At 44.3% G+C, this 71,614-nt stretch overlaps 1 protein-coding gene across 1 annotated transcript; it reads right to left on the reverse strand.

Moving 5' to 3' along the window:
• Positions 1 to 1,465: 1,465 nt before the first annotated feature.
• Positions 1,466 to 57,263, reverse strand: SLC6A2 (solute carrier family 6 member 2). Its single transcript, XM_083513654.1, has 15 exons — positions 57,160 to 57,263; positions 56,248 to 56,557; positions 38,441 to 38,572; positions 35,520 to 35,760; positions 29,293 to 29,431; positions 27,425 to 27,559; positions 23,891 to 23,994; positions 20,053 to 20,177; positions 18,199 to 18,311; positions 15,786 to 15,914; positions 14,973 to 15,072; positions 9,428 to 9,528; positions 4,502 to 4,669; positions 2,537 to 2,608; positions 1,466 to 1,686 (listed from the first exon to the last, which is right to left on the reverse strand). The coding sequence occupies exons 2-15, from the start codon at positions 56,549 to 56,551 to the stop codon at positions 1,663 to 1,665; spliced, it is 1,887 nt and encodes a 628-aa protein (XP_083369780.1). The 5' UTR covers positions 56,552 to 56,557; positions 57,160 to 57,263; the 3' UTR covers positions 1,466 to 1,662.
• Positions 57,264 to 71,614: the final 14,351 nt, after the last annotated feature.

Below are 71,614 nucleotides of genomic sequence, written 5' to 3' on the forward strand. Positions count from 1 at the left end.
TCCTCGGGTTGCTGCCTGCCCGTGGAGTGTGGTTCCTGGAGAATGTAGTTCTTGGGCTGAAAAAGGTTGATAAGCACTTTGTTTAGAAATTTGGCTGGGGGTGGTATGGTGGAACATTACATCATGTCAACCCCCAAACAAAAGCCTAAATTGGTAGAGCCCATGCACAGCTTTACCAACTCAGCCAATGATTTGTCCAAATGACCTTGGGATTACCTTGTTCATCAAACCCAACATTCTAGCCACCAGGTTTTGGGGGGCTCCCTCTGCGATATGCACTAAAACCCCTAAAAGCTATTGAATTTATCAATTTTTAAAAACTGGTGTTTTAGATTATCACCCCTCCCAAAAAAATTACTAACCAAATTTTGTCTTTCTAGCTTCTGCAGAAGATCATTAGAATTTAGATAGATCATGGTATATCAGCAAGGAGCACCTATGTGTTTCAGTTATAAAGGACTGCCCAGATGGTTTGTGGAATAGGAATAGGTCAACCCATTCAGAGGAGCCACCATATCCACATCTGATATGCAGCCAGCTGGTGGTGCCTTTTATTTTATGTGTGTGTGAGCATAATGAATTTGGTGTGTGTGTGTGTGTGTGTGTTTAAAGCACAAAGTATAAACAAAGCATAGCAAGAATATTTGACTACTTCTCTCTCTCTCTCTCTGGTCCTCCACTTCCACTTGTGTAGAAAACACAGGAACTACTAGGGAATGATTTTGCCCAGTGACACACACACACACACACATTCTCTGCAATTTGGCCTCAAGAGCTTGGAACCTAATTCCAACTCTGGCCACTTTCCAGGAAAGGCAGATATGTGCAACTAAGACAACCACCTTTGTTTAGAAAAGTATCGCACCAGAAATGACAAGGGAGTGTTCCAAAGTACTACCTAAGCAAGTCACCCACTTGACCGAACATGGGAGGGGGAGACATCTTGATGCTAAGAGCAATTTGACAGTGGGACTGGGGTCTATGATTTCACAATCGGGGGGAGGATCTGTTGATTTGCAGATGGACATACCTGTTTCAGAGACTAGAATTTTGTCTAGTCAGACCAATGCCAGACATACTTTAAAGGGAGAAGGCTGTGTCTCAGGGGCAGAGCCCCTGCTTTGCATGCAAAGGTCCCAGGTTCAATCCATGGAGTCTCCAGGTAGGGTTGGGAATATCTCCTAACTGAAACCCTATTGAGTTAGATGGATCAATGATCTGACTTGGTATAAGGCACCTTCCTATTTTCTCCCTTTGAAACAAGCATTTGAAATATGTTGTTGACATTTCTGCCCCCAGATAAGACAACCTTTAGCTGAACACTGATTTTTATCTCCCTCCCCCTCCCCAATTTTTGCTTCAGTCATTAGCAAAGATGACTCCTTTGGTCAGGATCAAGATCAGCACACTGAGAACTTATATGTTAATCCCCACCCACCCTGTAAACCTTAAACAAAAACCAATGAATGGTCTGGGAAGTTCATTTGACAAACTGAATGATTGTGTGACAGGGTGTGAATGATAAATCTTTGCCCAAAGAAAGCTGGAGATACTCTTCGGAGTGTGCCAGCCTGCCAAGACCAAGCATGATTGAGAGCTTTGTCACTGACTTCACAGGTATTCCCAATTTCTCTTTATAAGGTACTTTCCTTTTCTTAATCATCATATAGATAGCCAATGCTGGAACTGCAAGGGGAAAAAGAAGAAGAAAAGATTTGTCTGAATACTATGGTGATGTTGTTAATTGTATTGCTAAATTCTAGCAAAAACAATAATGAAGACCTCCCTCCCCTGCCCACTTCACGGGGCTAAAACCTGAAGAGAAGGCTAATGAGCAATAAATATAAAATCAGTAAGTACAGCCTCTGAACTACAAATTTCTTGGGGTTTGGAAAGCTTCTCAGCAAAAAGGTCCGAACTGCCCTTTGCAAGAATGACATAGATCCCACTATATCAGGATGTCCAAATGTTGTGGGACACCTACTCCCATTAGTCCCAGGAAGCATGGCCTATGATAGGGATGATGGGAGTTGTAGTCCTCCAACAGCTGGAAGCGACCACATTGGCTACCCTGCTCTACATAAATCCAAGGGGCTTTCTTTCTAATAAAACTTTTATACAATGGCTCAGAATCAAAATATCAGTTTGGCGTGTGTATATATATTCTTAAACCCATCTGTCTACCTGTACACATATACACGTTTGTGATTCATATATTCCTGTTTGATGTACATTATTACCCTCTACAGTGATACCTCAGGTTAAGTACTTAATTCGTTCTGGAGGTCCATTCTTAACCTGAAACTGTTCTTAACCTGAAGCACCACTTTAGCTAACGGGGCCTCCTTCTGCTGCCGCACCGCTGGAGCCCGATTTCTGTTCTTATCCTGAAGCACTATTTCTGGGTTAGTGGAGTGTGTAACCTGAAGCGTATGTAACCTGAAGCGTATGTAACCCGAGGTACCACTCTACATCTTTTCAAGGAATGGACATTTATAAATAAATAAATGAATAAAGTTCAGAGAAGAATACAAACCTTATACTGCCGCACATTCCCTTCTGCTACAAGATGGTGTTCATTCTCAGGTGTGATGCAATATGCTAGTCTCTACAAAGGAGCACAGGCAGAGGAGAAGAATCACTTTAAGGAAAATTATACTTGCATATTGATGACAGAATAAAGCTCTTCTATTTTTATTTTTAGCAATAAAAACACACCTTAGTTAGTGCGGGAATAAACACATCACAAGTTACACAGACATCTTTGGCTGCATGTGAGGATTCTGTGACACCACAGCACCTTAAACAAAAGGCAGGAGTGGGACACAGAAAGCTTAGTGGCAAATAACATAACCTGCTTTGAACCAGCTTTGCAATAGAAGATGCTGGGAAGTGAAAAGCAAGAGAGGGAAAATTGTGCCTTCATGCTTTCTTACTGAAAGGCTGAAAGCGCATCTAAAGTGAACATGACAGCACCGAGAAGGCTTTCCCATGGCAGTGACAGGAAAATTAATATGATCACAAAACTTAATTCTGCACAGTTTAGGGATGGTAATTGGGAAGCGAGCACAGTGCAATTGCAATGCAGAATAATGGGAGACATTTTTTCACCATAGAAACCAAGGCTCTCTTTTTGAAAGTATAGTTAAACCAAATATGATAAATTTTGGGTTCTGTATCCTTATACCAGTGCTGGTTAACCTGTGCCGCCCCCCCCCATGTTGTTGGACTGCAACTCTCATCAGACTTTGCCAGCATGGTCAGGTCAGGGTGATGGGAGTTGTAGTCCAACAATGTCAGAAGAGCCACAGGTTAGGAACATAGAAAGCTGCTTTATACTGAGTCAGACAGTTGGTCCATCTAGCTCAGAATTGTTAACACTGACTGCCAGTGGCTCTGCAGGGTTTCAGACAGGGCTTCCCTCCATCCTTACCTGGGGGATTGAACCTGGAGGGGCCAGCATGCAAGGCAGATGCTCTAGCACTCAACTAGAACCCTTTGCCACCACTGGTCTACAGAGAGAATTTTGAAATAGCAGTTGGGATTTAAATTTGGAAAAGGAGTGTCACTGTCACCGCGTCTGTCCCAGCCTTGACCTCTGTCTTGACCTCTTTTGCTCAAGCCACATTCCCATTACTTTGCAAGTGATTCGCCTCCATTAACAACTTCAGTGTGAAAAAACTGCAGAGAAGGGTTTCCCCCATTTATTTTCACATCTGGTTTGTGGAAGAATTTCCTGTAACTCATTTTCTGTAATAGAATTTATTTTCACATCCAAGGCAAGGAAGTGTATCTTAAAAGCTTTCCCATTATATTTTGCTTCTATACATTATTATCATGTTTTATTCACTGATATACCACTTAATGCCAAAATAGATACTCAGGGATGCACTTGGGGATGGGTGGGGTGGGTGTTAATGGTTCTCCCCAACACTTTTTTTTTCTGATGGAAATCACATCCCTCCCAGTCTGAAGCTTCTATTAGTCCCGGCACATTCAAGGAGCGAATTTCAAATCATAGAAATAGCATAAAAGAAATGTTCAACCAATTCCACTCCTTAATCTAATCTCTGCAGATGTTTTGAAGTTAAGAACAAGTTGATAGCAGAGCCAACAGGGTGCCCTCTAGACTACAACTCACATCATCCTTGACTATTGGCTACATTGACTGGGGCTGATGGGAAATGGAGTCCAACAGCACCTGCAGGGCACCAATTGGCTATCATCGTGCTAGAAAACGAGATGGCGGCTCTCATGCCTAGTTTGTCCTTTAATAGGTCAGGTCCTGGGGTGCTTTAGCTTCCAAACTTCCAGAACAGGAAGTAGAAAAAGAGTCCTAAATCCCTTCTTGAAATGGCAAATTACTTAAAAGCTGCTTCCGAAAGGTCACCTATCTGCAAAAGTGTTTGTGGAATTAAAGAAAGCAAACTCTTAGCTTAATACTGGCGATTTTCATTTCACAAAGAACATTTCCATGACATTTCACTGCTTGGCCACTCACTTGTTTAAAGGTCCCTCGCGCCTTCAATAATTTATAGAGGGCATACGCAGGCACAAGGATCATTGATGACAATGCTATTCCCCATCCGACAGAGTTGGCCCAGGGTGGGAAGACATATTCATCGTAGGTCAGAGGTTTAAAAGTGACAATGCTGGCTATTACCACAAACTGTGGGAAATAAGAGGAGAAAGTTATAATCAATTTCCTTTGAACCATATGTTTATTCCAAGATGAAACAAAGGAGACTCTTCAGGTGTCTCCTCAGAATAACAACAACAACAAGAAGAAGCCACTCTTGATCCTAAGGTCCCAGGGCAGCTTACAACAATTAAAGCACAACGTTAAAAACATTTTAGAACGATTTGCAATCACAGAAATAAAGTGGGTCCTAAGATATTTATCTCTCAAGTATCAAAAGCCAGGCTAAAGTGGTGTATCTTCAGTATATGATGAAAGCTGTGTAATGAAGGTGTCAGACACACCTCTGTGGGGAGCAAGTCCAACAACCTAGGGGCTTCCACAGAGAATGCCCTCTTCCAGGCCGCTGCCACCCATGCTTCTGAGGGCAATGGAACAACCAAGAGGGCCTTCTCTGCCATTTTCAACACCCAGGAGCGTCTGCAGGGAAGGAGGTGGTCTTTATGGTTACCTCCATCCTCCGGATCTTTCCCCAACCTTGGATTCCCAGATCTTATTGGATGACAACTCCTGTCCTCACTTGTCCATTGGCCTTGCTGGATGATGAGGATGAGAGTTGTCATCCAAGAAGATCTGTGGACACGAAGTTAGCAAAGGCTGCTGTAGAAATCTGAAGCTTATTTTGTAATTTGAAGATGACTGGTTTAGCTTAAAATAAACATACAATATTTATCTGCAATCATATTAGTGACCACACAATAATTCTCGGCACTTACGTTAGTCACCAAACGGCTTGTCAAACTTCCTATAAATGCTTCCACTTGAAAAGTAATATGATAGAATCACCTTAGAGAATTGGCTTTACAATTGACTCACAGCTGGGCTTTACCTCGTCTACAGAGGAACAGTATATACACATGCTCGATTTTAAGGACGGGAAAGTGAAATATGTAAGAAAAGACCAGTGTCAAACCCAGTGAAGGGGAGGAGTGGAACAAAGTTGCTGGAAAGGGAGGGTGGACAAAGGGGTGTACAGATCTTTATTTTATAAATTTAATACATCCATATACCTCCCCCCACCAGCACTCAAGGTGGTGTACTGTAAATGGTTCTCTTCCCCATTTTATCCTCACAACCACTCTGTGTGGTAGATTAGGCTGAGAGGAGGCAGTGACTGGCCCAAGGGGATCCAGTGAACTTCATGGCTGAGCAGAGATTTGAACCCTGGTCCCCAAGCTGTTGGTCTGACACTCTAACCACTACACCATATTGATGTGCGAAGGTGCCTACCCATTGACTTGCCCCAAACAGTCTTCTACCTGAGAAGGAAGAGCTTTGAATGTCCCCTGGCCTAGGCACACCAATTTTGTAGTGGGAACCTATTTGTCTGTATCACAATCCAAAAACTCAGTGTCTTCTCTCATCCCAAAATTCCAATTGCTTCTGCTGTCTAGCCTCACCATGCGCTTGTCGACTGTGGCATTCTCAGCTATCAAACTTAACAGCACGAGTGCAAATGGCAACCTCAGAAAGGGGACAAGACCCGATGCACCTCATTGTTTAATATTGAGTGTCAAGTTAAATCTTGTCACAGAAGAAAAGCCCGAAAGGGTTTTGATTTGCCTATAATGTTAGCTATTAGGCTTGCCGCTCAAACATCAAGTTAAAGGCATTAGATGTCAGAGAAGAGGCTTCAGCGTGAGTTTATAGTCTTTGCTGGTAGCATGCCATCTTTGGAACGGAAAACAAGCAAGCAAACAAAAACACCACTGCCACAACCCAGTAAAAGCTGGATGCTGAACAATAGAATCATAATGTTGGAAGGTATCCTCACCTACTCCAACACACTGCAAAGCAGAAGTCACAGCTAAAGAGTCCCTGACAGATGGCCATCCAACCTCTGTTTAAAAACCTCCAGTGACACCACTTTCTGAGGTGGTCCATTCCACTGTTGAACAGCTTTTACCACCAGATAGTTCTTCCTAATGTTTAGCTGGAATCTTCTTTCCTGTCATTTGAACCCATTGGTTCAGGTTCTTGTCATGATTCTGCTCCATATTGATCCAGAGCAGACTCCAACGTATAGTTAGCAGAGTAAAAAATTAAGCACGGTGCAGGGTTCCCAAAAAATAAACCATAGGCAATCAACTTCATCCAGCAGAGTTTTTACTACTGAAGGCAAATGAGCATAACGGTCACAAATCCAAGTCTTCAGGATTATCACAGTCCATAAGAAATCAGGTTGCAGCAGACTTAACTTAAACTTAAAATAAGACTAAAACCTTAACACTATATACAGACCACCACACCAGAAGGAAAGAGAGACAGAAAGTGAAACCTAGGCTCCTTCTGGCCTATTATTAGTGAAACCTAGGCTCCTTCTGTTCATGACCTGGACAGAAATAGATAACAAAACCAGTTTGAACCAGCTGTTCAGCTTCTCTGAAGGAATAACCCAAACATCAGGAACCTTCTGCTTGTTTCCAGACAGGATAGAAGCTTGATTATTAGCTAGAAACTTCCAGCTTGCACCAGCTTGTCTCATACAGAGAAGCTTCTAGAACCTTCTTGAATTAATTAGAATAGGAAAGATCTCTCCACTTTAAACCAATACTTCCTGTACCAATAAATGCAAACCTGGAGCAGCAGAAAACAAGCTTGTTCCATCTTTCATGTGACAGCCCTTCAGATATTTGAAGATGGTTTTCATATTACCTCTCAGGCTTCTCTTCTCCAGCCTAAACTTACCCAACTCCATCTTTACACTAAAGCAAGAGATTTGCTTCCAGGAAGCTACTATGGACTAGAAATAGACAAATTTCTCAATTTCAGTTTCCCTCACTTTTCCAGTCTCCCTCCCCCACCCTTTTTTCACATCAGGTTGCAATTCTCCCACCACTAGCATTTGAAAGCACATTTATCCTTAATATATATATTTACTACATTCACACTCACTTCACTTGACATCTGGAATAAAAAAATAAAGAAGTTTTGGGTTGATCTGCTTTTTTTTTTGTTTCCAATTAAAAAGAAAAAAGAAACCATCTGCTGCTCATCACTGCAATTAGATAGTATGTGTGTTTTCATCTTCTTCAAATCTTCTGAGAGCAAAGAGCCCAAAAAGGTAGGACACATCTGTTATTTATTTATATTTCATTTGAAAAAGATGCACTTAATGGTCTTACAGAGTCCCATGATTAGAAGTAGTGGAGTGGGGGATCTTCAGATTTTGAGTGGGAAATTAAAAAGGGAAATGTTAACAAAAGTGGGTTGTGAGTGTTCCAAGCAGAAACATCTTCCATGTGTTAAAAATTTTAAATGACGCCAAACGGCTTACTGTTTTTCCCCCTTTTAAAATTAATAAACAAATATCTCATTTTCAGATTCTATTTCCCACCACCAGCACCTTTGCAGCAGCTGAAGATTGAAAATAAAACAACAAAACCAGACCCACAAACAAAACTGTGAAACTTCCATTCAACAACAGTCCAGTTACTGATCACTCTTTCCCATTAATCTTCATGTTCCTGCACCTATGGAACAATCTATTTCTTGTACAAAATCCATTAACACGTGCTGTTCTGAAGCCCCACTCCTCTCAGTAGAACTGTGCAGAGCAATTTCAAGTTGAAGGTGTCCAAGGTCAAGGGAGATTCAAACGCAGAAGAAGGTTTTTGCTATTGCAGATGGCTGGCGGGTGCAGGCAACCGACAGCATGTGACCCCCCTCTCTGCTAAAACATCTGCACTGTCTGTTTGATGCTACCAGGGAGGGATCAGAGCTCTTGTATTACTATACAAAGCCCTAAACAGCTTGGGTCCAGGATGCCTGAGCTCTTACATCCCAGCCTGATCACTGAGATCATCCAGAGGAGCACAGTTAGCTGTCTCCAATATTACAGAGCCCTGACTAGCTTCAATGAGAAGTTGGGCTTTTAGTATCGCTGGTCCCTTGCTTTGAAATAATATTGCAGCAGAGATGCAGCAGGCATCTTGCTTTTGACTTTCAGGCATCTTTTGAACACTATTTTTTATGCTGTCTGGCCTTTGCAGCTGCTTAAACTTTCTTAATTAGCCAGTTATTAGCTGTGATTCCTGTATCACAGAGGGTTGCTCTAGATGACTCTTGGTGTGCCCAGTGGCGTAGCGTGGGTTGTCAGCACCCGGGGCAAGGCAAGTAATTTGCGCCCCCTAACCCGTGGATTTGCGCCCCCTAACCCTAACCCCCAGATGCTGCGCCTGGTGTGGCCGGCCCCCCCTGCACCCCCCACGCTACGCCACTGGGTGTGCCTTCCAACTTTACAATTCTATGATTAATATTAATGGTTATTTTATATTTTTTCTATGGTGCTTTACGTTCCTAGTCTTATACATGGAAAAATATGGTATTTTCTAGGGTACTACACCACACAGGAAGTCTGTATGAACAGAAAAGGCTCCTCATTTTATATGGTCATCCTTCAGTTCATGGAAGGCACTGAGGCTGAGCTAGCATGCTCATCCCCACTCTACCTGATTGTAGGTTTCTTACACATGAACATGTCTGGGCCAGGACCCACATCTTTGATCTATACCAGAAGAGGCAGGGGAGCAAACCATGTCACAGGAGTAGTCAATGTGGTTCCCTTCATATGTTGCTTCTGGACTATAGCTTCTGTCACCATTGGTCATGTCAGATAAGGCTGATGGGAGTTGAAGCCCAACATCATGTGGAAAGGCACTGCTTTGGCTATGCCTGCCATAGATTCACATGCTCTATAATTCCTATTAAAGCATCTGAAAGGCTTACCAATAAAAAAGCAGGGCTCACAAATTTCCAACAAAGTCTCCAGTAGAGGCCTGGTTTGAAGCCCATCATTTGCTGGATGTCTTCACTGAATCTGTCCACACCTGAAGATCAACCACAAATATAAGACAGAAGCAGACAGCGCATGGATACATTTGACAACAACAGCCACTGCAATGCTTGATGTTCACACTACTTGCTTGCCATCCCACTTAAAGCTGATAAGCTGTTCAAATATGACTCATGTTCTGTGGGATCATCAAAAGGATGGTGCTCTATGAAAGGATGGCCAAATGACTGCCATCTTGAAGTCACTGAATCCAATGAGATTTAAGCAATTTGCTGCAGTTCCTGTGTGTGCTTATTTGGGAGTAAGTCCCAGGAACTCGGGGGGGGGGGGAGGGACTAAGCTCTGGTAAGGTTTCATACATTTGGAATGCTGTCAAGTAGCAAATCACAGCGAAGGTTTGTCCTCTCTAAAACCCTAATTCAGCTCAATTGTTGTAAGCAAAGTCCCTTAATTCTACAAAACCTTTCCCAACATCTGTTAGTATGAGGGTTTTTTTTTAAAAAAGTACCATTATTTACAATGTTAATTAGCAAATCTAGTTAGGGTTCTGCTGAAATGGGCACATTTTTCCATTTTGCAATGACAAAAAAGTCACTTCCTTTTATGATTTTCGAGGAGTTCTCCAAAAAGAGAAAGGCATCATGCAGCAACATCTGCAATGCAGCACCATAACAGCACCAAGTTCCTAATGTTAGAATCATAGAATTGGAGAGTTGGAAGGGATCCCTAGGGTCATCTAGTCTAACCCCTAAAGTTGTCCATGGTATCTGGGTTCTCCCATGTGCCTCTTTTTCAGGAGGAAGCCAGCCCAGGAAAATGGAACTAAAGCAGGGAAGAGGGAAAATAATGCCAGAGAACTAGAAGGAAACTAGAAGGAAACATGTGCACATTTTGCCCCTCCTTAAAATCCCTTTGTTGCCCAAAATGACAGTCAAACATATAAGAATATCCACTCAATTTGTAAACACCACAGTTTATCCATGTAATAACAAATTCTTATTTGGAATCATTCTTTGTAAAAACTCTTACATGCAGTCATTCCTTCCCCACATAAACTGACACAGATATAGCTTAAGCTGCCATCAAAACATTTCAGAAAAACTTCCTTTGGCTGGTGCTAAAATGTCAAGTGCGCCTTTCAGCTAAACAGAGTTTTCTGCTGGTCAGTAAGGCAACTGGGCATTGAAAGAAGGGGATGGCTGGTGTGTGTGTGTGTGTGTGTGTGTGAGAGAGAGAGAGAGAGAGAGAGAGAGATCAACTCTGAAGATAGTAGGTCGGCAGAGCCATGCCAGATTTAACCAATGATCAATTTTAACATTCCCTACAGCCATAATAAATTATGTTTTACAGAGCAATGTGTCAACAACAAAAATCATCTCTTAGCTTCCTGAAACAGTTGACTTGAAAGTCTTCCCTCATACTGATCCACAGGGGGGAATCAGCCTTCTACCTTCTATAGCTGATCATATATCTGTCTGCATTGACTGGTAGCAACTCTGCAGAGTTTTAGGCAGCAGACCTACCTGGAAATTGAACTCTGCAGGCATAGAAGATGCTCCACCACTGAGTCATGACCCTGGTCTAATGTAGGGAGCTGCCTTCTACCCAGCCAGACCACTGGTCTATTCTACTAGACATCTTTTAAACTCCATTGAACACAGGAACATAGGAAGATGTCTTATTCACTGAGTCATACAGCTGGTCCATTTAGATCAGTGTATTGTCTATATGATAGGGACGTGGGTGGTGCTGTGGGTTAAACCACAGAGCCTAGGACTTGCCAATCAGAAGGCTGGCAGTTCGAATCCCCGCAACGGGGTGAGCTCCCGTTGCTTAGTCCCTGCTCCTGTCAACCTAGCAGTTCGAAAGCACATCAAAGTGCAAGTAGATAAATAGGTACCGCTCCGGTGGGAAGGTAAATAGTGTTTCCGTGCGCTGCTCTGGTTCGCCAGAAGTGGCTTAGTCAGAAGCTTGGCAGGGGGTTGGACTTGATGGCCCTTGTGGTCTATTCCAACTCTATGATTCTATGATTCTATGCTGGCCACATGACTCAGAAGCTGTACTTATTGGCTCCCTTGGCCAATAAAGCGAGATGAGCGCCGGAACCCAGGAGTCGGCCATGGCTGGACCTAATGGTCAGGGGTCCCTTTACCTTTATTGTCTATATGATAAGGAGTGGCCTTTCAGGATTTTAGGCAGGGGTCTCTCCCAGCGCTATCTGGCAATACCGGGGCTTGAACCTGAGACCTTTAGAATACAAAATGTGTGCTCTACCACTGAGCTATGTGCAGCAGTAAATTTGAATAGGATCATAGGAAGCTGCCTATACTGAGTCAAACCATTGGTCCATCAAGCTCAGCACTGGGCAGCACTGGCAGGCAGCAGTTCTCCAAGGTTTCAGGCAGGAGGTTTTCCCAGTCTGACCTGGATACATCAGGAATTGAACCTGGGGCCCTTTGTGTGTAGAACTTCCAAAGGGAAGGGGATATGAGCAAGAGAAGGAAGAATGGTAGTAATTAGGAAAGAAATAGTTCTAAGAAATGAACATAGTCTGGCTAATTGCAGAGAGTCAATGACATGAACTGCAACCAAAAGGAAGCTATTCCAAAAGGCCAGTAAATCCGAGTTCAGGAGGAGTAAATAACTTCTGAGTCCAAAGAAGATAGGGATGTTGTTAATGTCATATTCTTTGATCAGCAAACTCCAACAGCTATGCCGTAACCTCAGTCACATCCCAGCCTTTAAACTTATGCAGGGAGAGTAGAGGCCCGTTTATAAGCAGCAAAGCAGAAGGCATAGGATGAATTCCACACAACAAATGTTGACCTTGTTTCAACTTTGAGAGGACTGAAGCTATGTTGTCTATTATACTGAAGAGGAGACAGCTGAATCAAAGAGGAAAGAATCTGGAGGGTTAACAAGTGAGTCAAAGAGATGAAGAAGAAATGCAATCTCTATGGAAGGTGTTGATTAACGTCGAGCTTTTTATAGGGACAGTTTGAAATGATATGGTGCATGAAGAATTACTTCCATGAACCTGGTTACAGGCCTTTTAATGCAGATGGGGAAAGGGGTGAGGGAGCATGCAACAACCCGCATCATCTTGTTTGGATGATCGTGTCCTCATTGCGCTTTTGGAGTTGCCAAAGCACTTAGGAGGTCTTTGGCAGAAGAACTGAAAGATGAGAATGTGTGTGACCAAGGAGAGGCGTTTGATGAGGGAAAGGAATGGTAAGAACAAAGGGAGGAAAGTTCACAAGAAAACCATTTAAGAAGACACCTGGCTATGACCAGAGAAAAAAGGAAGGGTGGTGGTGTGGGGGTGGACTTCATTCCATGACGGCAATAATGTGGAGTGTTCTCAGTTCCGGACCTCCTGTTTCAACAGAATGGGAGATAATTTTGAGGAGAGCAATGAAGAGAAGAAATTTAGCAAAAAGGCGTGGAAGGGTCTTGTGGCTCAGACTAGGCTACGGAGCACCTTCACTGATGCAAACCTTTTTAAACAGGGATAGGGAGGGGCAATCCTCCAGATGTTGTTGGATCTTTGCTCCCATGAATTGCAGGAGGTGGGACAAGATGATCCTCGGGCTCCCTTCAGACTCTATGATTCTATAACTTTCTATCTCTGACCATTGGGACTGAAGGGAATTGTCATGCAACAACTTGTTGATGGTACTAGGTTCCCTACTCGAAAGAAAGAAAGAAAGAAGGATCCAGTCTTAGGCACATTACATTCAAAGCACTATAATTCCACTTTAACAGCCATGGCTTCCTCCAAATATGCCTAGGGGCCATAGTTTGTTAAGGGTGCTGAGAGTTGTCAGGAGAGCCCTACTCTGCTTGCAGCTTGCTACAATCCCCAGAGATTCTTGGGAAGAGGGACTGACTGTGGTTTAACTATCCAACCCTCTCCCCAAGGAACACTGTCCTAGCAGAGCTTGAGCTGCCCTGCAATCACATGCATTTATATAACATGATGGGAACAGTGTAATTGAGGGCATAATTAACGCCGTGCTCCCAGCCTTCAAGGTAGTAGTCAGTCAGAAGCTTCCTCGCTCTTACCTCTTGGCAGGCGCATGTGTGATTAAAAAGCCATTTTCCCCCAGGTTGCCCTGCTGTGTTTAGTAAACTCTCTAAAGAGCTGTTATAATAAATACAGCTTCAGCAAGCTTTTCAAGCCCAGGTTATCTAAACGCATTCATTTTCATTTGCAGGAGAAGGAGGAGAGACATCTGGCTGGCTGGCAGTGTTATGATCGTCTACACAGTGGGAAAGAGGGGGGAAATTAATCTCTCTGTGTCTCCTTTACTCCACTGGTCTGTGTTTATGTCCTTTGGCTATTTGACATACAGAAAGCATCAGAGGGCAAAGCTCTGTTCTCTGATGTTGAATTGCAACTAATCTCAAAAAGCTGAACTGAGCGTGTAAATAAAGGGAGTCTTTGACCTGATGTTTTGGTCTCTGTCTGATAGACAGCAGATGAAGACGTCAAAGAAAAAAGAAACACCTCCGCTTGGACTGGACTTTTGCATAAGGCTGATAGGAGGCTCACAATATTATATTGATTTGTATATAACATAAAATGCATATGAAAGAACAGCCTATTAAAACTAGATGTCAAGGAGAAAGGCCATAACATGCCTTTCATGTGCATATTCTAGTATATGGGAATGGAGACTTTTGCTCAATAGGCAATCACACTGATCCCATGAGCTGCAGCCTGATGTCATACATTCCAGAGCTAGGGGTGGAGGAGAAATTCAATTCAGCTTGCATTTAATAGTGAACCTCCTTAATATGCACTTTTCAAAACTGTATGAGAACTGAAACACAGCTGTCTCTCGAAATTTGCACTTCTTAGAATTTTTCAGTTTAGTTTTCCAATCAAACAGCGTTTACCAAAATGCATATGTCAGAGGTGAAATGTGCATAAAAATCAGCAACTGAAAACAACATACAGAAACGCATTATGTTAGGGAAAACAGCTGGCAAAATATGCACATTAGTCAAAACTGCACACAAAAAGTATGATGATCAGGAGAAATCTTCACTAAATTTCTGGCGAATTTTCATGAGATGTGCTTTTAATTAGGATGTAGATTTGCCCCTCCCCCCCCGTTATACTGGAACCTGAGCCATTCAATGAAGCTGAATGGTGGGATATTCAGGGCAGACAAATGGAAGGACTTATTCACACAGCACATACCTGCTGAGGTTCATCTGCAGGAGACGGCTACAGCATTCATGCCCTGATTTGGGCTTCTCATAGGAATTTGGTTGGCCCCAGTGGAAAAAGAATGCTGGTCTAGATAGCCCCTTTGTCTCTTCTTCTTTGATTCTTGTTCATCCACATTCCCTTTCTCTAAACTACTATGATGTTACTGTAGCAATTACTTTGGGGGGAAACACTGCAGTTTACTCTGACTGGTTGCAGTCATAAACAATTGGAACAATCCTCCCCCACCGCTGGCTCACCATAAAACCAGGAGACGCCAATGGCTTCTATTAAAACAGCAAACAAGATGGACGTCCCAGCAGCAAATGTGTCCAACAGAGTCAGTATGTAGATTCCACCCTAAGTAACAAGAAGAAAGCATCCAATAAAACAAGCAGCCCAGAAATACTCGAACACTCAAAGCTCTGATTGGATGGGATCTAATTTGCTTGACAATCCATGTAACCAATCTATTTCAGTCCTAGGAGAGTCTGACTCAATACATACCAGTCCCCCCCCCCTAACCTGGTGTCTGCGATGGACAGACCATTGAGTTATCATCCTGGAGGCTGTTGGCCAATCATGCAGAGTAAAAGTAGGAAGAGACAGATTTAAAAGAAACAGTTCTGTCATGGGGAATGATAAGTAAAGAACATCAACTTGAACTCCAGGAGTGGGGGAGAGGGGGATATAAATGCAATAAATACATTACTAATTTTTAATTCTGTAATTTGAATCTCTCACTGGAGCATAAGACAGCAGGATTTTCTCTATCATCTATGTCAGTGTTTCCCAACCTTGGGCCTCCAGCTGTTTTTGGACTACAACTCCCATCATCCGTAGCTAGCAAGACCAGTGGTCAGGGATGATGGGAATTGTAATTCAAAAACAGCTGGAGGCCCAAGGTTGGGAAACACTGATCTATGTATTGGGTCGGCAGCATTTTCTGGCCATTGTGCCAAATCGTTATCTCTCCGACACAAAATTTGACGGAAGGATTGGCAGCTATCCGCTTGGTAGTCACTTGAGTTGTTGCCCAAGAATAGGCACAGACTTCCCAAAGGAACACTTACATTTGTTATGCAAAAGAGAGCAACAAGGAAGGTGCCAAAGGAGACCCCAAATGTGAAAAGCTTTCTATGTCTTTTTAGGATGTGGAAATCATCTGCTAAGCCAGTGATGACAGCTTCCATGCCACCCATCTAAAAAGAAAAAGAAAATTAAAAAAGAAAATTGCAGGTTAGCAAAAATGCTTTATCATTTAACCTTCTCCCATTTTTTTTTAAAAAAACTGGTATAAATTAATTACTCCAAGGGTGGCATCCAATGCAAGTCCTACGCAGAGTAGACCTAGAAGTAAATGGACATGGCTAACTTAGGATCATTTATTTCAGTGGGTCTACTCTGAGTAAGATTCCCAGAGTTCTCTGTCAAAAGGAATTGATAAACCATTCTGAAATTGTAGCTCTGGTAGGGGAATGGGGTCACCTAAGAACTATTGGCACCCTTAAGAAACTACAGCTCCAAGAATCCTGGAGAGTCACTGTGAATCAGTATAGACAATACTGAAGTAGATAGATTAATGACCTGACTCAGTATAAGGCAGCTTTCCATGACCCAAGATCCACCAAATCTGGCTTCTGGAGCCACCTTGAGAGTCGAATTGGCCAAGGGAAACTCATCAGATGAGGAAAATGGGAGATGGCTATTTTCTGCTGTTTGCCACAAACATCTGGTAACCAAAGATATCTTGTATCCAGACATGAAAGGTTCCATATGACATCTAATGACAATGGACAGACCAATCCTTCATGAATTTAACTAATTCTCCCTAAGAAAACCTATTAAGTATATGACCAAATGCCACATCCTGTGTGATTGAATTTCGCAAGTCAATTATCTGTTGTGCAAGTTTTTCCTTTTTTCCTTTTTTTGGGGGGGGGGCCTGTCTTGAACCTATTACCAATTAGTTTCATCATGATCCAAGAGCTAGTAAAATGAGAGGGAACAACAGCAACCACTCTCTATAGCCAACATCTCCTCATAGGAATGATTTCGGACATGTAAACGAAACTACTTCTCCATGCAGCACTAATAATAATAATAATAATAAAAAATAAATTATTTATACATACAGTAATTAAACTATGGCACTCCCTCCCATGGGGAGGGGCACTGTGATAGCAACCAATTTGAATGCCTTTAAAATAGGTTGGACAAATTCATGAAGGAGAAGGCTAGCCACAATGGCTATGCTCTACTTCAGGCACAGGCAAGCTTGGCCCTCCAGATGTTTTGGGACTACAACTCCCATGATCCCTAGCTAACAGGACCAGTGGTCAGGGATGATGGGAACTGTAGGTCCCAAAACATCTGGAGAGCCGAGTTTGCCTATGCCTGCTCTACTTCTACAGTCAGATGCGGTAATGCTTCTGATTACTAGTTGCTGGAAACCTCATGAGGGGAGCAAAGGTGCCAACTATAGGGGGCCTTGGGGGCTCAGACATCCACAATTTTGGGGGGTGGGTGCACAGCACCCACAGCACAGACTCCAACACAACTTCCAGTTTCTACCTTATGCTGACATACATTGGGTCTCTTGCTTCCTCCTGATAAATGACTGGTGCCTTTCAAGCTTTTATTCCTCTTGAAGGTGATGGAACGGCAACAGCCCCCCTGAGCATCGCAGTCTGTCAGTTAGTCACCCTCCTGTAGTTTGAAGGCTCTGTTTGTTTTTCCAAGAAGTGAACTCACTCTTGATTTAAATATAGAAATCTTGATGCCACTCCAGCATCAAGAACAAGAAGAACTGAGTGCAGTTAGAGTGCTCTGAATGTATGGGGCAAGTCTGAAGTTTCAGCAAGCCACTTATTCCCAGTTAAAGAAAGTAAAGACAGACACTTATGAAAGTTCCCCCGTGCCACTGGTTCCCCTTCTCTAAAGCTCTCTTAATACGTTAACAGACGTTGAGGGACCTGATTGTGAAATTACATTTAGGTAACTGAAATCCATGATGAAATGACTGAGATTCATTTAACTATTATTGTTCAAGCACCAGCCATAAACACAGGCTGAATCCAGACAGAAATGAAATCCTAGTAAAACTTTACTGAGGCAGCTAAACAAAAACAGTGCGTGATTTGAGAAAAGAACATAGGGCTTTTGTCTTTCTTATTTCAGGCCTTGTACATAGCAGAGAGAGATTCAACTAACCACAAGAGGAAGGCTCCCCCAGAACTACATAATCAACCAGAGAGTGTGCTAACTCAGCAACTTCATGCTGCTCTGCTTGCTGGCTAAGCAACCGCCTCCACCACCACCATCTTGGTTGGCCTGGCTTACTGATAAAAGAAATAACTCTTAAGTTAAAAACTGAATGATCTCTGCTGTGGGACCTCTTACATAAATGGAGCAGCAGCGTGGGAGTGACATTCATATATGTGTGTGAATAAAGAATGTTGCAAATGAAAAATAACATATACTTACAGAACTGTCAATACCCAGTGAAAGCAGCATTATGAAAAACACTATTGCCCAAAAAGTTGATCCTTTAAGGGTTGAAATAGCTTCTGGATAAATGATGAAAACTAATCCAGCTCCTGAGAAAGAAAGAAAGAAAGAAAAATAGTTTCCTAACTGCACAACTTTAAGGCAAGATTTTATATTTATATTTAATATTGGTTGGTTATGCCTTGGTTAGAGAGCCTTCTTTAATATCGCCTCTAATTCAGTTGCTTCCCTTCTCCCCCCCCCCAACCCTTGGCTGAAAAGTTATATATGCTGCATTGTAATGCTTGTAATATGTCAGCAGGTGTCACTATAGTGCTGCTTGCACAGCTTGCAACATAATGTATGTGGCCTAATCCTGCATGGAAAGGCTTCTGCTTTGGGCCCAAAATGTGTTAAGAAAAGATTGGCTGTTTACATGTTTGTTATAGGTAGCAACACTGTCACCTGGCATAAGAACATCAAGTGATACAGTAAAATATTATTCCCTATAAAATGAATTAGGAAACAAGCCTTGAAAATAACCAGTCTTTTCTTAAAACATTTCCGAGACAGAGAAACCTTTCCAGTTCTGCAGGATTAGACCACACTCATTTTGCAGCATGCAACTCAGAAGACTGAGAGAGGCACATAGGACAGAAGTGAAAATCTAGAGGAGAAAAAGGAGAAAAGTACAGATAGACATTGCATATAGACCAGGGAAATAAATCCCACACAAACATTAGCCAGAAATTGTACTTTGGAGCCTAGATATGTGCTTCTTGTTGGGAGCGAAGCATCATTGTTACCGGAACCAGTTTTGGGGGGTTGAATAAACAGAAAGGCAAGATGGAATTGATGAGGGAAGAATAAGTTGCCTACAAGTAACTATCTGTAGATCAGGCTTTGCTTCCTTCCTCCTCCTCCTCCACTTAGTTAGTGTTAGGCCTTCTTTTCTGCAAACCACATGCCTCCATGATGGCCACATGCAATCTTGTACTCAGAATGGCTTTCTTTGCCTGCAGTAATAAACCTTACAATACTTTATTCTTTCAACCAGCAGGCTTACCAGACTATACATACTGTATAACAGCATACCATTGCTATATTTTCCGGGTAGGTGGGTCACTGTCACTTACCAAGAGAGAGAGGAGGAGGAGGAGTGAGGTGGCAGTGTGGTCAATGTGGTGTAAACACAGTAATGGACCCAATCTGGTATTGCTGGTAGTGCATTTAAAAACACAGGAAGAGCCTGCTAGTTGAAGCCAATGGCCCATCTAGTCCAGCTTCCGGTTCTCAATGTGGCCACCCAAATTCCTGTGGGAAACTCGCAAGCAAAACCAAAGCACAAGTAGCACTATCCCATCCTGTGGTCTCCAGAAACTATTATTCAGTAACACTGCTGCCTCCAGCCATGGAGGTAGAGCATATCCATGATGGCTAGCAGCCATTGATAGCCTTCTCTTCCATGTATAATCCTAATTCTAAAGCCATTCAAGTTGGTGGCCATCACTGCCTTCTGTGGGAGTGAGTTCCATAGATTAACCATGCACTGTGTAAAGAAGGGCTTTCTTTGGTAGAATCTACACACATATAAAAAATGCTTTTTTAAAAAAAACGTTTTGAATAATACATTGAATTTTGCATAGCCCACTGTTGCCATCTAGTGTCACGCTTGTATATTGCACTTTACAACACATTTCAAACTGTGTAGATGAGTCATTTATCTGTCCTGAATTCTGCAACATTCAGATTCATTGGCTGTATCCTGTCATGTGGCATTTTCAACTGAAAAGGAGAGGTGCATAGGTTTATGTAGTTTGAAACGAGGAAAGTGTACAGATGCATTCTTACCTTCGGTGGCCACATCTTGAATTTTGACTTTGTATACATGTGCCATGTAGCCCAGTATAGAAAAAATGGCAAATCCAGAGATGAAGCTAGTGACACAATTGATCGTACTGGTCATCAGCGCATCCCTAGGAGAAATCAGGAGATGATGAAAAGGCAGCAAGCAGATCCCAGTGCCAAACCCAGTTAAGAACCTCATGCAATGTCATTTAGTAGAGCTAAACACAAATTTGAAGTACTGTATACAATTTGACTACTGTTTTTTAATGCCACCACCCAGCATCAATTTACACCAAGATCAGCAAATTCTGCTGACCAAAGCATCTGTTTTGAGGTGACAACTTGTGGTAGATTGCAATTTTGAGTGAACTGGTGTCAGTGTGTTAATACTCCGAGTGTCAGGAACAGAAGGCTCAGGTAGAGTCAATGGGCCTTGTCCGAGTGAAAAGAAATCTCAAGAGATCTCCACACCACTTTGGCATAGTGGTTAAAGTGTTAAGACGATGAGCCAGGTGACATGTGTTCAAATTCCTACTCAGCCTCAAAAATCACTCAGTAGTGCTGTACTGAAAATGTACGGAAACTTTAGTGAAAAGCTCATGGGTAGAGTGCTTTCCTCACTTTCAAGGAGGCCACTGGAGATGATAGATATAGATAGATAGATAGATAGATAGATAGATAGATAGATAGATAGATAGATGATTGATAGATGGAGAGATAGCCCTGCAGAATGCCCTGCAGATGAAGCAGAAAGAAACAGAAGGCGCTTTCATGAGGGAAGAAAATTTTTGGGAAATCGCAGGGCAGGTTTTCACCACCATTGGGTGACTGTGGGACAACCAGTCCCCATCAGTTTATTCTAGCACACAAGGTTGTTGTGAGGGGGATAAATGAAGGGGAAAGAGCAGGGACATCTCAATACATTTGGTTAGCTGAGGCAAAGGGCAAAATGGTTCCACCTTCCAATTCCAGAAACAGAAGGTGGTGAGAATGGCAATAGGCCAAGATCCTACAGCAGCACCTGAGGAGAGGGCAGAGGGCAGGCCATACAGCCAACACAACTGTCTCCTCAGGCTCCTTGTCATTACTACCTTACCCCCAGAGTAATATAAATTGAAACAGTCTCAGGATCAAACATTGTTTGAGAGCGGAGGTGGCAAACCTGTGGCCCACCAGATGTTGTTGGACCACAACTCCCATCACCTTTGACCATTGCCTATTGTGGCTGGGGCTGATGGAAGTTGGAGTCCATCTGGGGACCACTTTCCCTGCATCAATTCTAAAGGCTATATATATGGAAGAGAGTGAATGACACGAGCCATAGAGAGGAAGACAGAATTATTAATCTTTGAAGAATTTAATGCAATACTGAATATCGCCTCAAGCAGTTTTTATCCAGGGTGGGGTGGCATCCCCACTCTGTTTTAGATGTTTCATGGCAAATTTACTCAGATTACAGGATAAAAGCAATTATGCAGGAAACGGTTCTCTCTCTCTCTCTCATTTTAAAGGCATGCTTCCTAGTGATTGGTTAATGGTAATCTAATTGCAAAAAAAAAAAAAAAAGGCAGATGGTTGTCATTTGGATAACTGCATGTGATTGCAGGTGTTGCTTTTGCTGCAAGATGATGCCCATTCATTGTCACAGTGGAATATCTTACTTGGAAATCTAAAGCCCAGTTCAAATCTGAAACAAACAAAATAGCAGACTGCCAAAGCCACTATTTGCTTCATTGTGGCATTGTGAATTTTGCGGAACATGAAGAGTCTGGTGGATCAGGCCCATGGCCCATTTAGTCCAGCATCCTGTTCTCAGTCACCAACCAGATGCCTGTGGGAAATGTGCAAGCAGGACCCGAGCACAAGAGCCCTCTCCTGTCCTGCGGTTTCCAGCAACTGCTATTCAGAAGCGTAACTGCCTCCAATTGTGTGTGGCCATTGTGGCTTACCAGAGACAGGTACCATAACTTCAGTGGAACAGACACACTGGTCCAAATCTCTTGCACTGACACCAGTTTGGAGGATGCATGAAAATATGAATGGTTCTGTGGAGGGAGGGAACTACACATAGCCACTCTGGGGCAGTTATCCATCCTAAATGACCATCAACCATAGGTTTGGGAAACCAATGGCCCTCCAGATGTTTTTTGCCTCAGCCAATATAGCAATGGTCAGGGATGATGGGAGTTGTGGTCCAGCAACTGCCACGTATTCATGTGCAGTTTCTAGGAGCATCATCTGAATCCTTCACCAGGTACCACTGCCATAAGAGTTTAGGCTAGTGGTGAATGGGGAGAAAGCCCCAGAGGTGGAATGTTTTTCCACCCGAGGCTCATCTGCTGCCAAATTTAATTACTTTTGCCCAGGCAGCTGCGTTATGTGACCCATGAGAGCAACAAAATAACCAGACTGTACAACGGTGATGGGATAAAATCAGGCCAAATCTTTATTGGCAGCAGCAGGCTGGGCAAGGGTTGGCATGGCATTGGGTCCCAGGATCAGTTCATCATTCCACAAGCCCCATGTTGATGGAATGGATCCGCAGGTTTTGGATCGCTCCAAATCTGTACAACAGGAGTCAGCCAGTGTTGAACCTTGCCATGGTGCAAGCAAGCAAGGTCTCACTGGGGGACCAGGGTACATATTCCAACCAGGCAGATACCAAACTCTCGTTTGGGTTTGCCGTGGTCAATCCTCCCCTTAGGCCCCTTATGGGGGAGCCCTATACTATGTTGATCCTGACCAATGCCATTTCTGCCCTCATACAAACAATGTTCTTCTGCTTAACAAAAGAAAGCCGTAATTTCACTGAGGGAAAGGTGAAAAAAACCCCAAACAAGTGCCAATCAGGTTGAGAGAAAAGAAAATAATTTCTGGCCCTGTCAACCAATGACCCAAATTTGCTCAGTGAAGGCTCTAACCCGAGGGTGGGCGAGATGCTGTCAAAGCAAAATGGCTGTGACATCCAGGGGAAGCAGCCTAATATAGGCTTTCCCCTCCCCTCTGCAGCAAAGGCTCATGGGCCAGCTTTTTCCCATGAGCCCCTCACACAGATAAGAAACCTTGCCCAGTATTTTGCTGCAAATCTAGGGGCCACAGTGAAGCTGGGCAAAGGCAACATGTGCTTATTGGTAACGGAACGGGGGCTTAGATGCCGCACAAAGATCTTGATATTTACTCAACCCTGCTAATCTTTTAACAGGTTTCCTGTCTCTAAGTGATGTGATACCTTCCAGAATGAGAGACTGCATGCCCCAGCAAAGCCAGTCACTAGGGAAGAACATTAGGAGAAAGTGGTTGCTCTTTTGGACTTTGCATAGGCTTTTTAACAAGATATTGGACTAGCTGGGTCCAGTAAGGTTCTTAAGTTCAGTAACCTCAGGAATGAATACCTTCTTTCCAGAACAATGACAACTGTACAGACATGCATGCAAACATAGGAAGCTGACTAATACTGAGTCAGACCATTGGTCCATCTAGCTTAGCATTGTCTTCACTGACTGGTGTGGCTCACCAGGGTTTCAAGCAGAGGTCTCTCCCAGCCCTACCTGGAGATGCCAGGCTTGAACCTTAGAGCTTCTGCGTGCAAAGCAGGCATTCTACCACTGAGCCACATAACTCTAGGAAGCTCACAAGCCAAGGCCTTGTTTTGACCTTTCCCTGCTGATTTCCCCAGTTTGTGGAATGTAAAGGTAGACTGGCTCTGTACATTATTATTAAGAACATAAACACTTAAATGAAAATAAAATTGTCAAACAATCAAAAATATGTTTTCCTCATCTATTTAAACAAATAAAATTGATTACAGGGACATGAGTAGGTTTACAGCATTGTGGCTTACCTGTAGCAGTTGTTGTCAAATCTATTGTAGCTGGCAAAGGCAATTAAGACCCCAAACCCAGCCCCTAAGGAGTAAAATATTTGTGTGGCTGCATCAATCCATACCTGCATAAGGAGAACAGAGGAAGATAGTTTGTGGATTATAGCAAAATTGAACAACAACAACAACAACAACAACAACAACAACAACAACAACAACAACTGTATTTTCAATTATATAATTTGTTTGGGGAGGGGGGGAATCCATTTCATGGATTTAAAACTAAGAAATAGGGGAAAGCTCTGCTGAAATCCAGAAAGCATAGGTGAGCAAGAATTTGAGCCCAGGTGCCCTACTTTAGTATTTTAAGGACAGGGGACAGGCACATCTGTGGCATGAAGCAGAGGAGGAAAACTGGGCTCCTGAGGGCAGACTGATAGGCAAATCTGTCACTCTCAGTTCTTCTCCATTTCTCATTTTCCCAGTGTTCACTTCCAAATCACTTTGCTAATGATTATGATTTTTTTTTAAAAAAGAAGTCCTCATGAAAATTCATTGGCATTTTGGTGCAAATTTCTTCTAATATGCATATGCTTGTATGCATTTGCCTAAATTACAAACGAGGTGATTTTTGCCACTAACAGATGCATTTTTGTGAACACTTTGCCCCCAACATATGCATTTTGTATGCATTACTTGGCTGGACAACTGCATTACAAAATTCAGAGAAGCATGTTATTTAAAATAGCAGCTGTGTTCAGGTTTGTGTATTGCATTGGAAAGTGCACCCTTAAGGTTTAGACATGTTTGAGTGGGGGAGAAGATGGTCCTTAATGTATCTTTGTACTAGGAGAGACTGTGCCCTCCAGACAATTTGGATGAAAACTCCCCCGTGCTGGCTGGGGCTGATGGGAGCTGGCATAGAAAACATCTGGAGGGCACCATGCCAGTGAAGGCTACTCTAGGCCATTAATGGATGGGAAAGTTGGCACCAGCACTCAAAAACTGAACCTGGAAACAAACAGGTAACCAATAAAAATGCTATAGGACTGGGGATATGTGACACAGAATTCAAGCAGAGGATCGCTGGACTCAGGCAATGAGTAATACAAAACAATCACAACACGAGAAGTCATGGACATCCAATGCAGCTGAATGTTGATCGATAGATGAAATAACTTCTTCACACAGCACACAGTTATGGGACAATGGAACTCCCTCCCACAGGAGGCAGTGAGGGCCAGTGAGGATTAGACAATTCATTGAGGAAAAGGCTATCAATGGCTACTAGCTTTGCCTCCAGGCAGCAAATGCCTTTCAATATCAAATACTAGAAACCATAAGAGGGGGAGTGCTCTTGTGCTCAGGTCCTGCTTGTGGGCGAGAATAGGATGCTGGTATGATTATATGGTTAGATGGACCTTTGGCCCGATCCAGCAGGCTCTTCTTATGCTCTTATTTTTACTGGTTGACACCAAGTGTGATGTACCTAGCAATTACTGTGCCCTAGGTGAGGGGTAAGGAAACTGTATCTCTCCAGAGGTTGCTTGACTACAGCTCCCATCTTCCCTTATCATTAGCCATGGTGGCTGGAGCTGATGTGAGCTGGAGTCCAACAACATTTAGAGGCCCACAGGTATGCCAACCTAGGGCCCATGTTATATGTACATGTCAGTCTGTACTTTTTAAAAAAGTCATTCCAATGGGCAGATATTACATCTGATTCAACCTTAAAGGTAAAGGCACCCCTGACCGTTAGGTCCAGTTGTGACCGACTCTGGGGTTGCGGCGCTCATCTCGCTTTATTGGCTGAGGGAGCCGGCGTACAGCTTCCGAGTCATGTGGCCAGCATGACTAAGCCGCTTCTGGCGAACCAGAGCAGCACACGGAAATGCCGTTTACCTTCCTGCTGGAGCGGCACCTATTTATCTACTTGCACTTTGACGTGCTTTCGAACTGCTAGGTTGGCAGGAGCAGGGACAGAACAATGGGAGCTCACCCCATCACGGAGATTCGAACCACCAACCTTCTGAGCAGCAAGTCCTAGGCTCTGTGGTTTAACCCACAGTGCCACCCGCATCCCGATTCAACCTTAAGCCACATCTAATTCAGATAATTTGTTCCACCATAACCGTTCCCTGACCTCCATTCCCCCCACACCAATAAATTTACTTCCTGCATGGTTTAAGCTTAAAACTCTTTTATTTCTCACCTCTGACACATGCCATATGCATTTAAAAATAAATCCATCTGTTGTTTTTGCTTTAATTCCAAGTACACCACAGCTGCAGGCTGCAATCTACATTTGTGCTATATGTTGACTTCAACAGCACTAGTACTACACAGAGCTGTTTACCCAAAACTACTTCAAGTTTCCTAAATATTTTCCCAAGAGGTGCCAGCCAGTCTCTTCTTCTAAGCTTCAGCATTGCGTCATTGCAAGCATTACTACGCCATTGTGGTAATGCATGATTCTTGCTGGCAAACAATCATAGGCAGATTTATAGCCTGAGGAAGAGAAAAACAACCAGGGTACCCACAAACACTAAAGTATTTGCAGGAAGCTCTTCGCAGAGAACAATGAGGAAGGGAGACACACTCTTCCTGGCATCTCAGATTTCACTGGGTAGCTACTGCTGCTCCTTTTGTGAAAGAGACACTAGATGTCTGCAGGACAGCAATTCATTCATTGCTGGGGAGCCAATGAGGTTACTACTTCCTGCCATAGGCATTCCAGACGCAGGGATTCATTGTTCAGTATCAGGTACCTTTGAGAAGATATGGGGTAACCCCAGAGAATAGCAAATATGAAGCAGCTTGAATTGGGCCTGGAAATGAACAGCAAACAGACAAAGCTGTAACTTAGGTCCACCAAGCCACCCAGTTCTAAAAGGCAGAGGTTCATCTTGAATTACCTAAATAACACATCTGTTAAGTACATGACCCTTAACAGATGCAATTCCCTAGCATCTCTAAGCATGAGTGCACATGGAAAGCTCTTAATACAACATGGTTTACTGAATTTTGTTGTTGTTAATTAAGAAGATAAAGAAGAGCCTGCTGGGTCTGGCTGATGACTCATCTAGTTCAGCATCCTCTTCTCACACTGGCCACCTGGATGCCTCTGAGAAACTGACCAGCAGATCCCAAGCACAAGAGAACTCTCCCCACCTGTGATTTCCAGCAACTGGTGTACAGAAGCATTACTATCTTGGACCATAACCATAATGGCTGCTAGCCACTGATATCTTTATCCATGAACTTGTCCAATCCTCTTTTAAATCCACCCAAGATGGTGGTCATCACTGCCTCCTGGGGGGGGGGGTGAGTTCCATTGCTTAACCATGCAATATATGAAGAGGTGCTTTATTTAGCCAGACCTCCATCTGTCAACATTCAGCCTCGTTGGATGTCCAAGTGTTCTATTATTATGAAAGAGGCATAAAACATCTCTCTAGCCAATGATAAATCAACTGCATGTGAATGAACAAACTTGATTTGTTACTGTAATCTCCTTTTCAATGTTAAATGCAAAGGTTGAAACCAAGCACTCACTGTGGCTTCTTTTAATCTTCTAAAGTCAATGTTGAGGTATGCTTTGATTCCATCATACGCACCAGGCAATGTCAGTCCATGGATTAACAGTACGGATAAAACAACGTAAGGCAATGTGGCTGTTATCCATACAACCTATTAAGTTAAGACAAGCAACAAAAACAATTGATCTGTCTCTTGAATGGCAAAGGCAGCATTACTACTGCAATAATAATAATAACAATAATAATTTATTACTTATACACCACCCATCTGGCCAGGCCTCCCCAGCCACTCTGGGTGGCTCCCAACAGAATACTAAAAGCACAATAAAACATCAAACATTAAAAACTTCCCTAAACATGGCTGCCTTCAGATGTTTTCTAAAAGTTAGATAGTTGTTTATTTCCTTGACATCTAATGGGAGGGCGTTCGAAGGGATGGATGCCACTACCGAGAAGGCCCTCTGTCTGGTTCCCTGTAACCTCACTTCTCGCAGTGAGGGAACCGCCAGAAGGCCCTTGGGAGCTGGACCTCATTGTCCGGGCTGAATGATGGGGGTGGAGACGCTCCTCTCTCTTTGACTACTTTTTTCTTTGTTAAAAAAGAAATGCAACCAACCATTTGAACAGCATCTTTCCATTCAGTATAGTGGGGTAGGAGAGCTGGGAGGAAAATTCACATCTGGCAACCAATGTGCCCCTTTGGTTTCAGATAATACATGGGTAGATGAGTCTTAAAAGCCCAAGGCACAAATTTTCATGGCCCTCTAGTGGCTATGGTGGCTCACGTAGCAGTATTTAGCACCAACTCTGGGAGTGTATATTCGATTCTGGTCAAACTAAACCTCCTAGAGCAAAATATACATCAGGACAAGGTTGTCTTGCTCCCCATTCGTTTCTCCCTTCTGCTTTTCATGTATAAAGAAAGACTGAACTAAGCAGAATTTGCCATTAAGTCTAAATGCAGGAAATTGTGGCTTGATCTAACTGTGGTTACATAAAACAAACCTCAATCAAACCATGTTCAGTCTCTGGCACCTAATCAAGGGAGGCTATGGAAGTCTGAACAGGTATCTGGATATAGCCTGGGTAATTTGGAATGGATGATGGGGACAAAGAAGCTGAAACTTAATTGAGACAATACAAAAGTGTGGTGAGTGGGGTAAGGTCAGTCTTAGATGGGTTGAGGCTGTCAGGAGCTAGAGTCAAATGTAGGTCAGCAATCAACCCAGAGTCAGTGAAGTTAACTCTTTATTCCAGAAGCCATAACAGCAACTCTTTCCAGTAGGTTTTGTTCTAACAAGGCAAATGCAGGGACTGATTGATGGTCCCCGCCTTCCCTAAGGCTCCTCCTCCCAAGCAGTTGCAAACTGTGCTCCACTCTCTTCATTTTTCTCTGTGTTCTAGGAGACCCAAGGGGAAGGGAAGCTGGCCACAGCAGGAGGGGGAGACTCCCTGGCTTCTTCAACAGTCTGCCTCTCTGTCTTCTGGCTCCACTCTCCTCCAGTCTCCGCTTCTGCTTCAGAGTCTGAGCTGCCCTCTGCCATAACCTCTTCCTGCTCACCAACCCTGTTACCTTTTTGGCTTCTGACCTTGGGGGTTCCCCAGCTGGTGCCTCCCACCACAACGCTGCATCCAGCCAGTTCATGACAGGCTCACAGTTTAGGGGGTACTCCACTGCTTGGCATAGCATCAGAGAAGGTAAAGAGAAGGTGGAAGCTGCATGAACCACTGTGTGCTTATATGTCTGGAATACAAAGCATGGCTTGAAAGTAGACAGTGTTCTGTGCAAACCATGGTTTGATGTTACATCTGAACCACCAAAACCCTAATAGAAAAGCCCTTTTTTAAAGAAAAAATGTATGTATTAGGAAAATATTTGCCAACCTTTCCTGAAGTCTTCACACCTTTCCACAGGCTGAAGAAAACAGTGATCACCACAACCACGAGACACAGTGTGAGCTGCCATTGGGGCAAGCCGATATCATGAATCCCCCGGCTTAGGTGAAGCTGTAGAACTCTCCGCCTAAGGAAAAAGAGACAGAAGAGGGATTGAGTTAGATCCTTTTGTATGGAAAAACAATCACTAACTGGCTCCACACTTATTTGAAGTGGTATGACTTGGTTTCAGCAAAGTGTGTCCTCCCTAAAAGAGGGCACAAGTTGCAGTGAGACCTGGACACTGTGGGTGGGTTAATTGGACAGCCACAACACCTGACTGGTAGGTCCCTCATTGCTGGGCTTAATCTGGCCAATGGGGTGCAGTCTAAACAGATCAAAGGACCTATATATACCTATGCACGTGACCCAGAGCTTCCTCTTTCGGCTCATGCATTGGAACACTCACCCACCTCTCCCTATATTTAGGGTATTTTGTGATTGACCTTGCTATGCCATCGTGCGTCGTCTGTCGTTGGGACAGGGGCACGGCAGGAATTTTCCCCACTTGGCTGATTGGCTGTTGCCATTTGGGTTTCGTTTGCCGCATAGCAAATCATCACAACTTGTAAGGTTGCAGATAGGCACTGGTTCAGGTGATAGGGATGGGAGAACAGTCTCGCCATCCCTATGTGAAGGGTATTCTATTAAAGGAATCCAGGGACTCAACTTAGTTTGGTCAACCCCCGAGAGGGGGTTGTGCCCGTGCCTGAGTCCAGGGGAGCATCTGGGGAGTGGACATAGTCTGTTCCTAGGCTTTCCACCTACCTCAGGTGTTCACCCTTGGCTGACCTATGATAGAGCTCTGGGTCAGCGCTACCTGCAAGGGTGCAGGGAACTAGTCGAACCAGAGCTTATGCAACCACTCACTTTTTGTAATCAATAAAGTTGTGGCCAACTTTCAGCCAAAAACCAAAACTAAAATTTGAGTCAAATGTGTGTTTATTTAGGGGGGAGGTCTCTGGGTCTGAACACACAAACAGTGAACTGTTTGTCAAGATCAGGTCTCATCAAGGGGTATGAAAAACATAGAAGTAAAAACAAAGAGAAAGTAATACACAGCTTGATGTCAGGACTGGACATCTAGGTTTCCTAGATTGGAGGGGGAGCTCTCCTGCACCCCCCAGGCATATTTTGTCATTCCTCTTAAGCAACGATGTAGGCCATGTTCAGCGGTGAGCTAGTAATCAATTTCTGGCAGTTTACTCAGGGATTGTTGCAAAGGACGCTGGACTAGGTGGATCTCTTTTTGCCCCATCAAGACATTTCTTGTGTCCTTAAGCAAAAATACATACTCAAGTTGGTCACTTTACACAGGTTTTGCCTTAGCTGTGAAAATACCCCGGATATACACTCTTGCTTTAGAGATGGGGTGTGGCCCAGAAGGGTAAATTCATCCCTCCAAGCCCAAGACCCTAAAATGAGCCTCTTGGATCAGGCCCATGACCCATCTAGTCCAGCATCATTTTCTCATAGTGGAGAGAACTTTTAAAAAAATGAAAGCTAAGAGTTCGTTGTCGTCCCCCCCCCCCCCCCCGTGGTGTTGCAAATGCTCCCATGAATTTGTTGCCCTGGGCAAAGTGCACCGTTTGTTCTCCCATAAATACATCTCGTGGGACGCGGGTGGCGCTATGGGTTAAACCAAAGAGCCTAGGACTTCCGATCAGAAGGTCGGCGGTTCGAATCCCTGCGACGGGGTGAGCTCCCGTTGCTCGGTCCCTGCTCCTGCCAACCTAGCAGTTCAAAAGCACCTCAAAGTGCAAGTAGATAAATAGGTACTGCTCCAGCGGGAAGGTAAACGGCGTTTCTGTGCACTGCTCTGGTTTGCCAGAAGCGGCTTAGTCATGCTGGCCACATGACCCGGAAGCTGTACGCCAGCTCCCTTGGCCAATAAAGCGAGATGAGCGCCGCAACCCTAGAGTCGGTCACGACTGGACCTAATGGTCAGGGGTCCCTTTACCTTTAAATACATCTCATTTCCCCTCTCAGAGCTACAATACTAGAGTGATTTAAACAGTCAATCCCTCTTGCCAGGGGACTCTGGAAATGGTAGCTTGGTGAGGCAAACAGAGGGTTAGGATTGTAGTTTGTAGTGCTCTGGGGGGAAATAGGGGTCTCATTACAACTCTCAGCAGCCTTAGCAAATTACATTTCCCAGGACTCGGGGGAGCATGGCTGTTTAATGGAGTATGATACAGCTTTATATACATGGTATAGATGGAGCTTTAGAGACCTCTGACAAAAAAAAAAAAAAAAGATTATGGTCATTAGGGATACAAACTAAACCCAAGACCCTTAGATTGCCCTCTATTGTGGATTCAATTTTTCCTTTGTGAGTTGTATTGAAAGTCCACGCTTTATGTTGTCGTTAAAAGGACATGAAGCCTAAACAGGAAACAGAATTTAAAAGAATGTGAAATGCCTTGATGAGATGTGCCCACTTTGTTTTTCAATCTTGGTCTTTAAGATGGAGCCAGAAAAAACAAACACCCTACTCTTAAACACATGACGTAGAAACCATATCTCTATAGATATTGTTCAGAGATTTTCTCCTCTCCTGGGGGAAATCTCAGCAAAATAATTTCCCAGTTTTCACCACCCACAAATTTGCATGTGGAAAATCTCAAAACTGTCTCTATAGAACAGTGATTAGGGACATAGCTCAGTGGGAGAACATCTGATTGGATGCAGAAGGTGCATCTCCAGGTAGAGATGGGAGAGACACCTGGAGAAACCCTGGAGAGCCGCTGCCAATGGACTGACCAGGTATAATGATGCCTCCTATGTTTTCATGGACCAATTGCATGTGAGCTTTGGTATGCACAGCTGTATGAAGGCTTCCACTTCGAAGTCGTTTCTGTCAGCACATGGATTCAGGGGCACAGCCTAACAGCTGTGAATCAGACTATAAAAGTGTCCCTCCAAACTTCTGATTTTTAAAAATATATATTTTTATTAAATTTTATCCATATAACCCAAATAACAAAACAGAACTTCATGAGACAAACACATAAAAACCAAACCAAACCAAACCAAGGTTAATGTGGGATGTTACATTTGCAAGAAGAAAATGATAAAGCTGTTCTTGGTTGTTTTTATCTACAGCACAGCCTTCCCCATTTCCCCCATGCCCTAGATCATGCCTTCATTCCTTTTCATATCTTTAGGCACAAGGCAAAAACATTCCACTTCCCCAAGGCATTCAGCTAATTAAACAATCTATGGCCTTTTAAACTGTGTGAAGGTTATTGTGTGTTACTATAGTATGTATGGGAGAAAGGCGATGGCAAACCTAGACAGCATCTTAAAAAGCAGAGACATCACCTTGCCAACAAAGGTCCGTATAGTTAAAGCCATGGTTTTCCCAGTAGTGATGTATGGAAGTGAGAGCTGGACCATCAAGAAGGCGGATCGCCGAAGAATTGATGCTTTTGAATTATGGTGCTGGAGGAGACTCTTGAGAGTCCCATGGACTGCAAGAAGATCAAACGTATCCATTCTTAAGGAAATCAGACCTGAGTGCTCACTGGAATGACCGATCGTGAAGCTGAGGCTCCAATACTTTGGCCACCTCATGAGAAGAGAAGACTCCCTGGAAAAGACCCTGATGCTGGGAAAGATGGAGGGCACAAGGAGAAGGGGACGACAGAGGTTGAGATGGTTGGACAGTGTTCTCGAAGCTACAAACATGAGTCTGACCAAACTGCAGGAGGCAGTGGAAGACAGGAGTGCCTGGCGTGCTCTGGTCCATGGGGTCACGAAGAGTCGGACACAACTAAACGACTAAACAACATAGTATGTATTCTTGTGTTGTTATATTGTAAACCTCCCTGTGATCCTCAGATGAAGGGCAGTATATAAATTTAATTAATAATAATAATAACAATAACTAATGGCAAAACCATTATGAACATTCATTAGACCTCTGACCCTCCAGATGTCGTCAGACACCAACTCCCATCAGCTCCAGCCAGCATGGCCAACGGTCAGGGAAGATGGAAGTTGTAGTCCAGTAACATCTGAAAGGTGCTAGATTAGAGACGGTAGGAGAAAATAGCTGCTTTTATTTTTATTATTTGTTTTTAGTATTATGTGGCATTTGATTATGCCTGTTGAAGCTTGTCAAAATAATGAGGGGAAAGATTTAAAGATTTAAAGTTAATAAATAATCCCATGGTTCTAAAACTGGTCAATGTATTTGTTTGTCTTCTAAAAAGAAAACACATTAATACTACAGATTGTTAAACAAATAAACTTTGCCGAGAGGAAAATTGCTCCATCCCTGTGTTGTGAGGCCAACTTGAGTAAGGAGCACCACTTTCCGGACTTCTCTCTTGCATTATCTTTTTGATACAACTATAGAGGAAATAATAGAAAACACTACACGTCTATTTCCACTTCCACTGCCATAATTACTGCCTAGATCAAATAATAGAGACCTATGGGTGTGTGTGTGTTGCAATAGACAGCCACTTAGTATTTTACATTGTGCCGTGGGTAGTAACAATCATGAATTCTGTGCCATTTAATAACACAGACCGAAAGGGACTCAAAGATAATGAAACTGAAGCATCCACTAGGTCCCACAGATGTGTCAGCAGCAATCCACAAACAAGTGGTATCAATGGCTACAAGAGGATCTGAATCCTCAATTGCTCCATCCTGAATACAGCATTCAGACTCAGGAAACTTATTTCCATTGTTGAGTGGGTTCAGGGGAACAAAGGGACACAGGAAGCTGACTCATACTCAGTCAAACTATTGGTTCTTCTAGCTCAGTATTGACTGGCAGCAGGTCTCAAAGTTTGCAGATAGGGTTCTCTTCCAGCCCTTCCAGGAGATATCAGGGGTTTAACTTGCCCCCTGGTTACTTTTTTCTTCCCTGAAAAGTAGATCGAGGAGATGGAGGATGGAAGAAGGGCACTCTTTCCCACTTCCACTTTCATCTCTATGTGCTTTTCAAGGTTCAGGTTAATTCTATTAGATAGAACTTTTATCCAGATCTCTTGAAAGCAAAGTTTGTATACAGGTGCAATCATGCTTCTTGTCCCCAGGAAAAGCGGCTGATCTGGGGCAGAGGAAAAATAAGTGGATAGAGGCAGTGGTGTCCACAATACTCACTCAAAAATACGCAAGTGCCCCCATGCCAAAAAATGATTGGTGGGGCATGACTTAGGCTCCCTTCAGATTAGTGGAGAGGTTGGCAACAAGTCATTGATGCAATAAGAGTACATTTAGTGGTAGAGTAATGCTGGACGTGGGTGGCACTGTGGTGTAAACCACTGAGTCTAGGGCTTGCCGATCGGAAGGTCGGCAGTTCGAATCCCCACAACAGGGTGAGCTCCCGTTGTTCGGTCCCAGCTCCTGCCAACCTAGCAGTTCGAAAGCACGTCAAAATGCAAGTAGATAAATAGGTACCGCTCTGGCGGGAAGGTAAACAGTGTTTCTGTGCACTGCTCTGATTTCACCAGAAGCGGCTTAGTCATGCTGGCCACATGACCCGGAAAAACTGTCTGTGGACAAACACTGGTTTCTCAGCCAGTAAAGCGAGATGAGCGCTACAACCCCAGAGCTGTTCGCGACTGGACTTAACTGTCAGGGGTCCTTTACTTTTTAAAAAAATGCTGGATTGCCCACATATCAATCAGCTTTATTAGTCTTCCTGTGATGTTTCCCGAATGTTACAACGTTATTGTTGCCTTGAGCTACAAAAGTGGGGGAAATGCACAAACCCAGGACAACTGTGGTATAAAAAGTTGCAGGGTTTGAGCAGGAAGCTACAGGGCATGCACCAATTGTAAAAGAAGAAGCTTGGCCATCCCAAATTTTAGCAGGTTCAAATGATAATGAAAGTGAGATTGTGTAAAAAAAGGGAGATTGTGTATAACTATTGTGATGACCAGTGCTCCCCCCCCAGGGTACTCAAGGGTACGCAGTGCCGGCACCTTTTTTTTGGGGGGGGGGTGTCGTTAAAAAGTATGACACTTACTGTAACAACTTCATGCTGAATACTGGCACCTATTTCTCTAGAAAAAAAGCACTGGTGACAACCATCATGAGCACAAATCATCATGAATGCATATTTAAAGGGATGTCAGAAGAGGCCCTTAAATACATCCCAGAGAAACTGCAAACTGTTTTCCAAAAGTGAAAGCCACAAGGAGCCCCAAACTTACTCATAAAATTCAGCTGCAGGAGTTATCTTGTACTTGGAATAAGTGGTTCCAGCAGCAAATGTTGAGGCATTGATGAGTTTGGGGTCTATGCAGTTGGGGCTGTTCCAGGGGTTGCCACACTTCGTCCAGGGCAGCTCCTCCAGTGTGAAGGATGCAAACAGATAATACAGAGACCAAGCTATGATAACGTTGTAGTAGAAACCCACGTATAGAGCTATGAGTATCACAGCATAGCCTACACCTGAAGACAAAGGAAAACCAGATTACACATGAAGCTGTAAGTCACATTAGGTTCATCTTCCTAGTGAGGGCTAGAAGAGAGTGGTATTGCTCATCACCCCAACCAACTATTTGCCAAATATTATTAACAATAATAATTTCACACTAAGGCGTTTGCTTGGTTCTGGGAAGCAAGATAGGCTTTCATTCAGGGTGGGGTACATAGGCTGGTCAATCAAGGCACAGCCTTTGTGTTTCCCTGCTTTGTTGTATTTCTGACCATATGGATGCCAAATTTAATTAAAAAATTGAGTTGGAAGGGATCTTGAAAGTAATCAAGTCCAGCCCTCTGCTCAAAGCAGGATCTGCAATGCGGGGTGCAACTGCAGAATCCCTGAGAGATGACTTGTCCAGTCTCTGCTTAAATACCTACAGCAGAAAACCGAGAGCCATTTACTTGAAAGGTAGGGGAGAAATCACCATAATTAAAACAAGCAACCCAAATACTTATGCTAATTACAAAAAAAGCTAACATATTGTGAAAACATGTAAATTAACTTTTTAAGGAAAGTGCAGTGAATTATTGTAAACTGTAAATGCAAATAATTCATAGCATAGTTCTTCTCTTGGGTTTTTACAGCAGGGTCATGTTTTGCACTTATTATTATTATTATTATTATTATTATTATTATTATTCCTGCATTTCCTCCCAAAGGTGCCCAGCTACTGAAATATACAAAAATTCCAATAGTAGAAAGTAATAGCAACATTTGAAAGGCTCTTGCAAAGGTAACCTGTGACCTGTATGTTGGAATATTTGACAGCATTTAACAGTAGTGAAACAAACAGGCGTAAACTGATGATCTGACCGGTTAATTGATTGGCTTGTCAATCCTAGCAAAAATGTGTACAAAAGTAGTGTAAACCCAAACTGAAAATCCAGAATAGCACCCGTGGGGTATATTATTCTAGCATGTCATTAGAGTAAATTTGAGAAGCAAATCTGGACACAGCCTGCTATTTACAACAGCTGGGTGACACCCAAGTGGTCGAAGGCAGCCTTCTTATCCCAACATTTGAATGAATACTTCCACAGTGATTGCAGGGTACGCTCCTGGTGCCAAACACGGCGGGCTCACATCATTACCACCAAGTCCCAGATTTTACAGCACTGCCATTTATAGCTAATATTAGCCTGTTCTGTTTAATGTCTGTTTGCTTTCTGGTCCAAAGGGTCTTTCCAGGTGCAGCAAACTAAAATTAGCCAACTTCTCTCTCTCCCTCCCCCTCCCCATTAGAAGTGTTTTTAACTAATTAGGAATAAACTGTTGGCTTATTATCACTACTAAAGATTCAAATTCATGAAAAACCATGAAAATGAGAGCTCTGGAGCAGTTTGCAGCCCATGACACCCAAAGCTAGAGCTTTGAACTGGGCTCTGTCCAAGGCTTTCCCACTACCAGCATTTCATCAACAGCTACATTTTTACTCTGGGTCCAAAAGTACTAGAGTTTAAATGGCAACACACAGAGATCCACCATGGCTGTTCCTATTGTTCAGGTGAGGCAGGCAACACCAGACTGCTAACTTGGGGGTGTTGTGAAAAAAACAACAGAAAACTGAGAGTGAGTCAGTGAGACAAAATTCTCATGGGGGAAGTTCTAGATTAAAAATGAGGCAGGTGGGAAAAGATGGCAGAAAGAGGAGTGACCCTGATTCCCTACCCTTTCAAGTAGATAAACAACTACCTGACATTTAGAAGACATCTGAAGGCTTCAGGGAAGTTTTTAATGTGTGACATTTTAATGTATTTTTAATCTTTGTTGGAAGCCACCCAGAGTGGCTAAAGAAACCCAGCCAGATGGGTGGGGTACAAATAAATCATCATCATCATCATCATCATCATCATCATCAGAGGCAGTTTTAGGGCAGCCTGGCCAGTTCCCCTGCACTGGGTACTGAGTAGATAGAAGCACTTGCCCGGCTATGGGAAAGAAGCTTGAGGTCTCTGGCAGGGGCCTAGAGTCCTCTCACCTCCTTCACCAAGCTTAGTTACCACTTTCCCAGCAGTTTTGCAACGGTGGCAGCAAAAGAACAGAGGAGCCTCCTGGGTGAAACCAATGTGCCGTCTAATCCAGCATCCTTATAATAATTCACTACAGTTTTATTAAAGACTGTTTTGGGTATTCGTGCAGACCTGTTGATGAGCACGGCATCTTTTTGTTGTTAATAAGGTGAATGCTTTTGGGCAGGGATAGTTCATCAGCATTTGCCCAGATATTTTTAGACTTGTCAAATAGCTAACACTTTCCCTGGAGGAACCTTTTTTATAAATCTCCTCTACATTTTCATGCAAAATAGTGTCTATCTTCCTGCTATATCTGTTTTCACCAACTTGGTGCCCTCCAGATGTTTGGGAATACATCTGCTGGCAGCCTCAGCCAGTGCACCATTGCTGGCTGAGGCTGATGGAAGTTGTAGTGCAAAAACATCTGGAAGGCACCAAGTTACTGAAGGCTGCCCTAAAGTCTATTTTTTGCTGATGAGCAATAAAGGCATTAGTGACAATTGACTCTCAAAATACAGATGTTGGCTATTCTGGCCTTGCCAAAAACTTTCAATGCAAGCCTCAGAGATGCGTTCAATATCAAGAAACTCCAGAAGATATTGCAAATATATTAAGCAGAAAGCCTGGGATTTACCTTTAAAAAGTGGACAGATTTTCCATACGGTGGCAGCCCCTTCTCTGTTATACTGGCCCAAAGCTAGTTCCATGTAGAACAAGGGCATTCCAGCAATAACGAGGAAGAGTATGTAAGGTATAAGGAAGGCACCTGGAAACAGAAGCACCAAGACAGAGATCAACCAAGCTCCAACTCTACAATTCTATGCTTCTAATTATGCAACCCATTTTAACCCAGTCAGGCAATGCTTCCTGGGCTGAATCTAGACATATATAAAAAAGCACTGTGAAAATGCTCTTTTAAAACAAAGTTTTAAAATATATGTTGAATTTCCCATTAGCTCACCATCACCATCTAGTGACTCATTTGTATAATAATGCACTTAAAACACACTTAAAATGTTGTTTGCAGCTGTATAGCTGAGTCCCTGGATTCCCTTCCTGCATCCCACACCACTTTCCACTGCAGATACAGAACCTCGCATTATCTCTCTCCCCCCCCCAACTTTTCAACTGCCCATTTGCTAAGCTTTGTGTGGCTGGACAGTGTTCAATGCACTGAGCAACATTCCAGATGTGTGATATAATACTGTATAATGTTTTAATGTGTGTGTGTGTGTGTGTGTGTGTGTGTGTAGCTACAACACTTGGCTGAGTAAATCCATCTCCGCGATACAGTCTCTCTGGGAAAGCAAATGCATTCTCTCATCAGGACACGGCTAATTTAAATATCAAAGTGTAACAAGCGTTAATGGGGGATGTTCAAGATCAAATAAAATAAGAATCAGGCAGATTGCATGCATCCATTTGGGGAGTTGACAGACACTGCGGTACAAAACAAGCCCAACAACAACAACCCCCACCCCAAGGCCCCTCTGAGATACTGGTAACCAGAGGATTGGTATTTCAAAAGAGCATCTTCCAAAAATCTTTTCTGTCACACTATAAGCTCAGAACAATACCCTGCCTGGCAACCCTGAAATCACTGGTTAAGAGTTTGCTTTTAACTGCTTTATAATGCTTAATATATATTGCTATTATTGCTATTATTATTATTGATAGGTTTGGTGGCCTGGTAACCTTCTGGAGCAAGAGTGGGGCATAGCTGTTTTAAATTGCTTTTATGTAGTGTTTTAATGCTGTAAACCCACCCTGAGACTTTAGGGCGAAGGAAGGTAATCAATAAATTAATGATAGACTGAATAAATAAATCAGTGTAAAGAATACACCCACTTAAGATATTTTTAACATATTAAAGCTGTCAAGCAATGCTTTTAAACAAATAAATTAAAATATGCAAGACATGATCTGATGTGAACAAAGATCAGTCATTTTGGATTCAACCAAATTTCGCATATAAATCCCTTTAAGACTGGATTGCTACTTTAAAGTGTCCAACACTTCAGCTGTAGCAACTGCCGGAGAGAGGCAGCGTCAAGTGTTGGATTTGCAAAGGCCTTTCTTTCTTTCTTTCTTTCTTTCTTTCTTTCTTTCTTTCTTTCTTTCAGTCAGATCTTCAAAATGTTTTAATACTTTCTTTTTTTAGCTCACTCCTCCTTGATTGTCAGAGTGAAAAAACCCAAATAAGCAAACAAGCTTCCAGACAACCATTCTGAAAGGAGCACATTCTGGAGAGGAAAGAGAAAATAGCTTCTTAGAAAAGGGTCAAGAGGGGCAGAGAGGAGAAGGATCACTGAGAGCCACTGCACACTAAGGTGAAGAAAAGTGCTTTAAAACATCTGAAATAAGCTACGTGTGTCTTTCAAGAGGATTAATGCAGAAGCCAATAGGAGGTAGATGATTGAAAATTCTGCCCAGAGCAGGATCAAACAAAAAACACGAGCGTCTCAAGATTACACTTAAGGCTCTTATCACTGTGCCACAATCAACTGTATTTTAATTCACAAGTGGTGTTTCTGCAGTCAAGCAACTGAAGCAGAAAGTGCCTCTACCTTCCAAGGTTGTAGCAGGAGAAGGGTTGTCACACAGCTCAATGGTAGAGAATCTGCTTTTCATGCAGAAGCTCTCAAGATCGATCACGGGCATCTTCAGGTTGTACTGGGGGGGGGGGGAGACTCGGCCTGAAACCCTGGACAGCCCCTGCTCTAGTTAGCATTGACATCATAGAAGCAGAAGACTCAATAGTGTGGCTCAGTACAGGATGACTTCCTATGTTCCCTGTGGCTAAGGTAAGGTTACCAGATGTCCCCGTTTCCTGGGGACAGTCCCCGGATTTACAAATCAGTCCCCATACAAAATCCATTGAAGTTGAAAAGTGTCCCTGGATTCATTGAAAAAAATCTGGTAACCTTAGGCTAAGGGCAGTACCTTTTTTGAGCCAGAACACACTGGAGCGCAGTCCCTTTTCTCTCCCCCCCCCCCCGCAAAAAAGAAGTGCACTATATATACATATGTAAAAAAATCTATCTCTGCCTGTCCCTTCAGCAGCCACTGGGTCAGTCTTTCCAAGAGATTTAAGTGCCGCTGCCACTGCTGCCTGAGTTTTCCACCCACCGCCTCATTCTGCTTTACTGCCACCTCCCTCCCTCCTTATTTCCTTATTTATTATGGTTTGGTTTTCTACCCAAGAGGTACTTGTGAGATTTTTCAGCTCTAGGTTAAATCATCCCCTTGTCCTCCTCTCCACCCCCCCCCCACTTCCCCTGCTTTCTCTATCTCCCCCTCACTCCCAACTCCCCTTCTCTCCCCCCCCCCCCCCGGAGGCTGGTTGGGTCTGACTTGGCAGCCCCTGCCCACTCCCTCTGCCTGCTTCTCCTCCCATCAAGAAACCTGCTGCCACCACCACGATCAGATATTGATCACTGTGACCACAGCAGCAGCCCGCCATGGAAGGGGCTAAGAGCAGGGGGGTAAGAGCGAGGCGGGAGCAAGGCAGGGGAGAGGGGGCAGTTCTGGAGCCTTTATTCCTATAAAAAAGCACTGGCACTTCACCAAGCAATATGTGAAGAAGTACTACCTTGGTCCATTGTCAGTCTGCGAATTCCCCAACTGGTTTCTAACTAGAGAAAAATAAAAACTTCCATGTCATGCGCAATTTCATACACCTCTATCACGCCCCCACCCTTTCCCCCTCAATTATAAATGTCCCAAATGCTGCAGCCCTTTCTCAGAGGACCATTTTCCCACTCCTGTCAATGACAAAGTGAGTGCTTGCATCATAACACAGATAAAGAGCCTGTGGCCCTCCAGAGTCATGTTGATGTTGCTTCAGCAAGCACCAGCCTTAGACTAAGCCTTACGCAGAGGCAGCAGGTCTTAGAGGACTCTGAGCAAGAAAAGCATTTGCATGGAAGGCAGGCCCTAGAATACATTGGCAAGATGAGCCCATGGTACCAGTGCCCCTCTGGAACAAGGATGCCACGTTGCTGCCCCTCAAATGCATCTCCTAGTGGTACAGCAATAAAACTGCTAGTGCATTTGCAGCATCTGGAATGGTTTCAAACTGGACGGGAGCCATTGCAGAAGCCTCGGTTCAAGTCTCCCTGACACTGTCTAAGTAAGTGATGGCTGAAACAGGATGCATCCCTTAAACTGAAGAGTCACAACATACACATTTTTGTAAAGCCATCCCCCCTAATAGAATGCATTTTTGTATGTTCACTTACATATGCATTTGTATGCAGACTTTACCCTACTTTATCCATTTTCGGAACACATGACTTGACTAGAGAAATGCATTGCCATATTCCGAAAACTGAATTTCAAAAGATAACTGTCTTTCATTATGTGTATTGTCATGGAAAGTGCAAAATAGGGAGGTCCACCTTTAAAGGCAAACTAAATCAAATTTCTCCCATATTCTTGACCTGAGAAATCACTTTACCCTATATATCTCCACTCAGCCACTTCCACATTTCTAAAAACACCATATGGCAGCATCCACACCCCAAAACTCATTGTACTCTTTTCTGCACCTGCTAAACCATTTTTGTTTAGGCAAGTCTCTCCAGACATGTGAAACTCTAGCAGACACGCACTTTAGTCTGGTTTTTAGCTTATCGTTGATTTCAATCTTTTTGGAATGGTTAAAGTCATTTTTAACTCTCTCTTTTTTTAGTGATGTTTGTTTTGTTTTATGATTTCTGTAAAACACTTTTAGGTTGTTGTTTTCTTTCATTCAAGCAGTATACAGATTTTGTGAAATAAGCAACCCATGAAGCTGTAGCAGATACACAACCAGAGATCATAATGGATCTCAAGTACAGATAAAGTTCAAAGATGGGAGCTTCAAGGTGTCCCTCAGCTTTGATCTGTGGCAACAGTGAACCTCTTTGGACACCCACCTTAAGGTGCTCATAGGAAGGTTTACACAGCCGTGCAACTAATGATCTCAGTGTAATATTTCAGTTCCTTCAGCCACGGCTGACCTCTCCACCCCCAGGGGAAGAGCTGTGATTCCCAATGTTGGCAAAAAAAGTCCTGCAGAGATGCAAATCGCATCCAGCTGCTCCCTTTTGATCCTGCAATCTCTTCCGAATGCTTTGACAGAGCACTTCCTACCCTTGTTATTCCAAACCACGTGACTGTTATTTGACATCAAAGTGTTCATTTACAAGTCTTATCCTGAAAAGCTCAAGTGTGCAAGATGAGACACTGTAAGGGAGAAATTATACCCCGCCACCGCCACCCTGCAGACACACTTTCACATCTTGTAACAGTGCTCATAAACCTCAGGTTTTTGTTTTTGTTTAAATAGTCTGTTTCTCTTCCAAATTAAACATACATAGTGCCCTGTAAAGGTGGAAATTCTGCTTTCCAGATTTCACAGCCTTTTAAGAAATAGTTCTCGCTCTGCAATTTCATCCAGAGGGGAGCGGGTGCTTGTTACAACAATATGTAAAGTATAAAATGATACAACAGAAAATGAGCTTTAACTGAATCTGTTCTTCTCTGCATACAAAGCAGGTATCCATTCTCTGAATGATACAAAAATTGTTCACTGGATAAAAGAAGCATCCATGCTGCTTATGAAAACAAAGCATTCTGCATAGCTCCAAACTTCGCAGGTGTTTACTTCAGCAGAAGCTACTCCAAATAAAACAACAACAAAAACAAACACCAGGTCAGATCTGCTGTCCTTTACGTCTGGAGGAGCAGCCACAGGTCTAGTGACTCAGTTTAGCTCTGTGTTGGTTGAAGAAGAGCTTTCTTTTATCCGTCCTGAATCTTCCAACATTCAGCTTCATTGCATGTCATAGCTCTAGTGCTATGAGAGAGGAACTTTTCTCTATCCAGTTTTACCACAATACATCTACCGTATCACCTCTTCTTGTCTTTTCTCTAAACTAAAAAGTCTCAAATGTTGCAACCTTTTTAAACCTGGGTCTCTCTGGGCCCCTCTCTGAAAGGGCTAGAGAGTCACACTTGTTGCTCTGCCTACGTATTACTTCTGGCCCTGCCCACCTTTGGGCTCCAGCCCCACCTATCATTGGCATTCAGTCCTCAGAAAGTTATGGTACTTCTGAGGGAAAGGGAAAGGCTCCACATCCCTGTTTTTACTCTGAAAGTAATACAGAACCAAAAGCTGAAGAGAACTCCAATCTCAAGTTTGCTAATTGGATTGTGTTTATTCACAAATCCACATTTCTTCTATCATGGCTTTCCCAAGTAGCCTCAGACACAGAACAAGACCTGCTTAGCTTCAGCACAGGAGTTGCATCATTTGCCTTGAACCGAAGGCTGAAATTCAGCTGTACGGGATCAGGGAGATTTCATTCTGTGGTACACGTGAAGATCTGACCAGCTAAATATGATGTACAGATGATTTAATCTAGATGGCTGGTGTTTAAAACTGGTGCTCAGCAGATTTGTCCTTTTCCCAGCTGTAAAGTACATGTTTACGATTCCAGAGAGGACTTTCTCAAACTGGTGCCTTCCAGATGATTGGGGCTACAACCCTTCAGCTAGCACCACTGAGTAGTCCAAATATTTAGAAGGTGCCAGGTTGGGAAAACGTGTACCAAAGATTTCGTACTACGAAAAATAAAAATAAAGAAATACTCCTGAAAATATCTACTTGACTTCTTCAGGAGCTGATAATATGTAGCATATACATTTATATACGTTGTACGTTAATTATTATTTTAAAGTTACATGGCTCCACCTTGTGGCCTGAAGAAAATAATATATATATTTGAGGCTCCCCCAAATGAAAGGGACTGAACACATAACAGAAGAGTGAATCCTCCCACACTGCTAATGATTCCCTCCCCCCCCTTCTTAAGCAGCATTTTCTTCATTCTATAGATAATCATCAGGGAAGCTTTGATCAAAGCTCTGTGAGCAAGAGGAGAGCCCCACTCGAAGAAGCATCTCAGGCCCTAATCCGCAAGCCAAGGAAACACATGAGTTGGGCAGCTGTGTGAGTTCAGTGCACCAGTGAGATAAGGCCAGGACAGACTATCCTCACCTCACCATTTCATGACCCAGGCACCAAATAAAATTATCTCAATAAACAGCAATAACTGGTATGCTGGTAAATTGCCGGATGTATTGTGCAGAATGTCCCTGATGGATAGAGTTTGTGGGCATGTGCTTAGTGAACCAAAGGAAGCTGCCTTATACTGAGTCATACCATTGGCCACCTAGCTCAGTATTGTCTACAACGACAGGCTGTGGCTCTCCAAGCTTTCATTCAGGTAAGCTTTATCCTAGCCCCACCTGGATATAAGAACATAAGATGAGCCCTGCTGGATTGGGCCAATGGCCCATCTAGTCCATTATCCTGTTCTCACAGTGGTCAACCAGGTGCTTGAGGAGAAATATGCAAGCAGGACCTGAACACAAGAGTACTCTCCCCTGTGGTTTTCAATAACTGGTATTCAGAAGTACATGGAGATACAGCAAGCTGGTCCAAAGTGCGGCCCCCAAGGCCTTTTTGGTGGCCCTCAGCAACATTTGACAACCCCAGCCGAGTCCTCAAGCAGAGCCGTCTTTCCCATTGGTCTTAGTGGTTCGTTGCGCCAAGGCGCCGGCCTCTCAGTGGGGGAGCTGTGCAGATTTGCCAGCAGCCTCCCCGTTCCCTGCACACCCGCCAGCTGCGCCCCACCAACTGGTGGGCTGGTGGGTGTGCAGCTTCCCTCCCAAGCCTCTGCAGGAGGACAGCGATCCCCACAGAGGCTTAGGATCCCAAGCCTCTGAATCTGCTAAAGACAGCCCTGCTCCCGGTCATTGTCCTCCTCCTGCTTCCTGGAGAAAGGCGGTGTGCAGCCTTCCTGGGCTGCCTTCTCGGGTGCCCTGACGCCAGAGAGCATGTCCTCCAGCACATTTTCCTGCTTGATCGGGGCGGTGGGGGAGGCAGAGGACATTTTCCACTGCCCCCTCTCTTGTTTTGGAGGGGCGCTGGAGGGATCTTTGCACCATGGCACCGGCTATGCTTAAGACGGCCCTGCCCTCAAGCATGGTGCTGGGCTTTGGGAAAGAGACACGAGGCTGTAGCAGGGTTCAAGAGTCCTCCTGCCTCCTTCCCAAAGCCTAGTTAGTGCTTTCCCAGCTTTGGGAAGGCAGTGCAAGGGCTGGGGAAAGTGTTCATTAACACACACACACCGGCCCAATAAGGCAGTGTGCACCTGTGGGTTCTGTGTCAAAGTATTCTTGTGGCCCACTTGGTATGAAAAGTTGGGCCATCCTGAGACAGAGCTTAGCCATCATGGCTGGTAGCCATGACACTGGTGTCAGGAAAAGATGCCTGGATCTGGGAGGTGCTGGAGAGCATTTTGGGACAAGCCAGGACTATACAAAGAAGAAGGGCTCTGTGTGAACCAGAATGGAAACAGATTGTTGGACATGACAGCCGAAATTCTGGCAGAGCAACTTTCAGAAAGCTGACAGTAGATGAGGAGTCTCCAGTTCAGGGTGAATCATCCCCAAGGGATGAGGGTTAAATTGTTTAGGATGGTGCAAATGGGAGTGGTGTAGAACTAGGGAATCAGTGTGCACAAGGGGGACATGACAGCAATTTGAGGAGTACAAAGCACCATAGAACAAGTGAACATGCCAAAGACTTTTGGAGAAAGACACTGTAAATACTGAAAGCATTTATATGCTAATGCTAGAAGCCTCCAAACCAAGATGGGTAAGATGGAGTTCTTGGTTTCAAATGAGAGCATATATATTATAGGCAGAAAGCAAGAATGGAGAACCTACAACTTGCAGGTCAAATTTGTCCCATGAGGCTGCAGTTTTTCCCAATCCTTGCACTTCCCAAGCACTAGGAATATGGTTTGCAAAACACCTTGCACTGCACTTTCCAAGTGCCCAGCAACCAGCTGGCAGTTGAGCACTTATCAAATACTGAGCAAAGGACTTCAACAGGTGGGCAGGATAATGCACCAGTCATCTGATGTCATAACTATGTCAAATGATTGACAGGCGAGCTGTCGGACCTCCCTTCCAAAGTTCCAAGGAAGCAGAAAGTCAGAATAAATATACAGAGTTGTTGTTACTTTTGTTTTACAATGAAGGGATGTAAAAAGTTGGACCCCACCCCCCAAGAATCACTTCTGGAACCTGTGCTTTGTAACTTTTTCATAAATGCCCTGGAGTTAGGGGCAAGTAGCAAAACAGCCAAGTTTCCTGGTGGCACCAAATTGATCAGGGTAGTCTGAGGAAAAATGAGATTATGAGGAGCTCCAAAAGGAGCTCTCCAAACTGTTCTTTCCCCCAGTAGTTTGCTGTTCGACTAGCGTGCAACATGCGGTTTCTACAGGAAGCGGTTCAAGACACAGCAGGCATAGATTGGGCTCTTATTTCCATCAGCTAAGAATAGCTCTCCAGTAGCAAAAAAGATTCCCCGTATTACACACATGCCAGCAGAGCAGAGTACCAACCAACGAACAATAGAATGATCGTGGAACAATAGGAAGGCTTTTGACACATGTCAGGTGAATGGCTTTGTGATATGCCAGAGTGCTTTGCATATATATATATATATATATATATATATATATATACACACACACACACACACACACACACACACACACACACACACACCCAAAAGTGTGTGCCTGGGTGAGCAATACATGTCACCCCCATCCCAAGAATGGGGAACCCTTTTCATCCCAAAGGCCATATTCATTTCTGGGCAAACTTCAAGCTCCATATCTCAGAGATCGGCAGAGCCAGAGGAAAGTGGACAGAGCAACAAATGTAAATTCTAACCTTTGTACAGGAGGCTAGTTTCTACACATACTCACTGCTATAACCTCCATCCAAGGAAGCAGGAGGTGTTATCAGAGTCCAAGGACATGCTGACATGTGGCCCCTGGAAGGTTGCCCAGGAGGGAATGTGACCCTCAGGTTGACCTTTTACCCCACCCCTAATTGGCTATACTGTAATCTTCTATATCACATTATTACATGGAGTGCATTGAAACATGTAGTTCCCCATTTGCAGTTCAACCTGGGACAGTCTAGCAAGAGCTGCACCATCCAGCGCCACTGACCATGTGTCTCAGCTTAAAATCTTGTGGAGCAGGAGCATCCTTGTTAAGATTTGCATGCATTTTGGAGCATGAAAGATTCACAGTTGCTCAAAGACCATCTAGTGCACCATTAGCATTAAATTATTCCCAGTCTAGGCAGAGAGGCAACTCAGTATTTGCTCCATATTTTGGGGTTCCTTGAGCAAATAATAATAATAATAATAATAATAATAATAATAATAATAATAATAATTTGCTTGCACTCTCCACACTACAACCCAAGAGAGAGCAAAATTAAGTGGAGCCTTCTCCTCCTCCTCCTCCTCCTTGAACTTCTTACAACTCACAAACTTGCAAAGAGCAAGGATAAAGATGAGAAAGTGAGGCTTTAGGGATCTCAGAGAATTCAGATGAAAACAGAAAAGGGAGTGAAAACTGCTGATGCTCATGATATGCTATTCTATGGGTAGTATGCAACACTAGTCCTACTCAGAGTAGACCTTATGAAAATCCCATATTTACACGAATCTTATGTGCCATTGAATCTAATGCACACCTCTCTTTTCAAAACCTTGAAACCACAAAAGTACCATATTTGCCAAGTCAGAGGGTGTTTTTCAAGCTTGCAATCAAATCTAATGCACCATCAAATCTAATGCACACCCTAATTTCCGTGACATAATTTGGCCAAAAGAGGTGCGCATTACATTTGAGCAGTGCTTTTTTCTGGGGGGGGGGAACGTAGGGGTATGCATACCCCTAAACATTTCATGAATCTAAACATTGGCCTAATTGAGGGGCAGTATTTCAATATGAGTAGGAAAATGAGAGTACCCCTAAACATTTTTTTTTTTAAAAAAAGCACTGCATTTGAGTAAATACGGCAATCATAATGTTCATTAACTTCAGTGGGTATGCTCTGTGCCACCCTAACATTGAATGCTACCCCATGCCCGGAACTAATATCAAACATGTGAATGCAATTTACATTTGCCATTGTTGTTGCTTTCAGTTTGCAAAATCATATGTAATTGATTACATTCCTCCCTTTGCGTTGTGTTTCCTTTGCCCTGAAATGAACAGGGTGGAACAATGTCACGAATTACATAAAGTACATAAGTTGCACAATTTTTCTGCAGCAGACACTGATATGAAAAAGGTTGGCTTTGGTGGAAGATGAACTGCAGCAGAATGGAAACCACGCTGCATGCAATGAATACAGGGCAGAGCAGAAAAAATGTGTTTTGATATCCTTAGTCAGCAGCACGACTGCTTCTGGTGCGAAGGCCCTGACAGGTTCCCAGCAGTGCCAGCTCCCAACACTGGCCCTGCATAGCCCAGACAACCCATAATGTCTTCCCTTTACAAAGAAAATGGACTTTTACATTCACCTTTGTCATGCTTTGGGGAGAATTACTGCAAGAGCTAGTAGAGATAAGCCGTCTGCACAAAGGACGCACTGTGCCAGAACTCTCATCCATGACCTTCCCAAGGCAAATGATAAATAAATAAATCACCAGAGAACAAAGCCCCAGAATGCAGGAAATGATTTGTGTGTGTGTGCGTTTAAATATCCTTATGCTACTACTTGGGGAATCGGGCCAAATCTTTTAAACCCAGGTGATTGAAGTTAAAGCATCCGGCGTTTGTGCATGAAAATGAAAGACCCAAATTCATGGGCTGGCTGGTAGAGAGCTTTAATCTGATATATCTCCAACTTCAAAATGACAATGGGCCCAGGGCTTGCTTAGGTGTGGGGTTGTCAGAGCAAGTCACCAGAGGACTTGTAGGGATAACCACAGCTATCTAGATGAGGGAATAATCATTCTAATGCCTACGACTGGTTTGGATGTCCATGCATATTACTTAACTTGGGAAAGATATTTATTTATTGGCTTGTTGACACATGTCGCACTGAATACAGGTACATGCTGACCCTACACACACATTTGTGTGGAAGAGTGTACACTTGCTGATTTGTACAGCTCAACTACTGTGTATAAAGGTATAGAAATTGTACACCAGTTGCACATTGCATGTGAATAACTGTACGAGTATACAGATCAACTATTTTGTGCAGAGGTACACAGACTGCTCATGCATTGAGTGTAATATGTGGACAAGATTATAGCCTGAGGGTTCTGGTGACCCACATATAACTGGTTCAGATATGGGTATCCATCACCTGTCAATAGTTACATAAAGTTATGTGGTACATGTGTGTGTGTGTGTGTGTGTGTGTGAGAGAGAGAGAGAGAGAGAGAGAGAGAGAGAGAGAGAGAGAAAGAAAGAAAGAAAGAAAGAAAGAAAGAAAGAAATTGAAAGTTCCTATCACCCCATGATCTCAAACACAAAGCTTTTCAGCCAAGTCAGTTCACAAGTTCAGCCATCAGATATCAAATGCACAGGAATCATACGCAGGGCAAGCAAGTGATGTCCTCCTTGTGTGAATGGCACATGACAAATTTGCCAAACGCTCTTCAGTTTCAGAATGTGAACATTATGTTGCATTTGTAACCAGAAACATAAGCAAGTGTAAGTAAACTTGAACAAAGCAAGTTTTCTGACTGGAAACTGCTTTCTGGGCGCTAAAACATAAGCTCTAGGAGGCTAGTTCCATCCATTGCAATTCTAATTTACAGTGGTGCCTCGCAAGACGAAAAGAATCTGTTCCGCGAGTTTCTTCGTCTTGCGGTTTTTTTCGTCTTGCGAAGCAAGCCCATTAGCGGCTTAGCGGATTAGCGCTATTAGCGGCTTAGCGGGCTTAGTGGATCAGCTGATAAGCGGCTTAGCGGATCAGCTGTTAAGCGGCTTAGCGTTTTAGGATTAGCTGATAAGTGGCTTAGCGGCTTGGGAAAGGGGGGGGGAGGAAAAAACCCCCGCAGGAACTCGCAATACATTTTCGTCTTGCAAAGCAAGCCCATAGGAAATTCGTTTTGTGAAGCACCTCCAAAACGGAAAACCCTTTCGTCTAGCGGGTTTTCCGTCTTGCGAGGCATTCGTCTTGCAGAGCACCACTGTATACCTATCAAAATTCACTGTAAAAAACATTATTGTAAAGGTTTGCAGAAGCAGGCCCATTTAGTTCATTGACTCATCTAGCTCAATTAGGTCCATCTAGCATTTCCAAGCCCTACTCAGAGATACTGGGGATTGAACCTGGGACCTTCTGCATGCAAAGCAGATGCTCTCCCACCAAGCTATGGGGAATGCACATTCACCTATCCCTTTTGAGTTCTATTTTCCACTGCAACTTTCAATGAGTCAGCTTACATTGTGGAGGGCATATGTATAACGTCTACCTTCTGCTTGAGAACTTCCGCTTATATTGGTCCACCCTGAATCACCGCACACGGCTACAGATATTCTGTGCTATGAACTTTTGCAATACCACTCCAAATCCTGTTGCAGACATTCCTATAACGTACTTTGCCTATATTAAAGGTAAAGGGACTACTGACCAATAGGTCCAGTCGTGACTGACTCTGGGGTTTCGGCACTCATCTCGCTTTATTGGCCGAGGGAGCCAGTGTACAGCTTCTGGGTCATGTGGCCAGCATGACTGAGCTGCTTCTGGTGAACCAGAGCAGTGCACGGAAACGCCGTTTACCTTCCCGCCGGAGCGGTACCTATTTATCTACTTGCACTTTGACGTGCTTTCGAACGGAGCAACGGGAGCTCACCCTGTCACGGGGATTTGAACCGCCGACCTTCTGATCAGCAAGTCCTAGGCTCTGTGGTTTAACCCACAGCGCCACCTGTGTCCCTATATTGCCTATATTGCTCTGTGTTTATTGCATGTTGACTAAAACTCAATAAAAATCATTTATTGAAAAGCAAGAAGTATGTTTAGCTACTGTTTTATAATCTGGCAACCAAGTGGTCCAGGCTTCATAGCATAGCTGTGTCTTCTGTTGCTGGTTCCCTTGTAGCCAAACGTCTACCCCAGTCTTGCCAAGAGTTCTCCATCTGTTTGCCATGCTCTCTGTTCCTCCAGCATGGAACTGGCAGATTCCCAAAGATGGAGTTACTCCAGCAAGCATGCAGAAGGCATCTTGTTGTCAAAAGCAAGTCCAATTAGACAGACACTAGAAGGACTGGGCCTCCTGTGTGTACACAGCCTTATATAAACCAGTCCCTTGAACTATCTTGCTGAGCATCACCTACTCTGACTGGCAGCAGTTCTCTGGGGCTTCAGACAAGGCACATACCCAGCCCTACCTGGAAATGTTGTGGACTGAACCTGGGACCTTTGGAATACAAGGCAGAAGCTGTACCACTGAGCAACAGCTCCTCTCCTTAAGGAGAAGCACCTTTATCCAGTGCCAGATTTACGTATAAGCTAAACAAGCTATAGCTTAGGGCCCCACTCTCTTGGGGGCCCCCAAAAAAATTTAAGGAAAAAACACCTGGATCTACGTTTCCAAAATATAAGACAAAAAAGAAATAAAATAAAACCTACAAACAGCAACAGTGTTTTGTGTTGTGTAGTCTCCTATGATGTAAGTAATGGGCCCCGCCTGCTAGCCTGCTCCCTAAAATATCCCTGGTTTGCTCATTATGAGTCTTTGTAAACTGTGTTTCTAAAGGAACTTTTGTTATTGCCAAATGCCAATGTGTTTGCATTATTAAGTTTGTTATGAATAAAAAAAATCATTTTAAGTTAGAGCTTAATAATTATTTCACTATTGATATACTTCTTCTTAATTGTATTTCGGTTCAACAATTACTTTGATAAAATACATATTTTGTTATGTGCAAATGGCTTCAGATACCTATTAGGTCCATAAATTACCATATAGCATATATTCAACACACAAAAAACACAGCGACAATTTGTTGTTGACAAAGGACAGCTGGACATATAAAGGGCCCCATTACCTTCAGTAGCTTAGGGCCTCATGAAACCTAAATCCAGCCCTGCCTTTATCCCTTTTATCTGTTGACCAGATGAAATCTGAACTGTCCTAATTCATTGCTCTGCACCTGGTTGCACTGTGACCAATTTACACAGCTGTCAAATCATGCAACTCTGCACAGCTGCCTAGTCCTCATGGTTCCCTGCAGTTTCTGCAATGAAGGGGAGTTCTTGTTCAAGTGGAATGGCAGCAGGGAGCGCATGTCCCTGACAGAGACTGCACACACGCAACACATCTAAAGCGCCCCACAAGAAAAAGTCACCAAAAAACCCCACGAGAACTATGGTTTCTTAAGGGTGCTGTGAAGTGTAGCTCTGTGAGGGACAAACTACAGTTTCCAGGATAATTAGCCAGGAGGCTGGCAGATGTGTTTTCCATGTATGGTGTGTATGCAGCCACAGATACATAGCCATGGAAATGGAATCTTAAATTAATCTTAAATCCAGCAGTGGGTGCATGAGCTGTTGGGTGAGCCACAACTATTAGCCCTGATGGCTAATTGGAATTAAGAGGCAGCATCTACTGAACACCAGTTGCTGAGAGGGCCCAGCAGGGGACTGATGTGGGAAGGAGGAGGGTGGGCTAGATGGGTCCTTGATGTGATCTAGCAAACCCCTTTGCATGTCAGAGAAGCTTGGAAATCACAAGCAGTTCATCCAAATTTAAATACAGCAAGGCGGAAAAGTTTGGATAGGCCAAACTTCCCAAATCTGCATATACACACATCAGACCACCTGCAAATTGTCGAGGGTCTTGTTGGTAGACCACTTGGAATATATATATATATATATATATATATATATATATATGCAGGTTTTGGTGTCCTCGGGTGTCTTCCCGTGTAAAAGTTGGGGTGTCTAGGCGACGTTTCGACGAGGTCTCACTCGTCATCTTCAGGCTGGTGCTTTCGGCTTCTTGTTACTGGAACAGAGCTCTGTTCCAGTAACAAGAAGCCGAAAGCACCAGCCTGAAGATGACGAGTGAGACCTCGTCGAAACGTCGCCTAGACACCCCAACTTTTACACGGGAAGACACCCGAGGACACCAAAACCTGCATTCCTGTACCCGTGAAAATCTACGAAAACATATATATATATATATATATATTTGCTTTCGTAGATTTTCACGGGTACAGGAATGCAGGTTTTGGTGTCTTCGGGTGTCTTCCCGTGTAAGAGTTGGGGTGTCTAGGCGACGTTTCGACGAGGTTACCGGAACAAGAAGCCGAAAGCACCAGCCTGAAGATGACGAGTGAGACCTCGTCGAAACGTCGCCTAGACACCCCAACTCTTACACGGGAAGACACCCGAAGACACCAAAACCTGCATATATATATATATATATATATATATATATATATATATATATATATATGCTTTCGTATATATATTCGAAATATATATACGAATATATATATATATTCGTATATATATTTACGAGCCTGAAGATGACGAGTGAGACCTCGTCGAAACGTCGCCTAGACACCCCAACTTTTACACGGGAAGACACCCGAGGACACCAAAACCTGCATATATATATATATATATATATATATATATATATATATATATATATTCTACCTGTTGTAGCAATTGCAATGCCCTGTATTAGATTTTAATTTGCATTTTTATTCCCTGTTTATCTTCTATGTAGTATTGGATTGCATTGCAATCCAAATCCAATAGAATTCTATAGAATTCAAATAGCGATTGTTTTTTAGAGACACACCACAGGCCACATGCATGAAGTTTGTGCACCACTGGTGATTGGAAGACCACAGTTTAGGAGTCCCTGAGGTAGTAATTTCACAGGGACGGGGGGTTCTGTACACAGCCCTACACTGATCACTGGGCAACTGGATTTGATCCACTCTCAAAATAAGTCAAGCTTCTCTGGGACAGCCACGGTGGGTGGATTGGTGCACATCTATTTCACAAAAAACAAAGTTCTGATTTAGCAGCCTTTCTGTACAGTATTTTCTTTAGGATAGATCTACCACATCAATCACCAGAGGATTGTTGCACCCCAAGTGATGGCTATGCAAAAGTAGTGGATCTGGGTTCAAATCCTACTTAAGATACTGGTTGAGCTTGGGCTGATCACTCACTCAGCCTAACCCACCTCACAGGGTTGTTGTGTGAACAAAGGAAGGGGTGGAGAAGAGACCTCTCTACACTGTATTGAGCTCCTTGGAGGAAGAAAGGGATAACAATGTAATCATTAATATAACAATAATCAAAAGCAATCTGAGTATTTGTTTCATGGCTCTTTGAAAGCACAGCAGATCACCCATTCAGAGTCATCAGGCAATGAGACACTGACTAGAGTGCAGGGAATGAATCAGCCCCAAGATGCTGGGAAATTTTGAAGTCCTGGATCTGTATAGAAATGTTCATCATAGTCAGTTTGTAACTCAGCTCTCTCCCTCTTTCATAGTCAAGGAAAACAGAAGTGCTTAAAACAGCTTGCCCTTTCCACCAACTGCTCCCACTACACTCCCCTTTAATCTGCAAAGAGTTTCATACTGCAATCCTAAACACAAGCTGTAGTCCTTAACACACTTATCAGTGGGGTAAGACTCAGTGGGAATCACTACTATGTTGCTGAGCTTCATCAAACTTAGCGGGTCTCACTTCTGAGTAAACATGCATAGGATGACACTTTCAAGCCGTAACCCCTTGAACCTTTCAAGTAAAACGTGCATCAGCTGGGACTGTCAAGGTTAGATCCTATAATAAATAATAATAATTTTTTATTTATACCCCACCCTCCCCGGCCAAGACAGCTAACACTGACTATAAATACAGTAAAAACATTAAAACACACACACACAAAAACAGTTGATTAAAATATAAGTTAGAATACAGTTTAAAATGCACAGTTAGCAGTAGTACAAGGAGCATGATGTGCTGGATTCAAATTTCTACTCATCCAGTGAAGTTCTAGGAGATCCCAAGCCAACCCTGTCACTCAATATAATTTTTTTTTAAAAAAAGAGGAGGTGGCGGTGTTTACTTCCTTGACACTGTTTGGAAGAAGGGAAAGGAAGAGGTGTGAAGGATAAGCAAATAAATGAACTCTAAGTAAGCAACCGTGTTTCAGATCAGGGTGCCCCCGTGTTCTTTACTACGGCCACCCTCATAACAACCCTAGGAGGTAGATCCCTGCTATTTCCCTTCTCCTGGTAGGAACTGAGGGTGGGAGCATGCGATTTGCTAAGGGCCTTCGTGTGCATCGAGGGAGGGCACAGTGGGACAAGAACCTGCCTTCCACTCCCTGGCTTCCAAACCTTCTCCTAACCATTCGCGTAAAACTTCCACAGGCTAGTCTGATCGGTTATGCTATGGAGAAACACAAAGATGCAGAAGAGAAGATCGTATGTGTACAAGAGAGAGATTGAGAGAGAGATTGAGAGAGAGAGAGAGAGAGAGAGAGAGAGAGAGAGGAGAGACTTCACTTACCTCCTCCGTTTTTATAGCAGAGATAGGGAAATCTCCACACGTTGGCCAGATCCACCGAGAACCCGATGACCGAGAGGAGGAAGTCGATCTTCTTGCCCCACGTCTCCCGCTCTGGCTCCGCGGCGGTGGGACTGTAGCGCGGGCTGCGGGTCTCCAGAAGGTTGCTGCTGGTGTACTGTACGCCGTTCTGCTCTTTCACCAGGAGAAGCTCCACGTCCTTCTTTTGGAGCGGCGGGTCAGAGCAGTCCCGCAAGGGCGCCACCGCCGAGTCCCTCTGCTCGGGCTGGCTCAGGGACTTGGTCATTGTCGCCTCGAGACGTCCAAGAGGAGAGAGAAAGAGGGAGGGGAAAAGACACACACACACCGAGAGAGAAAGAGAAGCTCAGCGTGGGAGAGCGGAGGGGCGAAGCGCGAGTGGGAGGCGAGGCAGACTGGCGAGAAGTGGGAGCGAACGGAAGCGCCCCCTTCGTCTTCTCCCCCGGAGCGCGCAAGGGCGCTCTTGGCGAGGGCTCTCCAAGAGCGCAGCGCAAAAACGCGCCTCGGAGAAAGGAGGCGGTGAGGGAGGAGGGCATGCAAATGAGGCGGGTGTGAGAGGAGAAATGGAAAAAGCAGCGATTCGCTTTCCTGACACCCTTCCCCAGTTTTTTTTTATTATTAATAATAAAAAAAGCAAAACCCTAGCTCGCCTCCTCCACCTCGGGGGCCAAACTAAACCGGCCCCTGATTCCAGGCGCCGCCGCCGTGCACCGTCTGCGCCTTCTTCTTCTCGCCAGCGGAGCGGACCCTCCTCGTCGCCCATCCCTGCTCCGCACCAAGCAGGTGGCCACGGAAGGGCACAAGGCAACGGTACTCCTGGGATTCAGAGTAACTCTCCCGCCTCTGTTAGCTTCCCACCCTCAATTGGGGACTCACCGCTTTACCCAAGGCGCACAGTCGCACGTCGAGGCGGAGGGGGGAGGGAAGGGATGTTGCTCATATTGCTCACCTAAGCTAAGTGCCAGAGAGAGAGATTCTTTAGGCACACAGATAGAATGTTCAGCGTGGATTCTAGAATCGTGGACAGCGATTAATAGACACAATTCGGACTGCCTACTCTTGCCTTCAGACGAGATCCCCCCCCCCGTTGCTCAGGGATATCTCGTTGCCTCCCAGTCCCAGCCCACACACTTCTGCAACTTCTTCTAGATCAGGGATGGGGCACCTGCAGGCCTCCAGCTGTGGTTGGACTCCAACTCCCATCAGCCCCAGCCAGCATGGTCAATGGTCAGGATAGTAGTTGACATTCAGCAACACTTGGCAGCAGGAGTGCCAACTTTGCCCCGTGACCATGGGTGCCCAGGGCTGTGGGTGCCATGGTCCTGGCCAGTGGCGTAGCGTGGGGGGTGCCAGGGGTGCCGGCCGCACCGGGCGCAACATTTTGGGGGGCGCGTTTGGCCGGCCCTCCTCCAGGAAGCAGGAACCCCACCGTCCTCGGACCTCCTCCGAAGGCTGGCGGTGGGGCGGAGAGACCTTCTTCCCGCGCCAGCCTTCGGAAGGCTGCCCTGAAGACTTGTGGTGGGAGCAGTGGCATAGCGTGGGGGGTGCAGGGGGGCCTGCTGCACCTGGCGCAACATCTGGGGAGGGGGCGCGGAAGAGACTTGAGTGCTAAAATCCACGGGTTAGGGGGCGCAAATTACTTGCCTTGCCCCGGGTTAGGGGGCGCAAATTACTTGCCTTGCCCCGGGTGCTGAGAACCCACTCTACGCCACTGGTCCTGGCCCCCAAATTTGTGGGTGCTTGGCCCCTTCATGGGGAATTTTGTAGGTGCTTGGGCACCCAGGGCCCCAGGGAGTTGCCTGAAAGGCCACAGGTTTCCACCACTGTTGCAGAAGAACTAGGGATGGATTATTCTCCCCAAGGAAACCCACCTGTCACCTTCATTACCTGTCCTTGGGTGCTTCTTTTTTGCCAGGTCTTTGGTTTTAAATTACCTGTGGCCTCCTTCAGGGAGTGGGATGTTTTTGTCCTGCCTTTTCATAAATTTGAAAGTTTCTTTAGCTTTTACTTTGTTTTAGTTTTATGGTATGTGCTATTTTTGTAAGTTGCTTTTGAGTTACTTTTTAAAAAGTGACCAATAAAATCAATAAATAATTATGGTAATTACTATTTCAGAATCACTGCTCCATTTGCTCCACTTGGAGCAAATGCTCTATCCTCAAGTAACAGCACTGTTAGGAAATTGTGAAAGAAGGGAGGCATCTCTATGGAGAGAAATCAGCATTGCTGTTCCCAAGAATCACAGTTACAATGCAACATTGCCAGACTTGGGATAGGGCCATCCTTGTGTGTTTATTTGTTTGCCTGTAGTTACTTTAAAAATGTTTATGCTGCCCTTCAATTGCAGAAATAAAAAGAAAAATATTCTCAGGGCAGCTTACACACACACAAAGCAAACATAGTAACCGTTGTTGGCATCTGTCTGTCTCGAGAGACAATGGAGTGCACCTCTGTGGATTAAGTCAAACCGCTGCGTTAGCAGCACTTAAGTCAGGGGTAGGCAACCTAAGGCCCATGGGCCACTTGTGGCCCATGGGGGTCATTTAAGTGGCCCACGAGCCATCCCCGAACCAAGCCGCCCGCTCGGCGAGTCCTTGCACACAGCACTAAACTGGTGCGGCTCAGCGCGGTAACTCACTTCCACGGTGCTGGAAATTGCACCTGTGCAATCATGGGCGCGCTTGCTCACACATGCACACAATCTGGCCCACATAGGGATTTCTGCTGGAGTGAACCGGCCCTTGCGAGGTAAACCTTGCCGACCCCTGACTTAAGTGAACTACCCAGGGGGCAAGCATGGGTAGTGAGTATGGAGTATGGAGGTCCTGGGCTGCTCAGACGACAATACCTGGCTCTCTGCCTCACTGATGTGGTCCAAAGGAAAGCAGAGCAATACATTTGGCACCAGCTTCGCTGCAGGGGTTGCTGGACAGAGGCATACAAGGTGCCATCCAATAGTCTTAAGGATTCCACTCTGGATTTGTGTAGGGTTTACTCCTTAGCATTTTCTTCTCCTGAAGATATCCCACAAGGCAGCAGAGGTTTAGGATCAGAGTTTCCCTTCTCCTAGATGGGCTACCTTCCTAGATTAATGAGCCTCATGTGCCCCCTCACTTCCCTCTACAGCACATTCAGAAACTGTCTTCTTGACCACTGAACCCATTATTGGTCTCATCCACTCAACCCACCAGAGCCTGTCTTTGCATGCAGGGGAAGTCCCTGACTCGCCAAGTGTTTTGAGACCAATTGGCTACCTTCACCTGATTTTGCCAGCTAGTCAAAGCCATTCTTGGGGTGTGGCCACTCTCCCATGCTGACAGCTTTTAGGAGGCACAGGTGAGAGCAGAATGCAATGCGGCGACCAAAGTTGGACAAACTACCCCAGAAGGAGCACAACATGTCCTCCACCAGAAGTACTACACCTCCCCAAACAACAAAATCCAAACATAGTCCAGAGGGTGACTTTAATTCCTTCTGGAATAGGTATGTCATGTCAGTATGAATGGGAAAATATGTTGATTTCAGTTTCTCTTAGTGTCTCATTTTTCAAACCTTCCACATCAATTTGCTTTAAAAAAACAAAAACAAAAAGTCCTAATGAAAACCCATCAGCAGTTTAGTTCAACTTTCTCCTACTATATACATTTTTTTGGGATTGCAATCTTGCCTAATGGAATATTTGGCAAGTAATTTCCCCTAGTATGATGCATCTTCATGTGTTATTTTCAGCAATATGTGCATTTTTACACACACTTTCCCCCAGTACATGCATTTTCACACCTCCTCCCAAAATATGGCGAAGAGTGAAGTCTAAAAGAAAGCTGCATTTTGGTGTGCATATTGCTTTCAGAAGTTATCTACATCTTTAAATGAGATCTGAAGTGAATTCCTCTCCCTGCTCCATCCCTTCATAGTCTTCATCCAACATAGTTCTTGAGCTCTTCCCGTGTTTTTAGCAGACATCTGCCTGTCTGTCTCTCTTTCACACACTCACATTCTCAAGCTCAAACCGCAATCCAATAGTGGTCCAATTTGTGCTATAAAATGTTTGCCCTTGTTCCACTTAATTTGAGTGAAGGGTAAAGAATAAAAACAAGCCAAATTCAGCTTTGAATCAGAGAGTAGGAAACAACAAAGGGTAGGGGAATCAGTGTCAATAATGCATTTAAAAAATAACACCTGCCTAACCAATCTGTGCGCCTTCAAGGCAGTGGGCAACAGTGACACATCTCATGCCCTGGGGCAATCTAGCCCAAATCAAGAGTTTTTGGTGTGTGGTTTTTTTTACTTCACTGATTTCAGCATAAGAAGAATGTTAAGTACATGTTTTTCCCTCTCATGAAAATCAATGGGATTTCAAACTTGAAGTTTGGCAACATCTGGAGGACCAAAGATTCCCCACTCCCGTTCTGCATAGTTCCTAGAATGCATTTGCATGAAATGGGAGATAAATGTGGGTTCTCAGGATTTACCTACAATTACAGTGTAAACAGAACCAGGGCTAGCCAAAGCTATTGCGGAGGAACTGTTCACACTAACATGCCTCCACACAGACACACAAGAGAGAACCCCAAACACAACCAGCTATGCACTGTCTTACACAACTGTGCTTCAGATATACACTGTTAAGGTTTTGCCAGGCCCATTGTTGAGACAAATTTCACACCTTGTACATGGAAGAATTATATTTGTGCACAGGCAGTGCAGCAGACTGACACACAGTCTGCCATGATGATGCTGTGCACCAGTGGCGTAGCGTGGGTTGTCAGCACCCGGGGCAAGGCAAGTAATTTGCACCCCCTAACCCGTGGATTTGCACCCCCTAACCCTAACCCCCAGATGTTGCGCCCGGTGTGGCCGGCCCCCCTGCACCCCCCACGCTATGCCACTGCTGTGCACATCGGGACACACATCTGCACACTGTAGATGGAGATGGAGCAGAAATTCAGTTCAGTTCACATTGAAAGGCACATCTAATTGGTGCTTTCCAAAACAGTATGAGAACCAGAAACGCAGGCAGTGTTTGAAATATGCACTTATCTGAATTTTGCAATGCAGTTCTCCATCCACGTAATGTGTACAAAATGTATATATTAGGGTAAAGTGTGCAAAAGAGAGAGTGAGAGCATATATTAATGACAATAACATACAAAAATGCATCACAGCCGGGAACATTGTTTTGCAAAAGTATTTGGCAAAAATGGCATACACAAAATGGGAGAAATTAGCAGGTAAATTTTCATGAAGACATAAAAAAAAAAAACCCACAACCTTATGTAGCAATGTGGATAATTGAATTTCAGCTTGGAAAAATAAGAAAGAAAGAGAAACTGAAAACACCAGACCCACTCCTCCCTACTGCATAAAATAGACAATACTGTTGTGTATAGAGACAGAGGTCACACCTTGCTTCTTCAAAAGCCCACAAAACTTAACCCACCCCACCCCCACAAAACCAACCCCTGCTTTAACAGAGGTCTTATGAAAACTCACCAGCAGACAGGTTAATTCTCTTATCAGAAGAGAACACTCAACCAAGATAAATGTCCCATGCCCCAAAGGTTGCCGAGCTTGGTGGGTGAGACATATACCGGACCAGCAGGGCAGGATGAGTGTCGCAGACCCGGCTCTCCTTTGGGACCAGAGGAAAAGCTGTAGGCAAGGCACCAGAGAGCTTTTTAAACCTCTGTGTCTCTCTTCTTTCCACGTGATTGAATTACTGTATTAATAAAAACCTCCCAGATGTTTTGCCCTGGAGCATCCTGATCGCTTTCCCTTACTGGAGAAAGTAGGTTTAGCCTGGAGCAGCTGGAAGGATTCTTTTCTCTCCTGAAGGCTCAAGACTTTGGAGTGGGGAGTGGGTTTGATCTTCAGTGCATTAAGGAGGGGGTGCCCCAGAAACCCCTTCTCTCCCCCCAATAGTTGTTTCCCCTGAAGAATTTGATCCTCTCTCTCCCCCTCTCCCTCTCTCTCTTTCTGCGGAGCTTCTGGGTGGAAAAGTGTGGGCAGCCTTAGTTAATGTAATATCAGCCGCCCCCTCAAGGTAAGAAAAGTCCTCAATTGGATTTCACCAAAAAAGGGCTTAATCTTGAATCAGTCTGGACCACGTTGTGCCTAATGGGGCTTGACAGCACTTGAAGCAGTTGCAGGCAAGGGAGAAAGGGGATATAGAAAACAATCTGGCTGTGTTTGCTTTTGCTTGGGTGGGGTGGGGGTAAGGAGTCGGTAAGGCGAATCTGGTGCCTTCAGTTGGTGGCATTGATCACCCCGAGACCGGAGGTGCTTTAAACTTTGAAGAGAGGCTGGATCAGACCAGAGGAAAGACAATTCTTTTTGGGTGGTGAAATCTAAACATCTCCTGCTTTCTTTCTGACCTCCAGTAGTGCTGCTACTTAAAAGACTCGACACCAGGGCACAGACACATTGCACCAGTTTGCAAAATATTTGTATATGGATATAAATGGTTTTGGGCAAATTAAGGTGGCAAATGTCTGGGGTCCCACTAGCACTCAGTTCTTCAACGCATTCAGCCACCCTATAAGGGAAGAGCCCCTCCATACCTCCTTTCCGTTGTGTGGGGATTGTTTGGTTTTATTGCATAATTATTGATATTTTCAATATATTGCTTATGACTGCTTTGGTTATATATATATATATGTTTTCTAGTTATGTAACTCTTACCATGCTGCAAGCCACCTTGAGCATTGTTTTAACTATGAAAAGGTAGCGTATAAATAGACATTGGTGTTGTTTAGTACTTAACCATGTTAGCCTACCTTCGCTTTGCTTATTGGGTAGGTTTCTCTCTCGAGAGGGTGGGGAGCTTTATTTATTTGGCATACAGAAAACAGGCAGATAGCACCCCAGGAGATGGTGTCATCGTTCCTGCTGTGAAACAAGTGGTTGTGTTTCATCCCTGCCTTTCCCTGCCTCACTGCACCACTGGAGAAAGTAGGACATTTTTGTAATGCTTGCTACATTTACAAATGCAAAAGCAGTTAGGGAGAGACACAGCAGGCACTCTTAAAGGAGGTGGACCATGGGTGGAGAGAGAAGTGGTTTCACACATTGCATCCAACAGTCTGAGTATATGTGTGCACGAATAGTTGAGTTGCCCAAATCAACAAATCCCTTTCACACAAACACTTATACATGTGCAGAGACATGTTTCACCTGCATTCAATGTAACACATGAGCAGCCTCTAGAGAACATAAGGAGAGCCTGCTGGATGAGAACATATGAATATAGGAACATAAGAAGACTCTGCTGGATCAGGCCAATGGCCCATCTAGTCCAACATCTGGTTCTCACAATGGCCAACCAGGTGTCCATGAGAAGCCTGTAAGCAGGACTTGAGAACAGGAGCAGTTCCTTCCCCTGAATATGAGTTTCCAGAAGCTCATATTCAGAAGAATTACTACATCTGATTGTGGAGGCAGAACATAGCCATCATGGCTAGCAGTCATTGACTGCCTCCATGAATTTGTCTAATCTTTTAAAACCACCATTGGTTATCGATGTCTTCCATCGTTTAATAATGTGCTCCCAATAGTTAACTCCCATCAACCCCAGCCAGTATGGCCAGTGCTCAGGACTGATGGGAGATGTAGCCCAGCAGTACCTGCCAACGTTTCCCACCCAGCTCTAACTAAGTCTCTGCACACATTGGCAGCTTGAAATGCTGTGAGATTGTTTACCCTCCAACTGTGTTTCAAGTCACAATCTTACCTTGCTGTACAAACCGGAGATGGGCAGGGATGTCTTCACCTGAAGCCCATTACCTGATTTGTTTCCTTGCCCTGAACTCCAGTTCACTGAAGCTGTCGCTTGCGCATGTGCTGTTATCTGAGCATGTGCCATTGGTGCCTGGAACGCACACACATCAGCTTCCATTGTCAGATCAAATGGAAGCTGGTTGGAGGGGAAAAGGCATCCAGTAGAAGTGTTTCTCAAGAAGCTATATAGGACATCTTTGAATTGTGGCAAAACCCTTGGTTACTTGGCTTCCAGCACCAGTGGTGGAAGTGAACTAGAGACAGAGTAAGTAGGAATGTGTACACAGCCCAAGGATATCTTCACCAAGGGTGCATGCACTCCTGGGAAATAATCACATTTGTTTCCCTGGTTGCAATGTATGTCCTTCTGTCCTGTTTTCTAACATTTCTTTCATACTCCAGTGCTTGTTGTTTTACAGAACCGGAGCATTTTGACCAATATGCCACATGTTGTGCTATATTTCATTTGCACCAGTGAGCGTGGTGTGACACAACAGTGAACATCATTGGACAACATCGCTGTTCCCCCACCCTTTCATAGATGTGTACTCTTGTTCGCCCAGGATCCCCCCATGAAAGCAGCAGGAATGAATGGTCTGCCAATATACTGGTCCAAATTCTGTCACTATCCCCCTTGTTTTTCAGGTTAAGGGAGCTGCACACAGGGTTTTTCCTGGAATCAAATAACACAGGAATGAGTCTTCAGCATTGGCTTCCCAGAAGTGGCTTTTATGTCCTGTGAAAGCTCAAAAATACTATAGAAATTAACAGCTAGGGAAATGTTGGGGAAGTGGACCAAACAGCTGTGTGAAGGCAGCCCAAATGACAATGCCCAGGATTCTTTGGGAGAAGGTATGGCAAGTAGTGGAGAGAGAAAGAAAAAATGGAATGAATTTTAGTATGAGCCTAATTTTCTGCAAATCACACCTTTTGCCTTTTAAGGATTAACAACCTCCTTTGCTCCGCAGCCATGATGGAAGGTGCCCAAACCATTTCAAAACCTTCAGCGGCGATGTTTTCAAGCTGAAATATGAAGTGAAAATCACAGCAGAGAAAGGTCCAGAAACTATTGCAGTCTAGGAAGACCTGGTGTACTGCTTTGCAAACATTAGCTGACATGGGCGATAAATTCAACGAGCTCTTGGCTGGAAAGGCAGCAGCTGTTTAAACACAGAAGCTACGGGTTGAAAGAAGCCTTAAAACTCGTGCATAGATAGGTTAGCTTTTCTTTTCTTTCTTTAACAGAGGCACAGCCTAAGGATAGGTGTTGCCTTTGGGCGGGATCAATGAGGGGCGGAAAATGTGCAGAAGGCAGGGAGCCCAAGCAAGAGGTGGAGCTAATCATTCCAGTCTTGTCCTCCTCCTCATCGCTGCTAACTTTTATGAGGTTACGCTGAGACTATGGAGGGAGGAAGCTGCCAGCCCAGGGCCATTTGTCATGAAGAAGGCAGGCAGGTGAAGGCTGGCTGAGGGCAGATTCAGGTTGGGGGGGCAGTGCCCCACTTGCCCTAACAGATCAGCCTCCACTGGGTACCTGGGGTTTCAAAACAAGCAAGCTTATACTCTGCCTTTTCATCAGATCCTATAAAACCTTTGCCCCCACCCCTTTAAAAAACAAAACAAAACCAGCAGCCGATTTGCAATTACACAGCACTCTTCATTTTTGCTCTTGTCTAGTTTGAAAGCCTGCAAAGAGAGCCTGATGGGCAGGGAAGAGAGAGAGAGAGAGAGAGCTCTGCCCACTCTCACTGGCCCTTAGTATCTGTTGGGTATGCCAACTGGGGTTGATGGATGTAATAATAATAATAATAATAATAATAATAATAATAATAATAATAATAATTTATTATTTATACCCCGCCCATCTGGCTGGGCTTCCCCAGCCACTCTGGGCGGCTTCCAAAAGAATATTAAAATACTATAATACATCAAACATTAAAAGCTTCCCTACACAGGGCTGCCTTCAGATGTCTTCTAAAAGCCTAGTAGTTGTTGTTCTCTTTGACATCTGGTGGGAGGGTGTTCCACAGGGAAGGCGCCACTACCGAGAAGGCCCTCTGCCTGGTTCCCTGTAACTTGGCTTCTCGCAGTGAGGGAACCGCCAGAAGGCCCTCGGTGCTGGACCTCAGTGTCCGGGTAGAACGATGGGGGTGGAGACGCTCCTTCAGAGCGTCATGTTGGGAGTCCAACAGCATATAGAGGGTACTGACTTGGTTACTCCCAGCATACCCAAGTTGCAGAGGTTCTCCAAGGCCTGTGCAGTCATTCCCTGTTCCATACTCTACAGTGCTTTACAGACAAATAGAGGAGCATGCTTGCAGACTCTTGATTGTGGCAGGACAGACATTTGGGGTGGATGTCCAGAACCTCATTCAGCAGAATGTGCACAAGGACTCCCAAATGCAGCAGGGATGCTTTACTAATATTAGCCCAAACCAATCACAACCATCTCAGGCCCTGTGCTTGGCTGGGGATCCCTTTTTGGTGCTTTTGCCTCCAGCTGCCGCCCAATTGGCATTGACCCATAATAGGGCATTCTTGGTGGTGGCTCCCTGTTTGTGGAATACTCTTCCTGGTAAGGTGCATCTGCCTCACTCATTACTGACTTTCAGGAGAAAATAAAAAACATAATACTGGACATGAAAACTGTGCAATTAACAGCTCTGAGGGTATGTGATTTTAATTGGGGGGGGGGTTTCAATTGTCTTAATTTAAATCTAGGACCTGTTGCATGCAAAGCAGATATTCTGCCAAAGAGCCATGGCCTTACTCCAAGCACTACTAACCTACCGTAATCTCTACCCCTAGTATCTCCAAGTGAGAGCTTGCCCCTACCATTTCAGCTTGTGTCAAAATTTCTATTCCCCCCCCCAGCATTTATAGACTCTGAATTCTGCATATCCCACTCACTCTCAAAAGCAGTTGTATAGATCAAATTATTCACAAAAGAATCCAGATTCTTCTTCTTCTTCTGAATGTTAGAAGAAACTTTTGGTGGATGAGTGGAAACTTTTATTGTTGCAGAAGTTCTGACTGGGGAGGTTTGGGATGCGGGGAGAGCCAATTTTGGCTGCTGTGGCACAATGTGAAAATTTAAGATTGGGAACATCTGTCATTTTAGGCTCTCCAACTTTGAGAGAATCATTTTTTTTAAAGCATTTAGGTCATCTTGTAGAAGGATTTCTATAATAGAAAACATATCTGCATGCTGATGAGGCTCACATTATATATCCTTTACTGTCACTCAGTGTTTAAGGAATGGTTGTTTTACATGTTTTTATATAAGTAATATTTTAAAATTACTTTTATAGCTGCAGTTTTTATACATGCATCATCATCATCATCATCATCATCATCATCATCATCCCACGCTTGGGGTGGGTCGGTCCAGTTTAAAATACTGCACCAGAAGAGTTTGGAAGAAGAGTTTGGATTTGATATCCCGCTTTATCGCTACCCGAAGGAGTCTCAAAGCGGCTAACAATCTCCTTTCCCTTCCTCCCCCACAACAAACACACTGTGAGGTGAGTGGGGCTGAGAGACTTCAAAGAAGTGTGACTAGCCCAAGGTTACCCAGCAGCTGCATGTGGAGGAGCGGAGACGCGAACCTGGTTCACCAGATTACGAGTCCACCGCTCTTAACCACTACACCACACTGGCTCTTTAAAAGCAATGGCAGTTTAAAAACAAATTATGTACTTTTAAAAGCATTGACTATGCAATGCTAAGATATATTCATGGAGGAGAGGGCTACCAATGGCCACTAGCCATAATGGCGATTCTCTGCCACAACAGTTAAAGGCAACAATGCTTCTGAATACCAGTTGCTGGAAACTGCAGGAAGGGAGAGGGCTCTTGTACTTGGGGAGTCCTGCTTGCCAGAGGGATCTGGTTGGTCCCTGTGAGAACAGGATGCTTGGCTAGATGGGCCTTTGGCCTGACCCAGCAGGCTCTTCTTAAGTTCTTACAAATCTTTCTCTAAGGGTACATAAAGTGATGTTTCACTGACTGGCCCCAGGGGAACCTCCAGTTGCCCCCCAAGGGTGTGGCCTCCTGTCATGTGCATTGCTTGGAAGCGCTCCTTCTTGAGCTGATGGCTTCAAAATGAAAGAAGCTGGAAACTCGAGAGTTATGACAAGTTATTTGGCAGCTCTTGCGAGGGCCTATATTTTAATATGAGCTATTGGATTATTTCTAAAGAGGCTCCTTGTCCATAAAAGAGTTACGTTAATTGCCTGGGATGTGGTAAAAAAAGAAAGAGAAGAAGAAGATCCAATTGAATTAAAGGCTTGAGATTGTTTATAGGAGTCAGTCGGACAACTTTGCCCCAGGGGCTGACAAGTAACAGAGATATTAAGCTTTAGAAATTACATAGGGGAGGAGGCATAATTGATCCAAAGAAGCCTTAGTAGTTTATATTAGATAAAGTTGAACTGATAAGCAAAAAGGTTAGAAGAGAGGAGCTTAATTGAAGCACATTTGGTCTGGGAAATGAGACGCTGCAGCAGAATGAGGTAGGAGAAAACTTCTGGCCTGCTGTGTCCTTCCTGTGGGTAAAGAAGGACAAATCCATGCATTTCAGCTTCTGGTGTGGCCCATCTTCAGTCTGCCACATGAGTGCACCAGCTTGTGATTTTTTTCTACAGCCATCATGAAAATTCACGTAGCTGCAATGAGACACATCCCATTTGGATTCCTGTAATGCGCTCTACGTGGGGCTCCCTTTGAAAATCAGAAACTGCAACTGGCTCAAAGAGCTGCAGCCAGACTGTTGATCAGGGCTGGTTACAGGGAGTATATGACCAATGAAGGACTTTGGGTTTTTCAAATTTCAGCAGTGCCCTGTGCAATGCTAACCATTTGACGTGCCCCCACCCAGCCTCTCACACTCGGTTCTACAGCATTGTTTTGGCGCCCCCTGCAGCTCACCAGTCATGCCACTCTAAAACAGCCTCTGACACGACTCACTTGTTATAGCAGCTGCACTGGCAACTGGTCTGTCTCCAGGCCCAATTCAGACTGCCCTACCAGTTCAGTGAGATGGCAGGCAGCATCGGGATGAGATGTGGCAGGGAGCATCAGTATCGGGATGAGAAATGGAAGGAGTGTGAAAATCAGCATCATTGGGAGTGGGGCTAGGCATTCGGGGGTGGGCAAGGCTCCACAAGTGCCTGCAGATCATCACAATAGGAAAGGACGGGGTGAGGCCCCATGAATGCTTCTCCTAGAGGAAAAGCGCTTGCAGGGCATCACTATTGGAAGGGGGCTTCCCTGGGCCACCTCCAGGCATCAGAGGAGGAGGTGTGGCAGTGGGGTTGGTGTCATGGTGGAGCAGGAGGGGGTGGCAATCATCTGACAGCAGCCTGGCAGTGCCAAGTGTCAGCTGCCTGGTGGTGTCACCCTCAGGAGCCTGCTGCCTCACCTTGCCTCGTGGACAGGCTGGTTCTGCCTATGAAGCCTTGTACAACTTAGGCTGTAAATTTGTGTGAGCCTTTATCTTGTTGGGCATAAGCAACCTTGCATGCCTCCAACCAGTAGGAGGCAGGGACAGGACTAAGAGGTAGTCAGGGTATATGGAATGCGTGGCTTCCCACTGAACACCTAACCTCTGCCCCTTCCTCCTGCTCTCTCTCTTTCTTTTCCCTCTTTCCTCATCTAGTGGTACCTCTGGTTGAGAACAGGATCTGTTCTGGAACCCTGTTCACAACCTGAAAGGAACACGACCTGTGTCTGCACGTCTGCACACACACAGGTCACGATTTGCCACTTCTGCGCATGCTCATGACGTCATTTTGTGCATCTGTGCGTGCGCGAGCGTCAAATCCCGGAATTAACCCTTTCCAGTACTTCTGGGTCGCCGCAGGACACAACCTGAAAAGATGTAACCTGAACCAAACGTAACAAGAGGTATGACTGTACAAGGATGCCATGAAAGTAACCCCAGCCCATTTAACTTGCATGATTTCAACCATACACCATACAGGACGGGTATGGATTCTCTTGTGAGATCACACAGGAACTGAGATTGTCCCATGTCATCTCACAAGAGAATCCCTAGTAGTACTCCAAGAGTCTGCATGCCTTGCCCCCAAAAGCAAGGCAGAGAGCTTAAAAACACTCTTTATGATGGGTAATCCCAAGCAAACTTGCTGCACGCCAGCTCTGGGACTAGAGGGGGTGCTCTCTCTTCACCCCAGACTGGCTAGCTGTGGGATGGCTCCAAGGGTAGCACAATTTTGACTATGCACGACTTTCACATACGCACATTAGCCGTATGGAACCCAGCTCTCCTGCATGAGATGTGGGCACACTATAAGGCAATCAGTTTTTAGTTTTTAGTTTTTCAAAGTCACAATTCCTTTCATCCAGGCAAGCAAGAGGCATGATCCATGTTCAATGGCTCATAAATGAAAGAGATGTGGAAAAAGTGGGCACAGATCTCATTGGGACCTTAGCAGCATTTGGGGTGGGGTGCTTCAGATATTGGCCTTCCAGTGCCAAAGGCTCATCTACATGTTACCCAGGAAAAGAGGGAGGTGCAATGACTGAAGGGAAGATGTTTAAATACCACACCAGCCAATCAGATCAAATGTTTACTGTCATATAACTGGCCCACAAAACAACCAGAATGAATGCTTGGGTATAATCCAACCTCTGTGTAAAAAAATTAGCATGAATCCTCAAAGATGGGTTGAATGGAGGAGCCCTCATGTCTTCTCACTGTGGGGCATGTATTATGCAATATAAGCCGTGGACCACAAGAGGGCACCCTTTCTCTACTCTCCCTTGCCAGCTTTCAGGATAACACCAATACCCAGAACCTGGCAACCTGTAAGATAAGAATTAAAAGAGTATCTCTGATTGCCCTTCTCTCATCACCAAGCACATCTCAGCTGGCTCTCACACAGCTGGGATCAAGTGATCCTGACTCACAGGGTGAACATCTCTCAGATTCCATAGTTGTGACAAAACCATAATCTGATGAGGGTGGCTTTGCTGTCCCCAAAGCGTGAGTGGGGAGTCGCGGCCCCAGGAATCTACATGTACAGCAAGAACATCTGAAGAGAAGGAGCCTAAAGTTTCAATAAAAATTTATATGGGGGGGGGGGAATGAAGATAAGGAGCCTTCATTCTTTGTTTAATGATTTCAGCAGCCTGATTCATGTGCTATAAGACCTCATCTGCACTGTTAAAGCAGTAGCACACCACTTTATAGGGTCATGATTTCCCCCAAAGAATCCCAGAAACTGTGGTAAGGTGTTGTTAGGAGACCATTATTCTCCTCCATGAGCTACAATTCCCTAAGTTCCTTGGGAAGAGGGATTGACTGTTGACGTATTCTGTGAATTGTAGCTCTGAGAGAGGGAATAGGGTCTCTTAACAACCTTGAATTTCAGGTAAAGAATTGAGTAACCTAGCTAAGTAGAATTGACAGATTCATCCATCCTCTACAAACTGGGTGTGTGTATCAACCACCAAGCCTCTTTGGGCTTGCAGATCAGAAGGTCAGCGGTTTGAATCCGTGCAATGGTGGTGAGCTCCCGTTGCTCTGTCC

This window comes from Podarcis liolepis (assembly GCF_965112155.1).
Source record: "Podarcis liolepis genome assembly, chromosome: 7".
Classification (NCBI taxonomy): Eukaryota; Metazoa; Chordata; class Lepidosauria; order Squamata; family Lacertidae; genus Podarcis; species Podarcis liolepis.

Bases quoted from the DNA above. Each gene is read 5' to 3' on its own strand.
- SLC6A2 (XM_083513654.1), bottom strand. From the start codon at position 56,551: ATGACCAAGTCCCTGAGCCAGCCCGAGCAGAGGGACTCGGCGGTGGCG. The intron at 27,560-29,292 runs GTTGGCAAATAT...TTAACTTAATAG, and splicing joins GTGTGAAGACTTCAGGAAAG to GTTGTATGGATAACAGCCAC. The intron at 15,073-15,785 runs GTAAGTGTTCCT...CTTGTTACTTAG, and splicing joins CTCTCTTTTGCATAACAAAT to GGTGGAATCTACATACTGAC.